The sequence below is a fragment of the Schistocerca gregaria genome, chromosome 5 (assembly GCF_023897955.1).
Source record: "Schistocerca gregaria isolate iqSchGreg1 chromosome 5, iqSchGreg1.2, whole genome shotgun sequence".
In the NCBI taxonomy this organism is placed as follows: Eukaryota; Metazoa; Arthropoda; class Insecta; order Orthoptera; family Acrididae; genus Schistocerca; species Schistocerca gregaria.
In genome coordinates, this window is record NC_064924.1 from 388,518,883 (window position 1) to 388,590,971 (window position 72,089).

Consider the following 72,089-nt stretch of genomic DNA (forward strand, 5'->3'; position numbering starts at 1 on the left):
CGGACGTGCATTGTCCTGTTGGAACAGCAAGTTCCCTTGCCGGTCTAGGAATGGTAGAACGATGGGTTCGATGACGGTTTGGATGTACCGTGCACTATTTAGTGTCCCCTCGACGATCACCAGAGGTGTACGGCCAGTGTAGGAGATCGCTCTCCACACCATGATGCCGGGTGTTGGCCCTGTGTGCCTCGGTCGTATGCAGTCCTGATTGTGGCGCTCACCTGCATGGCGCCAAACACGCATACGACCATCATTGGCACCAAGGCAGAAGCGACTCTCATCGCTGAAGACGACACGTCTCCATTCGTCCCTCCATTCACGCCTGTCGCGACACCACTGGAGGCGGGCTGCACGATGTTGGGGCATGAGCGGAAGATGGCCTAACGTTGTGCGGGACCGTAGCCCAGCTTCATGGAGACGGTTGCGAATGGTCCTCGCCGAAACCCCAGGAGCAACAGTGTCCCTAATTTGCTGGTAAGTGGCGGTGCGGTCCCCTACGGCACTGCGTAGGATCCTACGGTCTTGGCGTGCATCCGTGCGTCGCTGCGGTCCGGTCCCAGGTCGACGGGCACGTGCACCTTCCACCGACCACTGGCGACAACATCGATGTACTGTGGAGAACTCACGCCCCACATGTTGAGCAATTCGGCGGTACGTCCACCCGGCCTCCCGCATGCCCACTATACGCCCTCGCTCAAAGTCCGTCAACTGCACATACGGTTCACGTCCACGCTGTCGCGGCATGCTACCAGTGTTAAAGACTGCGATGGAGCTCCGTATGCCGCGGCAAACTGGCTGACACTGACGGCGGCGGTGCACAAATGCTGCGCAGCTAGCGCCATTCGACGGCCAACACCGCGGTTCCTGGTGTGTCCGCTGTGCCGTGCGTGTGATCATTGCTTGTACAGCCCTCTCGCAGTGTCCGGAGCAAGTATGGTGGGTCTGACACACCGGTGTCAATGTGTTCTTTTTTCCATTTCCAGGAGTGTACAAACGGGTAAGCGTTTTGCCTAAATAAAATTTAAACTTGACGTGTTTGTGGGTGAAGAAGAGGGGGAAGACAAATCACCAAATATTAACACAGTAAAGTATATGTTACGTGAAGTCGGGTAGAAAACTGAAGTAAAATTGTGTATTTGAGACGGAAATTTAAAAATGGTCACTCATTTCCTAATAACAGACGATTGATAGCCCCGTCAGATGACCAAAAACACACACTATACTCTCTGATTTCATTGACATACTTCATCGTAATTACCTCATACTTCACAGAATATCAATCATTAAGATTTTCTTTACAATAATGACTAAGTATGCCCAATAGTTATTCCAAAATGTGCTATAGTAAACTGAATGCTCCCTATTTTGAAAGTGAACCGACATTTAGCCAGCAACAGATTCTTAATTCAATTTTTCAGTTACACTAGGTTATCTACCGTAATGTTGTAGAAAGGTTAAAGCCACGAGAAGCCGTTATATAAAACAGAGCAGTAACTTGCTCCAAGGGATAAAGTGAAGTATGATTCTTCTAATTAATTCCAATTTTTCCTATGAAAACATTTGAAGTATATATGATGGCCGTACACGTTACTAGTATCCGGTTCTTCGTTATAAGCTTTCGTAGCGTTTTGTCTCCTATACTTTACTGCATTAAGTCATATTTTATTGCATTTGGACGTCGATGTTTTATAGCAGTTTCTTACTTGAAGTAAAACTCTTTTTGGTTAAATTCTATTTTTCTTAGCAATCATTCTGTTTTAGAGGACTAGTATTCATTTTCTGTTTTTCTTTCCTGTTGTTGTAGTAACCAAACTCAATATAGCCCGAACATTTTTGTTATTCACTTAGTTTGTTTCATAATATTTCTTCACTTCCGATATTATTACGAGCTTCCGGGAGCAGTTTTTCTGCGACACTGTATGGACAACACTTGATGATTCGCTGTATAGGACTATAACGTCATATAAAATATAAATATTCGTACTGATATTTTGTCGAGATTTTTTTGTCGCTTATGACAGCCAGTTTGTGATACTCATCTTACGTTCTCTGGGATTGCATGGAACGTACATTCAGCCCGTAACCCCTTCGACATTGTAGTATTTTTCATTTGTCGAGAACATTCTACAACATTCTCAAAGAGCCTGAAATATTCTAGAAAGTTCTCAAACATTATAGACATACTAGAAGATTCTGGAACATTCTAAACATTCTCCAGCATTCTCGAACAGTCTAGACATTCTATTCTGGAACATTTTGCTACATTCAGTATCATTTTGGCCGTCCTTCCGCTCAGAAGTCCAGTGCTGTGATGCATTTTTCGACATCTTTATCCTCGAACACAACAGAATAGCCAGTCTGTCTATTAGATAAAAGTGTATCAAAATCCCTACAATAGTTATTGTTATTAGCCTTCCAATACAGACAGAGAAATGCGACAAGGAACTATAATGTAATAATGTATATAGACCTTTAAGAGGAAACCTTTTTCTTGTTAACTAGCTCTAAATAACTACATGCAAAACATTTAAATAGTTTCAGTCATTTGTATAAATCACGAATTTCCCTTCTACGCTAGACACTTCACTAGAAATGTAAGTTACTGGCATTTAATTATTTACATGAGTAATGTTGTATGAATGCTTGGCATCTCTTCTTTCGGACAGGCAGCATATATAATTACTTCCTTCCATTTTCTTTCCTTTCTCTCCACTCTGCCTTCAGTTTACATAATTTAATTAATTGGTCTTTTTGTTAGTAAATGCCTTATAATGACGTGTCGATTTTTAGCTGAGCCAGATTGAGGCTTCCGCAAAGTGTAAACTGAAGTGACGTATTAATGCTTATAGATATTTACTAACGGCTAAAAAATGAACTGTAACACTGAAGTTATAAGAACTGTAAAAGACTTTTAAGTAGGGAAGATTTCCTACTATTCTATAGTACGAAGAAAGAACTCTCTTTCTGTGATAATACTGTCAGATAAAGACGATACATCAGACGAAATATGAAGAAATTTTAGTTTATATCTTTACCTTGATCCTGGCAGTTATAAGATCTTCCCCATCAAAGCGACTTCCCTTTACTGGCGTTATCGTGGGTCTTAATGATTTCTCGAGACTTTGAATATAACACAGTCCGATAGAAACTAGTGAGCGTAACACGCTAACAGTCTGGAGTGCACCGCCAATAACAAATTAACGAGGGTCTACCATTATTGGATCCCATTGTGGTGCCACTTCCGCTGCACTAAGCGTTGCGCCTCTAATTTTTGAGCGAGCCGTAGTTGTAGGAAATAAGTCTAACGCTTAGCTCGTACGCTTTGCTGTTGTTGTGGTCTTCCGTCCTGAGACTGGTTTGATGCAATTCTCCATGCTATTCTGTCCTGTGCAAGATTCTTCATCTCCCAGTACCCACTGCAACCTACATCCTTCTGAAAATGTTTATTGTATTCATCTCTTGGTCCCCTTCTACGATTTTTACCCTTCACGCTGCTCTCCAATACTAAATTGGTGATCCTTCGACGCCTCAGAACATGTCTTACCAACCGATCCCTTCTTCTAGTCAAGTTGTGCCACAAACTTATCTTCTCCCCATTCCTATTCAGTACCTCCTCATTATTTATGTGATCTGTCCATCTAATCTTCAGCATTCTTCTGTAGCACCACATTTCGAAAGCTTCTATTCTCTTCTTGTCCAAACTATTTATTGATCATGTTTCACTTCTACGCTTTACTATGTACTACAAAAATAACCAAACGAGGGGTACTGGGGAGAAACAGTGAAGCTGTGACTAACATCGTTGCGGACACTTTGGGGCCAGTGTTTGCCAAATTAGGCTGTAGACTGGACGTGTTCCGCATAACCTACGGGTCACAAACTGACCGTTTGTAAACATGGCAGAAATAAGTTCTTGAACTGCCGTTTCTATACTTATAATTATATAGTGCCTTACTTCAGTAAAGTGTTTAGATAATTTTTAATAACCTCATATTTGACCTACTTATGGATTGTGTAGAAGTATATAACAATGTGAAAGGTTATTACTCTTTGAACGTCTTGATTGCTGCCTACAGACAAAGTCGCATCTTTGAACCAACCCAAATGACAACTAATTTAAACCAGACAACGAAGTCACGTACTGGTCCCAAGTCTTTATAGCTAGGGATATATATTTTTTTTGTATTGTAATAAACAATGAGAGAATTACGCTTGTAGTATGTTTTAGAGGTAGAAATGGACGAGGAAAGAAGGTGAAACAGAAAAACGATGCTAAAACTTGTCGGAGCCATTATATTTCTCTGTCGTGTTTGGCCCAGCATTGCCCTACACAAAAATTGTATCATATAATTTGAGAGATTCTGACAGCTCAATTTTTCTTCCAGACATAGTTCTGTCGTATTACAAGAAGCACTGCGGAAGCTCATTCGTCACGCAGGATCTCAAAAGAAGCAGCTGTCGAGCTCCGCTCATCAAAAATATAGCACTGGGGGTGGGGTGGGGGGGAAGCAGAGGCGACGCCCGCCGTTGAGGGCGCTCCTCCGGAAGACGTATTCGGGCACTATCAAGGACGACTGCGCTGATGCGCGCGGCAGTTAATCCTCGCTTGGTCCGTGAGCGCCCCTAATATTTTCCCACTACTTGTTGACAAAAGAGCGCCCGCCACCACTGAGGGTGGAGGAGCAGTGCGCCTCGACTTTCGCCTGGCGCCGTGACGTCAAATTTAGAGCAGGTTGGCTGCCTTCCACTGTGCTGGGTCGCCGATCCTTGTATAATACATCAGCGTTAGGTAGACGGCTGTGAGCCTCGGGGTTCTGCGAGGCGCGGTGGTCGTAAACGTTATTGCAGGCAGCTCTCTGCTACAGTCAGCCGGTCTGTACCGCCCCTATGGAGCTCCACGTAGGCCAGCCCGCTGCACACATAGCGCGTCCTCAGTCCTTGCTATTTTCGAAATGCACCAAAGTAAATGAGAGAACACAGTATAGAAGGGTAGAAGTACGAAGCGTAGTAATAAAGTTTTAATTATCGACTCAAGAAAGTCAAGCTGCGAGTGTGAAGCATGTTGCTGATGATAGCTCTTCTCTATATGTTATTGAGACCTAGGGAATAGCTGTTTCACTTGGTTTGCAAGATATATGCTTCGCAGCGGGAGATAATTACGGGGCTTCGAAAAAGCGATCCTTTAATTTTGATGCGGAGAGTACTTTAAATTCGGGACTCTGACTTTGATGTGGACGTCGCTTCCCGTACACAACTATGCAATACATTAAAGGTTGTTGTCCGCTGCCTAGATGTTACGTTTCTGTCTGTATTGCTTCTGTTTTTTTCCTCCATTCATAATGTTTACTAGCACCTGCAGATGACTACAATGGGTGGAATTTTTTTTATTAAATATGGTATCCACACACTCCTGATAAATAATATTAGTAAATAATGTACACTGACCCACCGCCGGCCGGTGTGGGCGAGCGGTTTTAGGCGCAACAGTCTGGAACTGCGCGAGCACTACGGTCGCAGGTTCGAATCCTGCCTCAGGCATGGATGTGTGTGATGTCTTTAGGTTAGTTAGGTGGAAATAGTTCTAAGTTCTAGGGCACTGATGACCTCAGAAGTTAGGCCCCTTAGTGCTCAGAGCCATCTGAACCATCTGACCCACCTACAACTGACGTGTTAAGGGATATAACATTCTCACCCTGATCTGCAGAATGCCAGTTTTGTTCTACCTGATTACGAGATCTCCCTGAGTAGTCCCCGCCCAGAGATGCTAATGGGGAACTATTTTACTTCAAAAATAGTTTATGCAAGAAATCCTTCATCATTTAACCGTAGAGAAGAGCTGCGTGCCCTCAGGAAGAAAGTACAGGACGTAGTAACCTCTTGTTTTCGTCCATTTGCAGTACTACGACATCTAGGCCATATTGGCTGATGTTACAAGACCAGAGCATGTCATCCAGATTGTTGCTCACACAACTACTGAATATTCTGCTGCCCCTCTTCACGATCCACATGCTTTGCTGGTTTCCCAACACATACCCCTCGATTATGGTTTTACCTGCATCTTTGAGTCACGCAAGCTACCACACCTTGGCATCATCCGTATTTCATGCGGGGTATGGTACACTTATACAGTACATGACGAAACAATAGCCACTGTTAGTGAAAAGAGCTTCAGTATTGTAAGCAAGGTACAATACTGTTGATACGAATTTTTTTGGAGAATTGTAACAAACCGATATGTGCGATACACACTCTAAATATATTACATTTAACTGCATGTTTAGAACTGACTTATGACTGCGCAAGCAAATGCGTACAATCTTAACCATTTCATTCGCAGATGGTTGTGACACTCAACAGAGAAACTGGGCTATGCCTGAGAATACTTACTCCCAATAAAAATGGCTGGGCGTTCGCTCATTTAATCGACAAAACGGGATGCACGTGGCAACGGAACTGCTGCTGATCGATAAGTTAAGTTTCTCAGTACCAATAGTACCGAACCGACATGCAGAATGGAGTAAGTCTATTCCATTTGAGGAGCTCTTGTTCATGGCTTTGTTATAAACAGACATTTTATTTAACCGTTTTCATTACGATTTATTAATCACTGATCAGGGGCAACTTGAAACTGAAGAACATATTTCTTGTGAAAACTGAAACAAAATTCCCATATGCAATTATTGATTTCTTGAATGAAATTTTAGCTTTGCACGGGAGTGTGTGCTGATACGAAACTTCCTTCCAGATTAAACTGTGTGCCAGACCAAGACTCGAATTCGAGGGCATCCTTTTCGTGGGAAAGTGCTCTGATAACTTAGCTACCCACACGCAGGTGACTTGTACATTGTTTACCTTATGTTAAATGTGACGCTAATTTTAAATGTTTCAGGACAACTCTTGTGGCGTGCCTACTGGGAAAATGTAAATATCTCTCTCTCTCTCTCTCTCTCTCTCTCTCTCTCTATATATATATATATATATATATATATATATATATATATATATATATATATATATATATGTGTGTGTGCGTGTGTGTGTGTGTAGAATGACAGAGAGAGTAGGAAATATATGTAGGGAGTAGGGAGGGGCCTGAAGAAACAAATGGTTCAAATGGCTCTGAGCACTATGGGACTTAAGTCCTGAGGTCATCAGTCCCCTAGAACTTAGAACTACTTAAACCTAACTAACCTAAGGACATGACACACATCCATGCCAGAGGCAAGATTCAAGCTTGCGACCGTAGTGGTCGCGCGGTTCCAGACTGTAGCGCCTACAAACACTCGGCCACTCCGGATGGTGAAGAAACAAATACTTTTAGGTATTTGAAAATGTGGGGAACTGTCTTTGTAAAGTTCACTGAGTGTTCCAAAAATTGTTTTGCTCTACAGTGTTGTATTTTCATACAAGACTTTTTGTACTTGTGTCATTGATTTTTGTGTGTGAAAGTTCTCCACTCTTGTGGGTTTTTGATAGCGAGTATTGCTTTCTCCGGATCTTAAGGTCGGTTTCAATGTTCTTTTATGACATAATCTGTGAATGTTGTGTCTACTGTCACCTTTCAAGGCTCTCAGGGGTACAGAATTTCACGTTTTGAATCTCAACACTGTCGGCTTATGTAGACAGATTGGCACAGACTGCAGGTTAAGTTATGGGTACTAACTTTGGAGAATTTGTCTTCGGAGGTGATCTTAGAGTTTAAATTTTTCTGTACTGTGTTGTTTGTGCGGAATATTTGCAGTTGTTTTCTCTTCTGGATGCTACCCACCTTGTGAATGTTTTTGTTACTGTATGTTATCATATGCCATGCTGTGTTTTTTTTTTTTTTTTTTTTTTTTGGTGATGTGTTCCTAGTTCCCAGGGGTTGTCAAGTGTTTGTGTTCCTGGTTCTCTGTTGTAGCGGATGATTTGTTCACATTTTGTTCTTTTTTAATTTTTCTTTTATTAATTGCTGTTGCACCCACACTCTCTGGTTTGTTTTGTTTAGTTCGTCTGTGTAGTTCAGTGGACTTCTGTTGTCGACACGGTAAAACGTCACGAACATCTTCAAAGATTCTGGAGTATAGAAGTTCCGATTCCTGGCACTAATATGCTACTATGACACCACTACAGCCATACAGACACACACACAGACACACAGACACACACACACACACACACACACACACACACACACACACACACACACACACACACACACACACACACTAACACATAGCCATAACTTTCATCATTCAAGATAAAATGATGGGAATAAAGAAAAACGCAGGGAGCACCAAAATAACCTATAACCCGCAGTGGAAAATCGAGAAATATACATTCGTGCTCCCACTGGTGGACAGTTTGATAGTGGCTCAAAAGGGAAAGAACTTATAGGTGGAGGCAGAGAATTCACCACAAAAAAATTGTATTGGGAATGGACGGTTGCCATGTACCGACAGTAATATAACCAGCCACTAAAAGGCCTTCAAACATACGAACTCGGGAATGAAATATGCTTATACTTATTTACGAGTCGAATCACAGTCATAAAAGTCGTGTCAAATACATATGACAGGAATATTGCTCAATGCTATACTTGTACTTGACATTTCAAACGGAAACACTGAACTACAATCACCAACAAAGTCCGTCGCCATATGCCGGCCATAATGTGCAGTCTAGAGTTCCTCAGCAAGCTGCCTTAATAGTATATGTTTTACAGTGCATACTTAATATTAGATGTCTCTACATAATTTCTAAATGGCCGCTAGTGACATCGAATTTTCACATTAATTTTTTTTTATTGAAATCAACAGAAAAGTTTCAGAATCAATGAATTTTTCACCTAAATAATTATTAACACCCTTCCAGTTGTGTGGTATTATGCTTTTAAAACGAATACTGTACGGGCAACACTGAATTTTGCTGTGTTGGTACACCTGTTTTCCCACCAAATACAATGTCGCGATTATGTATTGCATGTATTGTACAAGCTCTTGACAGGCTGAAAGGGATGGAATGCATACTATTGTTACTCTGTCTCAAGAAAGTCCATAAGGCGTTTTCCAAAACTGAGCAGCCGACTAGTGCTAGCGACATAGGAGTTTGATTGTATGCATAAATTCGGTGACACTTCAAGCAGTACATTTTACATTTCTATTATAATTTCGAACTTGCAGGAAAGGTGTAGTTCTGACGTATTGTAGTATTGTCCACTGAATTATCGCGCTAAAATGCTCTTATTTCTGCTAAGGATGCAAAACCACAACAACAAGGAAACTGAGAGTTCCATACACACTTTGACAAACAGTGATGCTACTGATGTAACGCTTGTTGTTGCAGATGGAACCTGGGTAAAATGAAAGAACCGGTGTTTGTTGAGAGGTTCAGAGGGAGCGTAAGGGAAGAATTGTAGAAAAAAACCAGGGAAAATGAATGTAGTAGAAGAAGAAGACTGGGTAATTTGAGAGATGAAATAGTGAAGGCAACGGAGAATAGATTAGAAAAGAGACAATACAAAAATACGGTAAAGAAGCAGGCGATAGGGAATACAAAGGCTTAAAAAATGGGTTTGACAGGAACTACAAAAGGCTAGGGAGGAAGGGCAAGAGGACAAATGTATTGATTATTGATTTAGAAGCATATATCATTACGGGAAAGATAGAAACAGGTTGTAGGAAAATGAAAGAGGCCTTTGCAGAAAAGAGAACCACCTACATGAACATGAAGACCTCAGATAGAAAACCAGTCCTAAGTAAAGAAGGCACAGCTGAAAGATGGAAAGGGTACATAGAGAGATGTACTTGAGCTTAGTACTACAGAGGTGGAATACGACATAGATGAAGATGAGATGGGAGATACGATTCTGGCAGAAGAATTTGATAGAGCCCTGGAAGATCTGAGCCGAAACAAGGCCCCAGGGGTAGACGACATTCGGTTAGAACTACTGATAGCCTTGGGTGAGGCTGCCATGGCAAGAGTCTTCCATCTCGCGAGAAAGAAGTTACAGTCAGATTTCAAAAAGAATAGTAATAATTCCAATTTAAAAGAAAGCATATGGTGACTGGTGCGAATACTGCCGAGCTATTAGTTTAATAATTTATGGTTACAAAATATTAACACGAAGAATGGTAAAACTGGTAGAGGCCAACCTCAGGGACGATCAGTTTGGATTCCGGAGGAATGAAGGCAACACTGATCCTGCGACTGCTCATAGATGATAGGCTAAGGAAAGGCAAACCCACGTTTATAGCGTTTCTAAAGTTAGTGAAAGCTTTTTCCAATGTTGACTGGAGTAGTCGCTTTGAAATTATGAGGCTAGCAGGAGTAAAATTGAAAGAGCGAAATGTTATTTACAAATTATACAGAAACCAGACGGCAGTTGTAAGTGTCGAAGGGCGTGAAAGGGAAGCCGTGGTTGAGAAGGGATTGAGACAGGATAGTAGACTATCCCTGACGTTATTCAGTCTGAACATTGAGCAAGTATTAAATGAAACAAAAGAAAAGTCAGGGGAAAGAAATAAAAATTGCTGATGATACTGTAATTCTCTCAGAGACAACAATGAATTTGGAGAGCAATTGAACAGAGAGAACATGGTCTTGAAAGGAGAATGTAAGACGAACATCAGTAAATTAAAACAAGTATATTAGAATACAATCGAAATAAATTAGGCGACACTAAGGGAACAAGATTAAGAAACAAGATGCTTAAAGTAGCAGATGAATTTCGGTATTGGAGCAGCAAAATAACTGATGACGGCCGAAGTAGAGAGTATATGATATCTAGTCTGGCAATGACAAGAAAAGACAGAATTTGTTTGCCCTCCTCTTCAGCCGTAGGCCATGGTTAGTGTATCCTTATCTCACAGTCGCAACAACAGGTTCAGCACAGATATGAGATGTCGTTTCATCAAGTTAGTTCGCTCAGCTCTTTGTTCACATGGCTAACAGCCGTGCTAGCCCAGGCTGGTGATGTCGCTGTGAAACCTTCACAAACCCCTCACATGTGAGTGTTCCTGATGTCCTACATTAAAAACGACTGCAAGCTAAGCCCTCTTTTCTTATTTTCTCTTGTTTAATAATCAAAATATACTACTAAGACATAAAATAATTAATAATTAATCATACCTGTTTATTGTCAGTTTTGGAAATATCATCTATGGCGTTAGACATTGTGTTCCAGGATCTTTATGATCTCTTTATTACAGTGAAACTGAGTCTCGGCCATGTTTCTATCATCGACGCGCCTTTAGTTGAAGACTTGTCTGATGTGGCACTCCTCGCTACTCTATCCAGTGCAGTCTTCTTAATTTCTGCACAACTGCTGCAACCTACATCCATTTTATTCATATTCATCCCAAGGTCACCCTCTATCGTTTTTATCCCCCACCTCCCCACACGACCCTCCACAAGATAATTCACGATTCTTTTTGGCCTTGCGTGTCCAATCAACCGATTACTTTTTTTAGTCAAATTGTAGGACAATCTGCGTTTTCCCCAATTACCTCCTCAACGTAAAATTTTATATTAATGGGGATTCACAGCCCCGACGTTTTTTCAGAATGATAACCTGGTCGAAGTAGTCTGCATTCTTTTTGTTATCTGTGCGATCGGTCAATTTCAACCTTGAGTCGTTTTCAAGCACATATCTTAAGCTTCCAGCTGCATTTTCCATTGTAATATATCGTGTCCACATGTACCAGCGATGTATTACAATTTACAATGAAGCTGGAAGCTTAAAATACGTGCACCAAAAAGACCCAAGGTTGAAACTGGCCTATCACACAGGTAATAAAGAGAATACAACCAACTTGGACCATATTTTCAGTCTGAAAACCCTCTCATTAGTTGTTCGATATAACTATACAATCCTTAACATTCTTTTGAGGCACCATATTTCTTGTTTGAACTGATTGCCGTCCACATTTCATCACTTCCGTACAACTCTGCACTTCACACCCATTTCTTCATGAAAGACATTCAAACTCATTAGTTTATATTAAATGTTGATAAAGTTTCCTTTTTCGGAAATGCTTTTCTTATTGTTTCGTGTCTGAATTTTATAGCGACCTTGCTTCGGTCATCAGTTACTTTGTTACCCGCATCCTCAGCTGTGGTCTCAGGGCACTGCTGAATGGTGTCACTACACTCTGAGGTAAGTCGGCTTGAATCTGATAAGTCGGTTCGAATCCTGATAATGGATGAAAATTTCGTCGGCAGTATTTGGCCGGTAAGCGGAGAATCCTTTGCGCAAGTGTCTCATGATGTGAAGGGCATGTGATACGGTTTATCGTTGGCCTTCTGTCGGACAGGGACGGTCAACTCGGCGTCTCCCTTGGTGCTACTGGACAGGAGTAGGCCAGTTGCCACCACCGAGTTTCAGCCTCTCCCTTCTGTCATCATCGTCATATAACACAAAAAAAACATTACGCTATACACGTGCGCATCACACTCACCTACACTTCAAAGCCGGACGATGTGGCTGAGCGGTTCTAGGCGCTTCAGTCTGCAACCGCGCCCCCGCCACGGTCGCAGGTTCGAATCGTGCCTCGGGTGTGGATGTGTGTGCTGTCCTTAGGTTAGTTAGGTTGAAGCAGTTCTAAGTTCTAGAGGACTGATGACCTCAGAAGTTAAGTCCCATAATGCTCAGAGACATTTCTACTAATTTTAATGGCTTATTTCCTACACTAATTCCTTTAGCTTCGCCTAATTTAATTCAATTACATCTCGTAACATTACCTTTCTTGATGTTCGTATTATAATGTGTTTTCAAGACACTATCCATTTGGTTTAACTGCTCTCCTAAGTCCTTTTCCATGTCTGACAGAATTAGAATGTCATCGACGAACTTCATGTTATTTATTTTTTCTGCCGGAAGAGTTATTCTCTTTCCTAATTTCTCGTTCGTATTATTTATTGTCTGCTCAGTGTAAAGACTGAATAATATCAGGGATAAGCTACAACTTTATCTCATTCCCTTCTCAACGACCACTCCCTGTCATGTTCTTCGACTGTTATTATTTGCTTCTGTACTTGATGCCCGCTACCTTCAGATTTTGAAGCAGTGTGTAACGTGGCTACACTGAGTCACAGCGCCAGAGATTGCGCCAAAGAGTATTATTCAGCCGCCTCCACTGGCAGTTGCCACTGAGAATTTGCTGAGGGCAGTGGTAGTTCTGAGGTAGGCGTGATCTGTGCTTGTTGAGACGTCGATAGAGTACTAGTTGTTCTTTTTGGGCAAGATACCATATGTTATTCGATTGGGGAAGTTGTAACGATCAGAGTGTATTTTTTTCGTCAATATATATGAATGTAAAGAATTTTTTTTATTTTTAATGTCCTATGTAACAATGCCTCTTGGTCACAGGTTCAGTCAACAAAGCATCTGTCTTGTGTTCATGTATTAGAGTGTAATTCGGGTTTCCATTTGCAATCATAGTATTTCTGTTTTGAAAATTACTTCATTGTAAATGGCGTTTTAAGCATCTTGTCGTATTGAGGAAGAACCGTGCCAGATGTGTACTCACAGAACAGTTACACTTATGCTTTCTTGTTTCGTAGCGTTTATAGTTGCTGGGGACTTAATTAATTAAATGTGTTAACGGAAATTTCCTTTCATTCTTTGTTGTTATTCTCTGCAGTCAGATTGCGTACTAATATTATTCAGGGCCAACCGGTTACGGGACTGGGTAATCGGACAAACAGCGATTAAAATTAAAATTACTTGCATTATATTTAATTAAGCCCCCATGCACGTGTCGACCGCTGCTTCGGATCGTCCCTTGGAATTCTTTTGATAGTAAAAAATAGCAGACAGTAGGATTGTTGTAGTAAATTGTAGTTTAGTAATTGTAGTCTATATTGCATGTGTAGATTTGGTAATGAACATTTGTAGTTGTCTGTCTTTCTTCTAATGGTATTTTTGCAGAATTTAATTTTTGATGTCTTGTATACAGGTTTGACAATTTTGTGCAACTATGAAGATTTTAAGTGTTCGTTAGGCGTGTTTGTCGGGAAGCATTTCGTGTGAATGGTATTGTGATAAAGTGTCATTTTGTGTGTAATTTTCGTATTGTGACGAGTTTTGTATGTTTTGTAAATGATTACACGATCGATGAAAAAGGCAAAAATGATGTATAGTGAGAATGACGAAATTGTTAACATGGCGAACTCGCCAACACAAGAGAACAGTATGATGAATAATGAAGCAGAAAATAATATAACAAGTTGGGAAAATAGTCCGGAACCAGTTCAAAATTTTTCACAATCAAAAAATTTTCAGAATACAAGATTAATGACAGAAGATTCTGAAATAGTCTCGAACACAGATAGCTTGACGGCTATGCCAAAGGAAGTCAGTTACACGGGAAATTTTAGGGGCGAAAAGAATTTCGAACCAGTCAATATGAAGCAATTTATGAGTGCAATATTTAATTTGAGATCTGAATTAAAAACAGTGGGATCACAGTTACGATCTGAATTTAAAACAGAGATGGGAACAATGGATGCACGGTTGGACTCAATGGGGTCGCGGTTGGGATCTGAATTACAAACAGTGGGATCACAAATAGGAACAATTAAAACTGATATGGGACCAATGGAAACACGGTTAGACTCACAAATAGGAACAATTAAAACCGAGATGGAAACAATGGAAACACGGTTAGACTCACGAATAGGGATGTGTTTTAAAAACATGAAAGATGAATTAAAGAAAGAAATTAGAGAAGAAGTACAACTGATTTTGAATGCTCACAATAATAGATTAATTTCAATAGAAATCAGGCAAAAGGAACAGGATAGAGAACAGGAAGAAAGAGATCGCGTGATAGTACAAAAATTTTCAGAGTTAAATTTACAGCGCGCACACGATAAGGAAGAAATATTTGAAAGAATCGAATAATCTGTACCAAATGAAAGAATAAATAACCTAACACAACAATGTGAACAGCTAACTACTAAATGTGTCAATACTGAAACCCGAGTGGCGACACTTACGGAAGACGTAAATAAACAGAAAGAACAAATAGGTGACTTATTGGAAAGAGTTGAGGACATTTCAGATAAACTGACGAGTCTTAGTTTAAATGGGGACAGAGATTCAGACGATACAGCTCCATTGCCATTTGCTGAAACCGAAGAGTATCAGAATATAAATAAACATGTTGAAAATCAAGGAAAATTTAATGAACGCGTTAAAAGGGAATTTGAGACATTACGAATGCAAGTGAAACAGCTTGAAGGTGAAATCGTAGGAAAAGACAGCAGAAGAAATTTAGAATCACAGATAGCAGAGGGCTTTGAAGAAAATAATTTATTTCATTTACGAGAAGCAACAAAAGAGCGCCAGGCGCGCGAACTTGACAATAATCGACATTGTGACGGCGACAGACGCGCTAGGTCTTTGTCGCCACGAGGCGAAAACTTTGACTATAAACACTTCTTAACTGTTCGGAAATTTAAGATCTTTCGCAATTCTAAGAATGACATACATCCATGTTCATGGTTAGACCAATTTATGTACGCACTTCCACCAAATTGGCCACTAAGTCAAAAACTGGAATTTATGTGCGGCTGTTTAAGTCCTCAGGGGATTCGCTACACTAAGTGAATATGTGCCGTAGCGTGCACAGGGTCCAGAGCTGTAGTGGTGCTATTTCCCTTTTAGTTTTCTGCACCGCTGCCTACTCTTTTACTATTCTTTGTATCTATCAAAACAACTCTTCAACTATCAATCTATCTAGAGAGTCGGTAAAGAATAACCGGATATGACTATTTTACCCAAAAGTGATTTCGGAAATTACCGTTTGGACTTACTATATCTTCAGCAGCATTCATTCGTAGTTTAAACGAAATTTTACCTGTTTATGTTCGTGACAATATTACTTCATATGTTGAGGATATTCTTATTGCTAAACGTCCTTGGAGTGAGCACAACAAAATTTTGGATTCATTATTATGTATTTTTGCAAGAGTTGGCGTTACAGTGAACTTGTAAAAATCTGAATTTGGTCGTTCTCAGGTGAAATTTCTTGGTCATATTATTTCTACAGAAGGTATTCTTCCTCATCTAGAGAAACTAGACGCTATTCGTAATTATGCTGTTCCTACTACAAAACGTGATGTTCGTAGTTTCCTTGGTGTCTGTAATTTTCTTAGACGCTTTGTTAGATTGGATAATTTGGCCACACCTCGTTTATGTGAACTATCTGGAAAGAATTGTAATTGCTGTTGGGATGAGGAAGCTCAGTCAGAATTTGAACAACTTCGTGATGCTTTAGTTGCTGCTCCACTTCTTTCACATCCGGATTTATCTAAAGATTTTTGTTTGGCGACGGACTCATCATACAAAGGCCTAGGTGCACATTTATTTCAAGAGATAGAAGAAAACGGCGTTGTAGTACAGAAAACTATTGCATTTGGAAGTCGTGTTCTCTCTAAATCAGAAAAGAATTATTCGAATACGGAACTTGAAGCCTTGGCTGTTGTTTGGACTTTCACAAAATTTCGCATATTTTTGTATGGCAGACATACTAAGGTTTACACCGATCATCGAGCTCTGGAATTTCTTATGTCAACAAAATTAACACATGGAAGATTGTCACGATGGGCGCTGTATCTACAGGAATTTGATTTTAGTATTGTTTACATACAGGGTTCTTCAAATATTGTTGATGCTTTATTACGTGCATCTATGGGTTTGAAACAAAGTACTGAGGAGGACTGCAAAGAAAACAATTTTTGTTTAATTTATATTCAAGTTGTTGCGTTTGAAAATTTTATTTCGTCTTCGCTCCAGGACATCGCTAAGGAGCAAAACAAGGATCCAATCTGGAAGGAAATTAAGGAGAAGTGGAAGGTGAAAGGAAAGCGTAGCGATTAGACAGTATTATTTAGTTCGCAATGTTATTCTTTTTAAACGAAAATCGGTCGACAACTCTGTTTGGTTAGTTTGCATTCCTGATGAGTGGATTAATAAATTGACTTGGTATACACATTTCAGTTATGCACACTTTGGTCCCAGAAAATGCTTTCATAAATTACGAGAAAATTGCTACTTGAATAATATGGAAAAACGTATTCGATCTGTTCTTGCCAAATGCAAATTATGTCAAAAGGCTAATCTGCCAACTATTTCTCACAGAGCACCGTTGTTTCCTATCGTTCCAGCTAAATTAAAGGACATGGTTGCAGTCGATTTGTTCGGTCCAGTGGTTCGTTCTACCAATGGTTTTGCGTACATTTTGGTAGCAGTGGAATTGACATCAAAATATGTGTGTTTTACACCTTTACTCAAAGCAACAGCTCGTTCAGTATCTAATGCTTTCATCAAACATTTTCTTAAAGAAGTGGGACATGTTGATAAGGTTATATCAGATAATGGATCACAGTTTCGCTCCAAAATTTGGCTTGGTACTCTACGGCGTCGTAAGATTAAACCAATTTTCATTTGACTTTTTCACCCTCAATCTAACCCTTCAGTGAGATAGATGAAGGAAATCAATAAACTGTGTAGAATTTATTGTCATCAGATTCACAGAACGTGGGATCAGTATCTTCATATTTTTCAAAACATTCTAAATGAATTCCCTAATGATTCTACTTCTTTACCGCCTATATTGATATTAAAAAATAAAGCACCGGCAAATCGCATTTCTGAAATCGTTCCTTTTCCGCCTTCACGGAAACTGCGGCATTCTGAAGTTGTCAATCTGGCTCTACAAAATATTGCATCTGCGACTGCTAGAAGAGAGAAATCAGCTAAACGTCCTGGTCGTTTAAAAACCTTGTTAGTTGGTCAAAAGGTGTTAAGTCTCATCGTTTGTCTCACAAAGGAAAGGGCTTGCGTCGCAAATTTTTTCTGCTTTATAACGGTCCATATAGAGTTCGCAAAATTATTCATGATAACACTGTCGAAGTAGAAACTCTTAAATCACGGCGCTCTAAGGGAATACATCATATATCGAACGTTAAAATTTTTGTGGAATGACATACTTTTGAGAAACTAACAGTTATACGTAAACACACGGAGAGTACAAGGATACCGCGCCGTGTTCCGGCGGCGGCACATACTCAAAGCAACAGTCAAGTCTGCGCGCCGCACAAGGCAGTCGCTGACCGTAAACAATTAGTTCCTACGTCACACGTACCTACAGCTGATCGAGCGTTCAGTGCGAATGCACTGACAGCCGTAAACAAATACACAGTTTAATTTCTCCGAATAAATTCAGTATAAAGCTATAGTGACTTGATAAATTATGTTATTAACGTTCAGTATTTTTCAGGATACGGTTGTATAAAATATTTAAGAACTTTAGGTAAATTCTGTGTGTGTCCGACGTTAAGAGGACTTGCTATCGAGAAAATTTCAGGAAGAATGTAATTTCGAAGAAGAAAGTAATAAACTAAAATGGTAACTATTAACTGAGTTTATTTTTCAGGAAACATATTTCCACTTAGGTACGTACATTAGACGTAATTTGCTGCTAGCGATTACGTGATTCATACTTCGTGTTAACTGATATTGACAATGATTGATTAATGAACGGGGTTGTTACTTATGTATATTATGCATCGCTTGGCTGCTATGCTTTCTCACTGATGTCACATTTTTTTTAAAATTATGTGCCTGGTGTGTTTATTTATTTAAATTATAATTATCACCTGAATAATTGTGCTGATATGGTTATGTATGTAAGTTATTCTTTGTGATTTATCTGCTTGCGCCTTCATGTTTACTTATCAAGATTACATATGAACATTTATTTGCTTATGCTGATATGATGCTAATGACCTGTTTATTATGTGAGATATATATTTGCTGCATTGCGTATGGATTGCATATTTACACATTCTGTTTGTTGTCATAACGACTCTTTAATTTGGTATATACAAATGCTGATATATGGTGTACGAACGTGGAGTTTGGGTCACACTATGGTATTAATTATAGATTATTCGCTTGGCAGAGCCTCGTTATAGGGATTGTGCTACATCCACTTGTTGACATTCTGTTCTCTACTGGTATATTTACTCGATATTGCGTGTTTTGCTTACGCTCAGTGCTTTATATTTTAAGATAAGGAAATGAACTGCTATAATTCTACGAACGACATGGGTACAAGAAACTTCATTCAAGTCACATGAGCTGGAGGTTTTATGGAAGCTGTATAAATTTATACTAATAGGAAGGAAGCTAACGACATGATATACCAACACTAAGTTTAGACCATTGACAGTTATTACACTGCATTCTTCGTGAGCAATTGAAACAGCAAGTGACACTTGACACACGAAATACTCCACATGTTTGCTTCTGTTTTGCCATGGTTCTTGAAGTGGTGTACGCACTGTGAATTATTACGATCATTCACACTCCGGACTCGTACTTACTTACTGAAAGTTATTCAAACTAAAGGCTGTTATAGGTCATGTATGCATTTCTTTTATTTAAGGATGGACAAGGTAACCAAAATGTAATTTATAATTTATAATGACTAGAAGATTTGGGTCAGGTAGATTACACAGAGGTTGTGTGTGGACATTGTGTCTTTAGACTGTAGGGGATGATGAATTGAAGTTTGCACTAGGATTTTATCTGTACTTGTTCGAGAAGACTGACTAGAGGAAAGAGTTGTACGGAAGTGAAAAGATATTGGTGATAAGGTTTATATGTATTGACGTATTGAAGAGGTATTATTGAGGTATTGAGATTGTGTGAAGTTGATGATTATTGGAGATTTGGTGGATAAGAGGTAAGGTAAATGATATTGGTGATAAGGTTTATATGTATCGACGTATTGAAGAAGTATTATTGAAGTATTAAGATTGGGTGATGCTGATGATTATTGGAGTTTAGGTGGATAAGAGGTGAAGTGAGTGAGGAGCATATCTTGTCTGTTGGTTTATATGGAACAAGGAGGGTGTAGACTACAACACTAGAAGATTGTCTACACACACACTTTGTTAAATCAATAAGAAATATATACTTTTTTTTGGAGAGAGGAAGTAATTGCATATCATGGCACGCTGACAGTTGTTCAGAAAAAGTTGGCTTGGCAAACATTGGTCTTGACATGATGACTATGACGTTGACTAACTATCATTGACTGTTATACACTACTACTTGATACACATATTGAGCATCAAATTTTGGCAGAATTGCATTTACACAGTTAACACCATTCAATTACACAGTAGTTCTTAAATGTGGATGAAAGATGAGTGAGTGTGTTTTGTGTGTTTTCCTTTCCTAATCCCAAATAATTGGTACCGACCTACCTCCTAAGTATTATTTTACTTGTTTGTTGTGGCTTGCACTGACACCCATAAATATTATAGGTTTACTGATATTTGTGTATTTGTAATAGTTAATATGACAATTATCTGATATCATTTGTGTGTTTATTATAATTTGTATGTTTAGTGTAAGAGCATTGATAATGATTTTGTAAAAGCAATTGTGTGTGCATTCAAACTGTTGTTCGTGCTTGCACGTATTAATATTGGTGGGTGCCACTTCGAAATGTTTAATTTCTGCTGATAAACTCTGATGAACTGTCTGATTATTGATAGTGAATATTATGGACTGTTACCTGCATGTGTTCAACATGATGAGTGCCAATTGGAAATGTTTAATTTCTGCTGATAAACTCTGATGAACTGTCTGATTAGTGATGGTGAATATTATGGACTGTTACCAGCATGTGTTCAACGTTGCTGTGTGCCACTGGAGGACTGCTTCTACTGGAATGATGTCACTTGTTGGTGTCTGCACCTGTTCAACATTGCTGGGTGCCACTGAAGGACTGCTTCTACTGGAATGATATCACTTGTTGGTGTCTGCACCTGTTCAACATTGCTGGGTGCCACTGATGGAACTGTTTCTACTGGAATGATGTCTCTTGTTGATGTCTGCACCTTTTCAACATTGCTGGGTGCCACTGATGGACTGCTTCTACTGGAATGATGTCACTTGTTGGTGTCTGCACCTGCTCGCCATTTTTGGGTGCCACTGTTCGAGCTGTTTAAATACTGTTTATGAAATGTTATGTGACTGCTATTTGCACCTGTTGACCATTGCTGGGTGCTACTGCTGGAACTGTCAACTACTCTACTTGTTTATTGAACTATTGAAAGGATTTTATGTGAATATTTGTATAAACAGATTTTTGGTGTGTTTACTGTTTATGAAATGTTGTGAGACTCTTACCTGCACCTATTCGTCATTGCTGACGCTATTGATTGAATTGTTTAACCACATGATACTTGTGTAAACTATTACGTAAAATCACATGTATGCAAGCATTTGTATTCCTTACTGTATTTTATATATTAGGTTACTGAAGGGTCAGTGCAAAGCCAAAATTTATTTAGTTATGTGATAGTTACTTATTAATATTATGTTTTATTTTTGTCTGTATTTTTTTTTTACGTATTTGGTGGTATTTTCACCACCAGTGCTGGCAAAAATACCATCAAATTCTAGCCCGTGGAGGAGGGGCATATGAAAGGTGGCTACACTGAGTCACAGCGCCAGAGATTGCGCCAAAGAGTATTATTCAGCCGCCTCTACTGGCAGTTGCCACTGAGAAGTTGCTGAGGGCAGTGGTAGTTCTGAGGTAGGCGTGATCTGTGCTTGTTGAGACGTCGATGGAGTACTAGTTGTTCTTTTTGGGCAAGACACCATATGTTATTCGATTGGGGATGTTGTAATGATCAGAGTGTATTTCTTTCGTCAATATATATGAATGTAAAGAATTTTTTTTATTTTTTAATGTCCTATGTAACAATGCCTCTTGGTCACAGGTTCAGCCAACAAAGTATCTGGCTTGTGTTCATGTATTAGAGTGTAATTCGGGTTTCCATGTGCAATCATAGTATTTCTGTTTTGATTATTACGTCATTGTAAATGGCGTTTTAAGCATCTTGTCGTATTGAGGAAGAACCGTGCCAGATGTGTACGTTGAATCACACTTCCACTCACAGAACAGTTACACTTATGCTTTCTTGTTTCGTAGCGTTTATAGTTGCTGGGGACTTAATTAATTAATTGTGTTAACGGAAATTTCCTTTCATTCTTTGTTGTTATTCTCTGCAGTCAGATTGCGTACTAATATTATTCAGGGCCAACCGGTTACAAGACTGGGTAATCGGACAAACAGCGATTAAAATTAAAATTATTTGCATTATATTTAATTAAGCCCCGATGCAAGTGTGACAATATGTCTATACGGCAGCAAAACGCCTATATTACTAGTGCATTCTCCCAGTCATGTTACCCATTAAACCGAAAACTGCTTTCTACTCACGCCACAGAAAATTCATGACGCTAGTATCCAGAATTAAAGAGTAGAACAATTTGAATTAAGTAACAAATTTCCACAAATAGGTAACACTCGCTCGGATTTCTGCCCTCCTTATTCTTGCGTTTGAGTTAATGCCATCAACTTTGAGAACTGGAATCTTATAGCCCATAACACCTCTGCGCAGCTATCGACAATACACCGATTCAGTGGCGATACATTGACAAAGCTTTCCTTGGACGCGTATGCTGTAACGAATTGTCTAGCTCACGTTAAAAATCGAACTTCATAAATATACTGTTTATATTATATGAGGCATTATGAAATACCTATTCGAACATTTCCCAACTCGATTTAATTTTCACAGAGGTGTAAATGATTTTAGCGTTCGTTGCGGCAGTGAAGCATAAACATCGGCTGCGACCGCATATTTGAATATTATTTCAGTACAGTTGTCGGCATTTGTTAGCTAAAAATGATGTTCAGTGAGGCATCGCAATGAAATGCAGCGAACATGTCCGACCTACCGAGCACCGTTTTTATTAAATTTTTCAGTTAATTGAATATGTACTGTCTAAAATACGCATGAAGCAATCACGTATTTTAGAAATGATCTAGGTTTACTGTCGTCAATTCTACAGTTCCACAAGCTGGGGAACTGGCCTCGATTATTGAAACAAAATTTTTAAGTCCTTTAGTTCTTTTAGTTAGATTTTTGTGACATTGTTTTGTAGTTCTATACAAGCAGCATTTAGTATAATATGTTTTGATGACTTATTCCACTCGTTCTTCAATGTTGAGCTTTACGTCACAGTTTTGCGCTGATGTATTGCACAGTCACAATACATGCGTTAGCTGGTATTCACCCACGAATCACGATAACTGTTTTATATTGACGATCATGAAATCGAAGGTAACGGCATTCTTTCCCTTTCGATGCATCTGCAGAGACAATCTGTGAATTGCTCAGTAGAGATATAACATTGCCCCATCTATTTTCACACGGTTCTAAGACTTTTCAATGCTGTGTTTGAATCCACTGAAATACGAGACACCCACAACGAACTCTAGTTACAAAAAGTGTCTGGTATCTTCTGCTCACTCTCAAAACTTTGTATAAAAGTTTTTAATTCGAAATCTTGGAAACTACTGTAGTATGTTAATTAACAGAGAGCAATTAATCATTCAAAGCTCCACTAATGAGTTTGAGCGTTAATTAATAAACGACGCTGGGCACATGCGTCCAGCAGGTGGTCTAGGGAGCGTGTTTGTGGAAGAGCAGTAGCAGAAGCATCGCCCAGGAATGCTAATCGAAACCGCTGTTGTGGAACTTGGTGTTACAAAGTGCTACGGTCTTCGTGATTAATGATCACTGTTATCGCGGGGTGCTGCGTCTCTGGTGAATAACAGCTGAGGTACAACTTATGAAGAGTGATTAATAATGAATCTAGAGATGTGTCTGAGTGCTAAATGCTGACAGAGCCCTCGTAAACATCGCAGGAACTCAAACAGACGATCTTGTGTGTCGCACACAGAAATATTCTCGAGGTGAGACATTTCACAACATTTGAGTTTTTCGATAAAGATTTTAGTAATAGTTTCTTTTTTACCGTTTCCATCAGCTTCTGTTTGTTCCAGTGCAACGTTACTTCACGTTGCTAACTACAGTAACAACATTCCACATACACTGAGTGACAATTGCTGTTTACGACGATTAATCCTCACAAGACTGTAACTCCACTGCTGAGGTGGTGCCGAAGGTAGTGGTAACACAGTAAAAGTAACGAATAAGAAATGTGCCTGAGAGCAGGAACGCCCACTTGTAGTTGTAGCAAACAATAAACTTGTTTCCTATTTGTTTTGTCTTAATCAGAGAATAATGAAAGTGAATCATTTCTGTGGGTGACAGCTAAAGTCATATTATTTAGTTAGTTTCCTGACACGCACGTCCACGGCTTCAGTTCATTTTCACATAATGAAAACCATTTTATCCCCTTTTTAATTATGAGACATAGTTGTTTAATTCTATTTTACTATAACTACAGCACCGGTTTCAGTTCCCACCTTCACCACTGTATCTGTATACATAAAAAACATAAAACCAGAAAACAATTGTAAATGTATGAAGCATAATCAATTATGCGTAGCGAATATAAATTAATATTTACGTAAGCTCAAATATCTGTCACAAGTCGTTGTTTATCAGTGTGGGGAGCCATATAATACTGGCCCACCTAAACTGCTAAAAACCTATAGAACCAAACAGGTATCCTTGCATAAGAGGTGTGTGTCCAATTATTACAAATCACCGTTATAACGTATCGGCGGCTAACTGTAAACATATCAAAAATTATACAGTTATTGGTGTCTATTATAAACAACATACGTAAGCAAAGACAAAAATGACGGTTCTTCATGCATTCAGTGTTATATTATTGCAAATTACATAAAACATTGACTCTTAACATAAGAACAGATTAACAATGTCAGCTGTACAATACCAAACTAAAAAACAGTGACATATTAGAGCCAGCAGTGTAAAGATGCGAAATGTGAGAATAAGGCAGAATAGCATGTAGGTGCAGTTAATAGATGAAGAAGGTGAGTGACAGCATGAAATGGAAGAAAAGTATTATGCTTAATTCATAGAATAATAGTAGCACTTTTTCTTGTCTATTTAATATACGGCATCATTTGTCATCAAGAATAAAAACGAAATACTGCTTTTGCATGTAGATATGTAAATATTACAATCAGTGCAAATGGAAAATATCACTCATTTCGTACCGTATGCAACTGCTGAGATATGGGTTCAAAAAATGGTTCAAATGGCTCTGAGCACTATGGGACTCAACTGCTGTGGTCATCAGTCCCCTAGAACTTAGAACTACTTAAACCTAACTAACCTAAGGACATCACACACATCCATGGCCGAGGCAGAATTCGAACCTGCGACCGTAGCGGTCGCACGGTTCCGGACTGCGCGCCTAGAACCGCGAGACCACCGCTGCCGGCTGAGATATGGGAACAGATACCTCTCTCACATATCAAATGAACAGTCGGCGACAGTTCGCAAGCTTCCTCACATTATCATCATGCCGGACTGTACAACTGTATTATTTGTCATGCTGTATACTACAAGCCGGCAACGGTGGCCGAGCGGTACTAGGCGCTTCAGTCTGGAACCGCGCGACTACTACGGTCTTACAAAGGGTAACCTCCCATAGTCGCTCTCTGACACAGTCACTTGGTGAAAGAAGGGTGAAAATAAAGGGACATCTGTTTTGTCTTAGGTGCAAAAGATTTCTACAAAATGAGTCATAGTTTTGAAGCTACTACGACAATTCGCAAGTGTCTTTCACGCTTTTTTGCTGTAGCGAATTATGTGACATAAAAGACATCATTATATTTACGGAACTGAGAAACATAATGCAATTATTTACAAACAACTTTTTCAAATCTTATTAAAGATAGAATTTATCATCAAAGATCTTCTACATTTATATTTACATGCCGACTCTGCTATTCATACTTGAGTGTCTGGCAGAGTGTTCTTCGAACCACATTCAGACTATTTCCATACCGTCCCACACTCTAACAGCGCGTGGGAAAAATGAAGACTTAAATATTTCTGTACAAGCTCTGATTTCTCGCACTTTAGGTGATGCTCGTTTCTCTCTAATGTAGGATGGTGACAGTAAAATGTTTTCTCATTCTGGAAAGAAAGATGGTGTTTGAAATTTCGTGAAAAGATCTCGCCGCAAAGAAAAAAGCCTTTGTTTAATGATTGCCATCCCAACTAGCTTCTCACAAACATGATACTCTTTCTCCTGTTTTGCCACAACAAGGAAAGTTGCCCTTCGTTTGACTTTTTTTAATGTCCCCATCAATCCTGTTTTTCAAGGATCCCGCGCAGAACAGCAATACTCAAGCAAAGGACGAGCAGACGGAATGTCGTCAGTACCTTTAGTAGAAAACTTTATGTTCTAAGCGTTCCGTAAACATAACACAATCTATGGCTTGCCTTTCCCACAACATTATCTACGTGATCTTTACAATTTAAGTTGTTCGGATGTGTAATCTCTAAGTATTTAGTTGGTTTGACAGCCTTTAGATTTGCGTGATTTATCAGGAAACCGAAATTTAATGGGTTTCTTTTAGTACTCGTACGGATGGCTTAACACTTTTATTTACTGTTACTTGCCACTTTTCGTCCCATATAGATTCTACATAATTTTACAATTGGTTTTTATCTTCTGATGACTTTACTAGACGATAAATGACAGCATCATCTGCAAACGATATGAGACGGCTGTTTAGACTGTCTCCTAAACGGTTTATGTGCCGGGTTGCAGCACAGGTTCGCAGCATTTTTCGTATGTTTTTTTTAAACACAACACATATTCATAATATAGGCTTTAGTCATCAATAATACCTCCTTCACTATTTACAACTGTCTGCAGATGCTGGGGTAACTTTTCGATTCCGCGAGTGTAGAAATCACGTGGGTTTGAGGTGAAGAACTCGTTGAGCGATGTTCTGAGCGCATTTTCATACGGAAAGGAAATTCCTTGAAGGTTGTTCGATAGAGAGCAAAAGCGAAAATGTGAGGGCGAAAGATCAAGTGAATAAGGTGGGGACGGAGCGACTTCCCAACCCAACTCCTGTACAGTGTTTTTGTCAGTCTAGCGGAATGCGGGCGCGCGTGATAGTGCGTGGGATCACTTCAAGCAGAGTTCCTGGTCGTTATCCTCGAATTGCGTCTGCAAGACGGCTCAGTTGTTGACAAAAAATATCAGCAGTGATGGTTGTACCTCGGGGAAGCAATTCGTAGTACACCACACCATCGTTGTCCCACCAGTTGCATAACATTATCTTATGTGGACGCTCGCTGGTCTTTGTACGGGAAATTGCTGCTTTGTTTCGGCTCAACCATTCCTTTCTTTTCCTTCTGTTAGCAAAATGACACCATATACCGTCACCACTAACAATGCAGGGTAGGAATGGTTGGTTTCACTAGCCAACTGATAACGAACAAGTAGATATGCACTGATGGCCACTCGCTGATTATTGCGATTTTGACTTAGAGAGTATGGTGTCAATACACCCGATTCTTGACCGATCCAGAAGGCGTGCAAATGTCGCTCGTTGGTAGAATTATGGTTCATCAAATTTGCGTTCTCGAGTGCAATGACGTGGATCATTGTGGATTAATGCATTTAAACGATCTTCATCAAACACCGAAGATCTTTCTGGAGTCACTAATGCCAAGACGGCTCCTCCGTAAAACAGTTAAACCCTTCACATCATGAGACACTTGCGCAAAGGGTCCTCCGCTTACCGGCCAAATAATGCCGACGAATTTTCATCCATTATCAGGATTCGAAACGGCTTATCTGATTCGAGCCGACTTACCTCAGAGTGTAGTGACACCATACAGCAGTGCGCTGAGACCACAGCTGAGGAGGCGGGTAACAAAGTAACTGATGACCGAAGCAAGGTCGCTATAAAATTCAGACAAGAAACAGTAAGAAAAGCATTTCCGAAGAAGGAAACTTTATCAACATTCAATATAAACTAATGAGTTTGAATGTCTTTGATGAAGAAATGGGTGTGGAGTGCAGAGTTGTATGGAAGTGACGAAATGTGGACGGCAATCAGTTCAGACAAGAAATATGGTGCCTCAAAAGAATGTTAAGGATTGTATAGTAATATCGAGTAACTAATGAGGTTTTTAGAGTGAAAACATGGTCCAAGTTGGTTGTATTCTCTTTATTACCTGTGCGATATGCCAGTTTCAACCTTGGGTCATTTTCGTGCACGTATTTTAAACTTCCAACATCATTGTTCATTGTAATACATCGCCGCTAAATGTGGACAGGATGTATTACAATGTACAATGAAGTTGGAAGCTTAAGATACGTGCTTGAAAATGACCCAAGGTTAAAACTGGCCGATCCCATGGAAAACAAAAAGAATATAGTGCACCTGGACCGGGTTTTCATTCTCAAAACACTTCGAGGCTGTGAATCCCCACAAATATAAAATTTACATTGAGCAGGTAATAATATAAATGGGCAAATAGCAGTTTCTGTTACAATTTGACTAAAAGAAGGAGTCGGTTGATAGGACACAAAGGCAAAAAGGAATCGTGAATTATCTAGTGGACGGTCTTGTGGGGATGTGGGGGGTAAAAGCAATAGATGAAGAACTTGGGATGAATATGATTAAAATAGATGTAGGTTGCAGTAGTTATGCAGAAATTAAGGAGATTGCACAGGACAGAGTAGCGAGGAGAGCTACATCACACAAGTCTTCGGATTGAAGACTGTAACAACTAAAGACGCGTCCCAGATGGAAACATGGCCGAGACTCAGTTTCACTGTAATAAAGAGATAATAAAGATCCTGGAACACAATGTCTAACGCCCTAGATGATATTTTCAAAACTGACAACTGACAGGTTTGATGAAGTGTTAATTATTTTTTAAGTCTCAATTGTATATTTTGATTATTAAACACGAGAAAATAAGAAAAGAGGGTTTAGCTTGCAGCCGTTTTTAATGTAGGACCTCAGCAACACGCACTTGTGAGGGGTTTGTGAAGGTTTCACAGCGACATCACCAGCCTGGGCTAGCACCGCTGTTAGCCATGTGAACAAAGAGCTGAGCGAACTAACTTGATGGAACGAAGTCTCATATCTGTGTTGAGCCTGTTGTTGCGACTGAGAAATGAGGATATACTAATCATGGCCTACAGCTGAAGAGGAGGGGATAGGTAAGATTAGCTGAGCATCCTGCAGAAGGCGTAAGAAGGGGGTGGCAGAAACACGCAAGACAAATTCCCTGTGACTACTGAAGTCAAAGCGGGATATTTCTTTAGGTTCGAGCCAAGTTACAGGCAGACAATATTCAAAGGAATTAGAGCAGAACAGGACCGTAATACATGTAAAATTTTCCAGAAAAATGAAGTCGTTTCATCAGAACGTTAGAAGGTTGAAAAACCAGATAGACGACCTTTTTATACGCCTAGATATCAGGTCTTACAGACTAACATTATTTTCTTGTGGAGTTAACATGGAAAAAGGAAGAGCTGCAACAAATATAAGAGTTGGAGACAAAGCCAAAAGTATTTAAACAAATAAATTTTGAGCTACTGAGAAGATATAATCATTGAGTTGTTACTGCACAATACTTCTTTGATAATAGTAACAGTCTACAGACGCCCTCTAGGAGACTTTCTGCTATTTATGAGAAATCAGGATGCATTATCGAGCTACCTGTTAGACGAGAAGAAACAGTTAGTAGGTTATGGAGATTTCAATGTATATTTCCTGAAAGATACGGCGACGAAAAGTGAACCAGAATTATTATTTGGGTGTTTTCCAACCCTTGTACGGAATATAGTAGGACACTGATTGATAATAATTGTATAGACAATTAGCAGGCTGAAACAATTAATGCATATCAAATTGCTAATGGTCTATCTGATCACGATGCGCAATTAATGGCACCTTACATTCCAGAGACAGGATCATAAAAAACAGTGAGGGTTATTAATGAGAACAGGTTGCAATCCTGTAAGGTTAACAACGGGGAAATCACACAGCCAAGCGGTTGCAAATGATTTTTTAATGCTTTGACTTAGATTTCGAGACTTCTAGAGGATGCCTTCATCAGAACGAAATTTTAAAAACGTAATACAATACAAAAAAATAGGGTAGTCAAAGTACATTCTGATGAAGACGTCATTAGAAGTGTTGAAACCTCGGTCAATGTATTAAAAACTTATTTGCAACAGGTTGGCTGCGTGATTTATAGGTTGAAACATATATACAGTTAGTGATAGACAGCCACGTTCAAAACAATTTAAAGAGAAAGTTAAAAGAGGTGCTATGAGTTGAGGTATACGTAGAAACAGATGCTAATGTCAAATTAAATTTATTCCATAATAAATTTGTGTCAATTAGTCTCTTTTCTAAAAAAAACTTATCCAGGAGATCTACTAAAAAACCTAAGCCGTGGATTAAAATCCCATTTAAGAAAAAGACCGAAATTTATATGATGGCCAGAGTACGTCAAGATCTGACATTACTTGGATATTACCACCAAAAAAATCCAGGTTTTTAAGGAAAAATCATTCAAATGTCCAGAAGCATGCACATCCTGAAAGAAAGAAATAATGGAGATAATAAGATCAAACCTATATGGGACATAGTCAAATTGGACCATTACAACCCGTCAGTGTGTAAAACAAATATCAGTTAAGTTAAGTGACATATGACTGATAATTCAGAAGTTGCTTTTAATATCACTAGCTTTCTAAATGTATCAGCAAAAATAGTATTAGATGGTTCAGTTGAAGAAACAAGAGTGTACATAAAAAATATAATTCCACAAAAATTTAAGCAACTAGAAGTAGCACCAACATCCATCAGAGAACCTGACAGAATTTTATAACTTCTAAAACATAAAGCCTCATATTCTGTAAATGTGATTTCAAACAGAATTCTGAAAAGTCATTTAAAATTATTAAACTGTGTCCTTAGCGATACATACAATGCATCATGGGCACAGGAAATTGTACCATACTGGTTAAAATATGCAACTGTTAAACTTTTCGCAAGAAAGGTGACAAGATAAACAATTATTGTCTAATTTTCTTATTGACATCTTCTTCCAAAATATTCGAAAGAATGATGTAATGAAGAGTACACGCTTCAGTGGAAACAATTTACTTAGCATATTAAAATTAGAATTCCAGAAAGAAAGGTTATTATTTCTACACTCACTCATCAAACAGTAAAAGCCTTAAATAATAAAATACCACCATCTGGAATTTTTCGTGATTTTTCAAGGCGTTTCATTGTGTCAATCATGTTACTGTCTCAGAAAACCTCATGTTTTATGGAACTGATGGCGTTACGCAGGGCTAATTTGAATCACACTTAAGAAACAGAATCAAAAATATTGTGATGAGTTATTCAAACAATGTGAAAGGGGGGAAAATTTTTGTGACTGGGGAGAAATCACAAAGGGAACCCCCACAGTTCAATTTTGGGTCCACTCATACTCCTTTTATATGCGAACGACCTTTCACTCAACATTCAACAATCAGCATTGATACAGTTTTTAGATGAGACTAGTGTTATAATAAATCTCATTAGAGAGCAACCAACAGAAGACGTAGTAAATCGTGCTTTCCTAACAATTATTAAGTACTTCTCAGGAAATTAGGTCAACCTAAATTTTAAAATTACACATTATACTCATTTTTTTTTACAACAAACAGGGTCATACCAGCAATTGATGTAGCTCCTGGGAGGAATTAGTAAATAGGGTAGGATGATTTAGAGAATAATATGTGTTCACCCACGGACGTCATGTCCGTACCTCTTCAAGGAGCTAGGCATTTTAAGTGCCCCGTCACATTACACTTATTCACTAATGAAATTCGTCTTAAATAACCAATCACAATTTGAGACGAACGGTGATGTCCATAACAATAATACTAGAGGGAAATATGACCTTCAACATGCAACAACAAAAATTTTAAATCACTTGCCCAATAGCACAAAATGTCTGACAGGTAGCAAGGCAAGTTTTAAATGTAATTTAAAATCATTTCTTTTGGACCATCCTTTTATTCCACTGACGAATTTATACATAAAAACTGGTAGCCAGTAAAAGAAACCTTGTTTTTTAGTGTAGAGCCATTAGTAGAATTACAATATTGAAATGTTCATCGATGTAACAATAGTCATGTATAGAATGATCAGGCGACCCATCCTGACGAGGAGTGGCTACAATTCAGACACACGTACGGTGCATGTAGTATCAGTGAGTGTGCTGTCCATGTGTAGAATGGGGAAGGCGCGCCATCTACACTCCTGGAAATGGAAAAAAGAACACATTGACACCGGTGTGTCAGACCCACCATACTTGCTCCGGACACTGCGAGAGGGCTGTACAAGCAATGATCACACGCACGGCACAGCGGACACACCAGGAACCGCGGTGTTGGCCGTCGAATGGCGCTAGCTGCGCAGCATTTGTGCACCGCCGCCGTCAGTGTCAGCCAGTTTGCCGCGGCATACGGAGCTCCATCGCAGTCTTTAACACTGGTAGCATGCCGCGACAGCGTGGACGTGAACCGTATGTGCAGTTGACGGACTTTGAGCGAGGGCGTATAGTGGGCATGCGGGAGGCCAGGCGGACGTACCGCCGAATTGCTCACCACGTGGGGCATGAGGTCTCCACAGTACATCGATGTTGTCGCCAGTGGTCGGCGGAAGGTGCACGTGCCCCTCGACCTGGGACCGGACCGCAGCGACGCACGGATGCACGCCAAGACCGTAGGATCCTACGCAGTGCCGTAGGGGACCGCACCGCCACTTCCCAGCAAATTAGGGACACTGTTGCTCCTGGGGTTTCGGCGAGGACCATTCGCAACCGTCTCCATGAAGCTGGGCTACAGTCCCGCACACCGTTAGGCCATCTTCCGCTCATGCCCCAACATCGTGCAGCCCGCCTCCAGTGGTGTCGCGACAGGCGTGAATGGAGGGACGAATGGAGACGTGTCGTCTTCAGCGATGAGAGTCGCTTCTGCCTTGGTGCCAATGATGGTCGTATGCGTGTTTGGCGCCGTGCAGGTGAGCGCCACAATCAGGACTGCATACGACCGAGGCACACAGGGCCAACACCCGGCATCATGGTGTGGGGAGCGATCTCCTACACTGGCCGTACACCTCTGGTGATCGTCGAGGGGACACTGAATAGTGCACGGTACATCCAAACCGTCATCGAACCCATCGTTCTACCATTCCTAGACCGGCAAGGGAACTTATTGTTCCAACAGGATAATGCACGTCCGCATGTATCCCGTGCCACCCAACGTGCTCTAGAAGGTGTAAGTCAACTACCCAGGCCAGCAAGATCTCCGGATCTGTCCCCCATTGAGCATGTTTGGGACTGGATGAAGCGTCGTCTCACGCGGTCTGCACGTCCAGCACGAATGCTGGTCCAACTGAGGCGCCAGGTGGAAATGGCATGGCAAGCCGTTCCACAGGACTACATCCAGCATCTCTACGATCGTCTCCATGGGAGAATAGCAGCCTGCATTGCTGCGAAAGGTGGATATACACTGTACTAGTGCCGACATTGTGCATGCTCTGTTGCATGTGTCTATGTGCCTGTGGTTCTGTCAGTGTGATCATGTGATGTATCTGACCCCAGAAATGTGTCAATAAAGTTTCCACTTCCTGGGACAATGAATTCACGGTGTTCTTATTTCAACTTCCAGGAGTGTATTTGAGTTTGGCCAAGGGAAGATTGTGATGGCCCAGAGGCTCAGCACGAACATTTTGGAAACTGCACTGCTTGGTCGGGTGTTGGAGGAGTGCTGTGATGGGTATCTTTAACACGTGAGGAAACCATGGTAAAACTAATTCCATAGCTCGTGACGTCGTAGGTTGGGCAGATTGGTAAAACTGGGCAGGAGACAAACTGTGGTGGAACTAACGCCAGACTGTAATGCTGAGGTGAGTACAAGTGTGTTTGAACACAACATTCCTAACAATGGGCCTCCACGGTCAACGACCCTTGCACATGCCAATAGGCTATTAACACCAGGACATCGGCAAGTACGACTGAAATGGGCACGTGACCATCTGCGATGGATGTTGGCGCAATGGCACAGAGTTGCATGGTCTGGTGAATCCTGATACCTTCTTCATCGTGCCGATGTGAGGGCGCAAATCCGTCGTCTTCGAGGGGAACAGAACCTTGACACCTATGCTGTTGGACGGAGACAAGCTGGCAGCGGCTCCAGTACACTCTAGCCAACATTGAAGTGGGCATCCATGGGTCCAGTGGAGCTACTGCAAGGCACCATGACGGCCAAGAAGTACCGTACACTGGTTACAGACAACGTATACCCCTTCACGACGATCATGTTTCCCGACGGCAGTAGCATTTTTCAACAAGATAATGCACTATATCGCAAGGCGAGGAATGCGACGGAGTGGCTAGAGAAACGCAGTGGTGACCTCTAATTGAAGTGCTGGCCCACGAATTCGCCAGATCTGAACCCGATCGAACACATCTGGAGTGTGATGGAATGTGGCGTTAGAGCTCATGCCCCCTCCACGGCATTTGGTGACTTCCGTGTGCAGATGTGGTACCGACCAGCGACTTACCAAGGCTTCATTGCTTCCATACAGTGGTGTGACACAGCTACTATTTGTGCCAGAGGTGGACATACTTGTTATTAGGTATGTGGTCCTAATATTTTTGCTGATCCTGTAAACGATGTTGTTTCAATAAAAGAATCGTACAAATGATCTACGCAACATGTAACTAACTACTCGTTTAAGGTAGAGTACTGGTAGGTTTTAATACTCGCACGAAGAAATGCAGTGGAAGCGACTTGTAGGATATGTAATGATGAGCCAGTGCATTGTGATCACCTTTTTAACACCAGGTTCAAAAATGGCTCTGAGCATTATGGGACTTAACAGCTACGGTCATCAGTCCCCTAGAACTTAGAACTACTTAAACCTAACTAACCTAGGGACAACACACAACACCCAGCCAATAAGAGGCAGAGAAAATCCCTGACTCTGCTGGGAATCGAACCCGGGAACCCGGGCGCGGGAAGCGAGAACGCTACCGCACGACCACGAGATGCGGGCTTTAACACAAGGTCCACGTTTGGAACGCTGTACAGCAGCTATTCTCTGTGACTAGGTTTCGACAAGTCATTGTGTTCCTAGAAGTAGTAAAGAAGGATAAAATGGCCAGATTGGGAAAGTGGCCACTGCTTATTTTATGCCTTCAACAGTGTTGCTTCCTACCAAGAAGTGGTCACATTAGCTGTAATAGACACCATTAGTGTCGTCAGTGACGTTGACAAAGGAAGCTTTCTCTATTATCTTTCTTTGAAAACATTTAGGTTTTCCGATCGTTTGATGTAGGGTAAGTCACTTATATAATTTTAATTGCTTCAGTTTGGTTTGGAGCAATAGGTTTTTGCGGTATCATGATTCACACAATGTCTTTTAGCTTACAATTATAAGTCACTATCATTTCCTTTGGTAGTATTGTTTCGGCCACGCTACACATCGAAATGAGTGGCCAAGGTGGCCACTTTTCGCGACGGATGGTCACTATTCCCGACAATTTATTTTCAATCTGTTTATCCTAATGAGAATTAGCTAATTCCATATTTCATCTTAGTATAAAAATTGAAATTCAAACATTAGAAATCGTTCTGTACGCAAAGTTAATATCCGTTATACTGCTTTTCTTTAAGGGTTTGCAAGAGTTTAAAGATGCAAAGAAAACAGAGCAACAAATATGTGACCCTGTTCGATGCAAAATTTAATTAAAAAGTTGTTGTTGTTGTTGTCTTCAGTCCTGAGACTGGTTTCATGCAGCTCTCCATGCTACTCTATCCTGTGCAAGCTTCTTCATATCTCAGTACGTACTGCAGCCTACATCCTTCTGAACCTGCTTAGTGTATTCATCTCTTGGTCTCCCTCTACGATTTTTACCCTCCACACTGTCCTCGAATACTAAATTGGTGATTCCTTGATGCCTCAGAACATGTCCTACCAACCGATCCCTTCTTCTAGTCAAGTTGTGCCACAAATTCCTCTTCTCCCCAATCCTAGTAAGTACCTCCTCATTAGTAGTGATCTACTCATCTAATCTTCAGCATCCAAAAGATGGAAAGAAAACGTCTGACTTTTGAGAATGCCATCCTCAGTGAGATTTTTCAGTCGGTGAAGGATGGGGATGAATGGAGAAAAAGAAAGATCTGTGACTTGCAGGTGCTATACAAGTCGATGGACACCTTGGCAATGATCAAAGAAAGAAGACTGAAGTGGTATGGACACGTAATGTGTCGAGAAGGCCAGATCATAAGCCAGGTAGTGGAAGAAGATATTAGACGCAAAAGACTGCGATGAATTGATTAGGTCACAGAGGATATGAGTACGCTGGGGCTGTCTGAAGAAGAATACATGGACCGGGGACGCTGGAGGAGGCTGATTGCTGAAGCCAAAGACCGACTGCGGTTTATGTGGCTAACGCAGTAAGTAAGTAGCAAGTAACATACGAAGAAAATACTTTTTTTAGTGTGGAGGTACAGAAGGGGGCTGTTGAATGGGTAGATCGAATAACTAATGAGGAGCTCGATCGAATACGTGAAAACAGAAATTTACAGCATAATCTGGCTATAACAAGAGATCACACCCGTCCTGGGGCATCAGGGAATCGTCAGTTCGGTAATGAAAGGAAATGCTATTGAAAAAATTGTAGAGGAAGACAAAGCCTTTAAAGAAGCGCATCTGTTACTCAGTCTCCTGATTCGTTTGTTGCTGCCCGCCATGAACTCCTCTCGTGCACCAATCTCTTCATCTGCGAGTACCACTTGCACCCAACGTCCCCAGCTACTTGTTGATTATATTCCAGTACCTGTCTTCCTCTACAATTCTTATCCTCTGCTCCCTCAGATACCAGTTTCCTGATGTCTGTTCTGTAACTGTGCCAATTTCCCTTGTTAGTATTTTCCACAAGCTCCGCTCTTCACCATTTCTACGGGAATCTCCTCATTTCTTAGCAATACACATAATTTTCCACATCCTTCTATAGCATCACATCTGAGACTTTTGATTACTTTCTGCTCCAGAGTTCACACATTCACTATTTACTTCCATTCAATGCTGTGATCCAAATACACGTTCTCAGACATTTCTTTCTGAAATTAAAGCCTATGGCCCGTAGTAAGAAGACGCGGGCGTGGTGGAAATAATACCCCCGAGTTTTAAAAGTGAAAACTCTTACAGCTTTGTGAATAAAACAAACTTTACTTTCTACACGTCATTCTTCATGCCTACGTAATTATTTCTCAACATGGTGACGCTGCCAACAAACACTTTCTCCCACCAAAAGAACAGTTTGTAGATGCCGTTACTGTAGAAGGTTTTTTGTTGACGGAGCCAGAACTTCACCTTTACCCGCACCACTTACTAACAAACTGAAGTACTCAAATGTGTTATGGAAGTTTTCGGGGTGAAAATGGTCAATCCGGCTTTTATCTCTCACCACAAAGTTGTTATGGAACCCATCACCGACATGTACAAGACACGAAATAAATTGTTGGCATACGTCCAATCTCATCTCCTTCATGTCAGGAGTGAGCATTCGAGGCACTCACAGCATTTCCGCAATGATGCCTGTACACGCTCTGGTGATTTTCCACACTGTAACGTCTCTTAGCAAAAGACACATTATGTAATAAAGAGAAAACATTCTGTGTCATGTTTTGTTCTTGTATAGAATAATGTACTTTTTTTTATTTAGATAATATCTGTGTCGGCGAGTACTGAAACCGCCACAGACGATACTTATTAGATATCAAACAAAAATGAGAATAGGTGACTAGTATAAATAGTAAGAAAAGAACATCAATTTCTCTGTCGTCTTCTTGGAGTTACGTGAGTAGAATAGCCTGTGACGTTATATTGTACGCTAGCGTAGCATTCTTTTGTGAAGATTGTGAGAGGGACGCAATTAGACATAGCCTTGGAAAGGTGTGTAATTAATTGATTTGTTTAAATGTTTTGAATAGAGTTACTTAGTGAAAACTTGCATTATGATTTATAATAAGCTTGCCTGGCATTTTATCCCATACCTTTAAGACATTTTCAGTTATTTAAATATTATTCTTGGTGCAGAGCTGCGCTACGAACGAACGAGCCGCTGGCGCGGCGCATTCAAACTGCACTCAATGAAACCAATCATACCGCAAAGAAGCGGGCAGGTAATAGTCAAGTAAAATTATTTCTTTCAGCTTTCGGAATAGCAGAGCAGCAGATTTTATGATGTGTTTTACAGGTTGACGCGGGCTGCTGATAATACATTATTAACAGTGCAAAAAGATAATTTACCTACATAACATAAAAGAAATCTTGCTGTGCGTGGTTCTGGTCTGGCAAACCTTATAGTAAAAACATCTTTTTCTGTGACAATAGTCTCATGTTCTCGTGTTAGTCGTGGTAATTATTGGTGTTTTACTGTTAACAAAAATCCACTGCTAAATTTTGATGTTGAACAATCATTGCGTACTGTAACATCAGTATTGATGAAGAAGTAATTTTCATTAACCTTTTCAATAACTATAAAGTAAGGAAGATATGTTGAACTTTATAGCGACTTACAGTAACGAAAAAATGTTCCTTTAATGGAAAGCCAGATCCAGAATGGTAAGAACATAATATATTTTGTTTTGTTGAAAATTAATGATCCAAAGAAAGTCATAGCACAGCATCACTAAAAGGTCAGGAGTGAGCATTCGAGGCACTCACAGCATTTCTGCAATGAAGCCTGTACACGCTCTGGTGATTTTCCACACTTACCTGACCGCTGTGTTGTGTCATCCGACGATTTTCTCCGATAAGTTCATCAAGCCGATTCCGATGAGTCTGGTTAGCTGTCGTACGCCAATCGTCCGCTCCGATCCCTGTCATGTATGTACAACTTAACACCCTCGTTTCTTTCACTACGATCATGAACAATCGTACGCCACACATTACCGAATTCGTTACATTCTTCACTGTACACGTCTTTCATTCTTCTACGGATTACAATTCGAGGGATGTTTTCTGCGATTAGAAACTCGAATACAGCACGCTGTTTCTCACGCTTCGACATAGTTATGTCACATACTGCCATGTTACACGCTACAATTCGGAGCCCTCTAGCGGCAGAAAGTTGCAAATTGCATCGGCAAAGCGGGAAAGTCGAACGAGTAATAAGCGCTACGGATTGTACCTCAGCCGATTTTGAGAACAGAATAAAAAATTCGAAGGGATTATTTTCAGCACACGCTCTTATTTGTCTTCTTTTAGTGACAAATGCTCTGTTTTCCTGTGCTAACCTGTATTTTATGACCTTTTTTTCTTCACCCATGATGTGTTATTTTGCTTTAGAGGCAGCGGAATTCCATCACTTAATCTATTTCGTTGCCTCTAGTTTTGATTTCAAGTTTATCATTATCTCAGTTCTGATGCCCCTCAATAATTTTCTCTTTCTTCGATATACCCTCAGCCCATGGAATGTGTTCATTAGACGGTTTAATCCGTACAACAGGCACTATGGTCGCAGGTTCGAATCCTGCCTCGGGCATGCATGTGTGTGATGTCCTTAGGTTAGTTAGGTTGAAGTAGTTCTAAGTTCTAGGGGACTGATGACCTAGATGTTAAGTCCCATAGTGCTTAGAGCCATTTGAACCAACCTGTAATCCATTCTTCAGAAAGAGTAGAATCGTACCAGTGTAAAAATAAATCCTTTTTCTTCCCTCCAAAGATCTTCCATTGATCCATAATACAATTCTCAGAAATCTTCATTGTTTGTTGCTTACTGCTAGAAAACCACAACTCGACTCTTCGCATCTAACACCAAACCTCCACGGTCTGTCTCGTCTCCTAGCGATCGGCAGACAAATCTGGCGCACATCTTCGCAGAGCAGAGTTCACCCTCAACTCATCTCTGTGCAGTGCAGCTTCTCTGCCGAGGTTGCACGCATGTCTTGGCAATTCAAAGTTAACGAGCGCAATTCCAGACATCCAAAACAACGAAAATTCCTATGAAAATTTTACTCACGCCTTTCACTATCCTCTCAGCCTATCCGGCCAGAAGTTTGCAGATTGAGATATAGAACTGGCAAAGATTAGATTGCAAACATCGATAACGAAGTTAAAACACAAAATACACAGGTAGAAATAAGGAAACGATAACCATAAGAGCATTAAATGATAACATGATTCACAGTACTTACAAATTGTTTTCAGTTTTCGTGCACAGGCGCACTAATAGTTCTTGAAACATTGCTTTAAATCATTGAGCACAGGTGCACCATCACTCCCATGAAATCAGCGTCCTCAATACATCTGTAAGAAAACAAATGTGGTAATACCATTCTTGGTAATGGTTGATTGTTTTATACTGCAAGTGAGTCCACTGTTAAGAATTTTGTTGCGCCACAAAGATGAAGATAGAACGTCACTGAAACGCCACATTTCTTTTACACTACTGCAAGAACTATGTAGCCATCGTTGAATTATGTATATTTAGAGAAACCCTAGTATATGCAGTAAACCACTAAGGAAATCTTGTAAAAATGTTTGTTGAGGTAATCATGTTTTGCTGAAGATTCAAATGGCTCTGAGCACTATGGGACTTAACATCTCAGGTCATCAGTCCCCTAGAACTTAGAACTACTTAAACCTTACTAACCTTAGGATATCACACACACGTCCATGCCCGAGGCAGGATTCGAACCTGCGACCGTAGGGTCGTGCGGTTTCAGACTGAAGCGCCTAGAACCGCTAAACCACCAGTGGCCGGATTTGCTGAAGACTCAGTGCATAAACACTGTATGAGTTGCATCGATGTATTGGTTTATTTGTGAAGTGGCTAAGAGCAGATTCAGAAGATGCAGTATTGGTCCATAAATATTCCAGCTGTTTGATGATGCAGCATTCTTGGTCCATCAGACATCCATATCAGGAATCTTTTTGATTTTCATGTTTTAAGGATTTATCGTTCATTTATCTCAGAGTCGTTGTCCACATACCAAGAGTCAATTTTCCATTTGTCGCGTGGTTAGAGACGCCATGTCCGGATTGTGCGGCCCCTCCTGCCGGACATTCGAATCCTCCCTCTGGCATGGGTGTGTGTGTGTTTGTGTGTGTGTGTGTCGTTCTTAGAATAAGGTAGTTTAACTAGTGTGTAAGTCTAGGTGAAGGTGACCTCACACACACATTTTCAATTTATTTAAAGCCGTGATCAAATATGATGAACCATGTGTGATAGCGATGTTTCCAGAGAATACACTGATTACCTTTTATAAGTGTCCATTTCTCTTCAACCCGACTACCTATTGTGGTATACATTATCACAGTATCGACAGCCTTAGAGAAGTTCAAATGCACCTCACAACCCTTAGCACTTTGGTGAGAATCACCCTATCACTGAACTGTTCAGAGTAACCCAGTCTCTCCCCTCTTTTCTGTCGATGATGAATCCTACTTTCGTTACACAGCTATCTGCTGGTGTTAATATGGCCCTATATTCCTCTGACCAATAGTCCTTATCTTCTTCCCATTTCATCAGTTACCTTCCAGGATCTAACTCGACCCTTTATATTTCCATCTTCTAACTTCCTCATCACATGTAGATTTTGGCATTTCATGCTCCGAATCACAGAGAGTTATATTTTCATTGTTTAGTCAATCTTTTTCTTATAGTCTCCTCCCCCTCTGCTTATTGTAACGAGCTCATTAGCAGAACGCTAGTGACTCCTTTCATTGGAAGTCTTCGACCGTTGTTGCTGATTATTCAAAGTTTAAGCTATGGTTAGGATAGAGCCCGGTACCCAGCATGTTTTGATTACTAAGCAAAGAAGCTACTTCTAGGCGACGATGTACAGTACTGTAGATGGAAGCAGCTCTGCATACATTAAAAGTTTTTTAGAGGGTACACTAGCGTAGAAGGCTGCAAAAATTTTTTCCTGGCCTCCTTATCCGTAATGTCCTTGCTATTCTACTGCGAGAGAACACACGTAATAGGATTAATGTAGATAAACCACTCCACAGGCATTATGAAACTACATCATATGCCATTAGCATGTTTAAGCTCCATCCAGTGCCAGTAAGCTTTGTCGAGTCGCTGTCAGAAATACACCGATAATCCCGCTAATGAAGAGACGGCACGGTTTATATGTCACAGGGCTCCATCTACCGAAACTGGAGCCAATTTGCAGAGACCGATTAAATCTATCTGTCGGTTTTCCTCTATATAATTTGGATTCCAGAATTTTAGCTTTAATTACGGCGAGTCTTTCAACAATTTCTTCTACGTAGTTTTCCAAGCTATCATTTGTAACATATGCACTCATGACAGTTACATGGACAATATAGATCTAAATCTTCTCCTGTTGTATATCATAAAGTGTCTATTTTGGTTTTGTGCCTAAAATAAATAATTTAAAAACTAAGTATTCACGTGTTTTAAAAGACTAGTTCATTAAGATAGGGAAAGCAAGCATTGTACCACTTCTGTTTTTCCTTTGGAGTCATTTCGGAATGTTTTAAGAGATCTCTGTTGTTTTCATCAAATAAGGTGGGCTCACGGTATGACGGTATTAGGAAATGAAACCCTTACCACAGGAACGTAGTTACGGTATAAGGTAGCGCAATGTCGTGTGGCCCTATGGCCGTAACAGCCTTGTTGGTGGTGAACTCTGAAATTATTGCTGTGTATCGGTGTGGCTATGTACATCTACAGAGCGGCAAGTTAAGTGTTTTATCTTTTCCTGTGTTTTTCGCGTAGTATATCTCTTCAATTTCGTATGTATTTTTCTGTTTAAGAGGTTTAATCATGCATGTTTGTAAGTGTAACAGTCTGTAATGCAAATTTCATTTGTTCTAAACAGCCAGCTACGTGGCTCATTAACGCATCAGCGTGCGTTGGTGACAACTCAGGAGCGTAGGAAGTTACAGATCTAGGATTCTGACTGCTTTTACAGTTTACTTGTTCAGTTAGACTTGCTAGCATAGGTAGCATGTGTGCATGCTGAGTGTGGATGCAGGAGGAGCTGGTCACAGTTACCGAACAGGTGAATGCGCTTTTGGTTATGGCCAATCACCTTCAGGCTGCTGCTTCGCAGTGTAGCATTGGCGGAGAATCTGACGCGTCACATGGGACACCTCAGGTGTCACATGGTTCCCCCACGGGCTCTGCTGCCGAGGCATCTCCTAGTGTATCCGACGCGGTGAATCAGCCCTCACAGCAGGGTGGGTGGCCCGTCTCTCTAAGCGGAGAGTCAATGTGGAGACTGGCTGTGTGACCACGCCCATTCAACCTGTGAGTAGACTGGTGATCGCTGCTTCAAATGATTCCGAGCAGCCAACTAGGCGCGTTATCAAGTCTCTTGGACAGATAGCGTTCAGGGCTGGAAAGAAAGCCACTGCACATGGTTATGTATCCTCCGATATGTGGAGGTGGCACTGCCTGCGGCTATAGAGCGTGCAGGGTACAGTCGTCTGCAAGTTGCGACTCACGTCAATTACAACGACGTCAGTGGCATGGGTTCTGAGCCCATCCTCAGTTCGTATTGCGGCTGGCGTAGGTCGTGGAGCTGCTGGCCTCGTGTGTGGGGTGCAAGCAGAGCTCGCAGTTTTCAGCTTTGTTCCCAGAGTTGATCGAAGATGGAAGGTATCAACCAAAGGCTCTGTGATGCTCTTGGTAGCCCTAGGGATTTGTAGGACTACCCTTGATAGGCCGCACTACACGAAGGAAGCAGCTACTCGGGTAGCAGGTGGGAGTCTGAGGTACTCTGATGAACATTCGCCAGTCGATCAGCAGCAAGCGAAGTCAGACCGTACTTCGACGTTCGACGTTAGACTTTATCAGTACATTGTCAAAACATTTGTAACATTTGTAAAATTTACTGCCGTCCAGGAAAGTTCTCGCGCTCAAATTATTCTTGGGACCGAGAGCTGGCTGAGAGACTTAGCGAGTCGTCGAACGTATATCGGAAAGACAGATTACAGACCATACGAGGGGGAGCGTTCATTGCAGTTGACAAAAATATTGTATCTATTGAGGCGAGTTTGAGTGCGTCAGTGATCTGTAGGCCAAACCTAGTCAGTTACTGGGCGTTTTTACTGGCCATCTGATTCCACTGTGACAGTTCTAGTGTCATTCAAAGAAAGTCTACGGTCTGTAGTGCGTAAATATCCAGAACATGCAATACTAATTGGAGGCGACTTTAACCTACCGAGCAAAAAACTGGATGACTATGGATTTGCGGGGGTGCAGACCATCATGCGAAGTACTTTTGAACACATTTTCTGAAAACTATCTTGAGCAGCTAGTGCGACAGCCCAGACGCAGTGGAAATATCTTACACCTTGTAGCTAAAAATAAGTAGGACATTGTATAAAACATCATTATAGAGACGGGAATTAGAGATCATGATGTCATTATAGTAACAATGATTACGGAAGTTAATATATCAGCCAAGAAGGCTAGGAGAGTGTTTCTACTAGAATGTGCAGGTAAGCAGGTGTTAGCATCTCACTCAGACAGTGGAAGGACGTCACTTAGTTCCAGTAAGATGGACATAGAGGAGTTATGGGCGAAGTGTTAGCAGAATGTAAATCTTAATTCTGGAGAATTATGTATCTAGTAAGTGGTTTAAAGGTGGAACAGACCAACCACGCTTTAATATCGAAATTGGGAAAATGTTGAGTAAGAAGGGGCTGTTGCATTTTCGTTTCAAAAGAGAGTGCATAGATGAGAACAAGAAAGGATCAGGACAGATTCCTGCGTTTGTGAAAAGATCTATGCGCGGATCTTACAAAAACTGTCATCATCATAATTTAGAAAAAGATCTGGCACAGAACCCGAGAAAATTCTGCTCCTTTATAAAATCGCTGAGCAGGTCTAAGTCTTCCATTCAGTCACTTCTTGACCAGTTTGTTATGGCAATTGAAGGTAGCAAAACGAAAACAGAGTTTTAAATTTCGCGTTCAAGACACCGTTCACGCAGAAGAATCGCACAAACACGCCGTCATTGGACCGTCGGACCGATTACCGTATGGACGACATAGTAATAAGCATCACTGGCGTAGAAAGAATCCAATTCGGCTTTCCAGTAAGTACTCTACAACATTAGTCCCTTACCTAGTTTGAATATATCGCGAATCTCTCGCCCATCGCAGTGTCCGATGCGACGGGGATAAGCGCAGGTGGCTCCTGTATATAATAAGGGTAAAAGAACGGACAAGAAAAATTACGCACCAATGTCCCTAACATCCGTTTTCTGCAGAATCCTTCAACACATTCTCAGTTCGAGCATTATAATTTTCTTGAGACCGAAAAGCTTATGTCCACGAATCAACATGGTTTTAGAAAGCATCGCTGGTGGGAAACTCAGCTTGTGCTTTTCTCACATGATATACTGTGAACTATGCATGAAGGGCAACAGGTAGATTCCACGTTTCTAGATTTCCGGAAAGCATTTGACACGGTAACCAACTGCAGACTGTCAACGAAGGTACGAGCATGTTTAATAGGTATACAGATGCGTGAACATCAGAGACAAGGGTATCGTTAGAAGTGCCGCAGGGAAGTGTGATATGACAGCTGTTGTTCTCTATATGGCTGACAGAGTGGGCAATAGTCTGCGGTTGTTTGTTAATGATGCTGTGGAGTAATCTAAGGTGTTGAAGTTGAGTGACTGTGGGAGTATTCAAGATGACGGACAAAATTTCTATTTGATGTGATGAATGGCTGGCAGTTAGCTCTAAATGCAGAAAGATGTAAGCTAATGGGAATGAGTATGAAAAACAAACCCGTTATATCCTGCCCAGTACAGTCACGTCGTCTAAATATCTGAGAGTAACGTTACAAAGCGATATGAAATGGGACGAACATGTGAGGACCGTGTTAAGGAAGGGGAATGGTCGACTTTGGTTTATTGATAGAATTCTAGGAGAGAAGAACGTTGGTGGGACCTATTCTTGAGTACTGCTCGAGTGACTGGGATCTGTAACAGGACGATTTAAAGAAAGACATCGAAGCCATTAAGGGGCTGGCTGCTAGATTTTTTACCGGAAATGCTGCAGGAACTCAAATGTATGAATTCCTTTTTTTTTATTTTTTTTATCATCAGTCTACTGACTGGTTTGATGCGGCCCACCACGAATTCCTTTTCTGTGCTAACCTCCTGAGTGATCAAAACTGCTGAGGTAATCGGTCCCTAGACTTACATACTACTTCAACTAACGTATGCTAAGAACAACACACATACCCATGAACGAGGCAAGACTTGAACCTACTGCGGGAGGGGCCGCCTAGTCCGTGACAAGGCGCCTTAAACCGCGCGTCCACTCCTCGCGGCGATGAAACTGAAATGGGAGTGCATGGAGCAAAGGCGACATTCTTTTCGAGGAACACTAACGCAGAGTGATACTCATGCCTCCAACATACACTTTGATCAAAGGAGTCCAGACACATCGCTGAAAATGACTTACAAGTTCGTGGCACCCTCCATCGGTAATGATGGAATTCAGTATGGTGTTGGCCCACCTTACCTTGACAGCCTCCACTCACGCTGGTATACGTTCAGTGCTGTAATGTTTCTTGAGGAATGGCAGCCCATTCTTCACGGAGTGCTGCACTGAGGAGGGTATCGATGTCAGTCGGTGAGGCCTGGCACGAAGTCGTCGTTCCAAAACATCCCAGTGGTGTTCTGTAGGATTCAGGTCAGGACTCTCTGCAGGCCAGTCCGTTACAAGGATGTTATTGTCGTGTAACCATTCCGCCTAAGGCCGTGCGTCGTGAACAGGCGCTCGGTCGTGTTGAAAGATGCAATCTCCATCGTCGAATTGCTCTTCAACCGTGGGAAGTAAGAAGGTGGTAAAACATCAGTGCCTGCCCTGTGATAGTGCTATGCAGAACAACAAGAGGTGCAAACCCCCTGCATGAAAAACACGACCACATCATAACACCAACGTCTCCGCATTTTACTGTTGGCATTATACACGCTGGCAGATGACGTTCACTGGGCATTCGCCATACCCACACACTGCCATTGGATCACCACAATGCTTACCGTGATTGGTCACTCCACACAACGTTTTCCCACTGTTAAATCGTCCAATGTTTATGCTCCTTACACAAAGCGAGGCGTCGTTTGGCATTTACCGGCGTGATATGTGGCTTATGAGCAACCGCTACACCATGAAATCCAAGTTTTCTCATCTTCCGCCTAACTCTCATAGTACTTGCAGTGGATCATGATGCAGTTGGGAATTCCTGTGTGATGGTGTGGATAGATGTTTGCCTATTACACTTTACGACCTTGTTCAACAGTCGGCGGTCTCTGTCAGTGAACAGACGAGGTCGGCCTGCACGCTTTTGCGCTGTACGTGTCCTTTCACGTTTCCACTTCACTATCACATCGGAAACAGTGGACCCATGGATGTTTAGCAGTGTGGAAATCTCTCGTACAGACGTATGACACAAGTGACACCACCTGACCATGTTCGTTGTCCTGACTTCCGCGGAGCGCCCCATTCTGTTCTCTTACGATGTCTAATAACTTCTGAGGTCGCTGATATGGAGTACATGGCAGTAGGTAGCAGCACAATGCACTATAAAACGTAATTTTGTGGGGGTGTCCGGATACTTTTGATGACATAGTGTACATTGGGCGTAAGGACAATGAAGATACGAGACAAGAAATTTGGTCTGGTATGGAGACATGCAGACAGTTGTTTTTCTCACACTCTCTTTGCGAGAGGAACAGAAAAGGAAACGTCAAGTAGTGGTAAAGTGTACTCTCCGCCACGCACCGTACGGAGGATTGCGAAGTATCTATGTAGGTGTAGAAATCCTAGTTGTAAACATACCTCGAAAATTTATGCTATTGCAACCTCACTGATCTCTATTTCCATACCTATTAAATATTGTCCGGCTTACACCTTATTTCCACTTGTTAGTTATTCAATCAAAAGTGGTATTGGGGAGCTACGTCGAGAAATGCACTACAAAAAAAGGAATTAGATAGATGTGACGTACACCTCACTACAATTTTAGAAAAAAACTGGACGATTTATTCAGGAAAAAGTACTTCACGAATTCAGCGAGTCAATAACATGCTGATCCATCTCTGGACATTATGAAGCATTTATTCGAGTTGACATTAATTGGGAGAGTTGTTAGATGTCCTCCTGGGGGATACCGTGACAAATTGTGTCTAACTGGCGTGTTAGAGGTTCGAAATCCCGATCTATTGGAGGGTCCTGCCCATGATGCTCAAAACGTTCCCAGTTAGGATGAGATCCAACCACCTCCCTGTCCTAGGTCGGGTTTGGCAATCATGAGGACAAGCAATGAAACAGGATCATCTTGCTGAAATGTAAGCCCAGGGTGGCTTGCAATCAAGGTCAACAAAAGTGTTACAGAATATTGTCGAGAGGGGGGCTACCGCTGTGCTGAAGGCTGCCTTGGATAACAACCAATGAGGCCCTCATACGAAATGAAACGGCATCTTAGACCACCACTCCTGCTTGTTGGGCCACATGACGGGTGATAGGTTGGTATCCCACCACTGTCCAGGCCGTCTCCAGATACCTCTTCGCTGATCGTCGGAGCTCATCAATGGAGACAACTCTACTCCAGTCAATGAAATTCAAGATCGAAGACGCGTCTGGAGAAGCCCCATGCAACGGTGGGGAACCAGCCAGACTGTCACCCTCCTCTCGGCCCGACAACCAGCAGTGGTGGTCTAGGGTAGCATTTCTGTTCATTGCAAGACCCCTTTGGTTGTCATCTGCGGCACTCACGCAGCACAGCGATACGTCAATGATATACTATGCTCCATTTTGTGCCCTTCATGGCAAGTCAATCAGGGCTTACATTTCAGGAAATTACAGCTCCTCTGCACACGGCGAGAGTTTGTCTACTGCTTGTCTTCATGGTCGTCAAACGCTGCCTTGGCCAGCGAGATCTCCGTATGTCTTCCCAGTTGAGAGCATTTGGTTCATTATGGGCAGGGCCCTACAACCAGCTCGGAACTTTTACAACACGTCAATTGGACGGAATTTCGCACGATATCCTTCAAGAGGACATCCAAAAGCTCTCCCAGTCAATACGGAACCGAATAACCGTTTGCATAAGTGCCAGAGGGGGAGAAATTCGTTTTTGACTTGCTCAATTTGTGTAGCTCTTTACCTTGAATAAATCATACAATTATTCTGAAATTGTAATAATTTTTGTGTCTGCAGATGCACGTCACATCTTTTTATTCCGTCCCATTCGGATAATCCCTTCGTGGTGGGTCTTTTCTCGTCTTTCTAAAGAATTCCTAAGAGTAAGCCCGTAGTCTGGTCTCTTTCCTGGTCGATTGTCCCTCAAATTCTCTAGCAGAGGATTACACATCTGTGACTACTTCTTGCTGGATGAAGCTATGGAATGGGAAAGTGATTTGTAGCAGGATTTACTTTAAAGTAGGCTTAGATGTTGTTAAATACAATTATTGTGTCAAAACTGTAGTCCAGATATTTTTGTGCTTTTTTCTTATGTTTTACGGCTTCACCCAATGGGAATTTACTACAGAGTGTACTCTTCTAAGCCAGGGAGCTGTGCTGTGCAATGATTTACGGGCTGACTGATTACAAACAGAGAAAATGTTGTTTATGCAGTACATCGTACATTTTTTTCTCAGTAGCAACTACCTTTGCGTATTGACAGATTCAGCTAGTTAATAATTCAATGCACCTGTGTAATATGACATACCCTCTGAAATATTGTGAAGCGTGAGACATCTAGCCATGAGAAACGTATCCGTATCCCCTGGAACGCAAAACATAAGGGACATGTAAAATGACGGTGGACTTCAAGAAGGACGTAATAATTTCAATTACAACCAAGGCAGGAGCTGACATGTGTGAATATAATCGAACCACCAGTTTGATTAGTAACTTCCGCAAAATTATGGCTCAAATTATTTGTGGAAGAATAGACCTAGAGGAATTTTATTTTGGGTTCTGATGAAATTGAGGAACATGTGAGGCAATACAGGAACTACGACTTATCTTAGATGATGGCTCGAAGAAACGAAAAATATTTGTGGTTTTAGATACAGGATTCGACGACGTTGACTCTCTTTGAAATTATGATGGCAGCAGGGATAAAAATCCGGGAGTAAATGCATATCTACAGCTTGTACAGGAACCAGATGCAGTTTCGAGTGTTTAAGAATATGAAAGGGAAGCGGTGACTGAAAAGAGTGAGTAAGATTGTAGTCTATCTGTGATGTTATTCGATCTATACATTAAGACTCCTGTGCAGGACATCGGCGAAATTTAAAAGTGAATCAAAGCTGAGAACGGAAAAAAAGTAAAACAAAGGTAATGTAATGTAAACGAATTACATCAGGCGATATCGAGGGAATTAGATTTGGAAATGAGATAGTAAAAGATCATAGTTCTATTTGGGGTAAAAAATAATTGACTTTAGTCGTAATAGAGTGGTTATAAAATGCAGACTGTCAGTAGTTTTTATTCTCATCCTTTTTTTGAGTTATCACTCATCTCACCGGCTTCATGCGGCCAGCCACGAATTCCTCTCCTATGGGAACCTTTTCATCTCAGAGTAGCAGTTCCAACCCACGTCCACAATTATTTACCGGATGTATTCCCCACAGTTTTTAGCCTCTGAAGCAGGAGCTGGTACCTTAGAAGTTATTTTTCAATGTCTTAACACATGCTGTATCTTCCTGTCCCTTCTTCTTGTCAGTGTTTCCCATATTCCTTTCCTCGCTGATTCTGCGGAGAACCTTCTCATTCCTTACCTTTTCAGTCTACCTAATTTTCAACATTCTTTTGTAGCAGGAAATCTCAAGTGCTTCGATATTCCCCTGTTTCGTTTTTCCCGCAGTCCATGCCTCACTACCATAAAATGCTGGGCTCCCATCATACATTCTCCGACATTTCTTCCTCAAATTAAGGTCGCTGTTTCATAAGGGTATACTTTTCTTGGCTAGGAACGCCCGTCTCTCCTGTCCTAGAGTACTTTATATGTCCTTGCTCCGTCCAACATCGGTTATTTTGCTCCCCAGGTAGCAGAATTCATTAACTTTGCGTACTTCATGATCCTCAATTCTGATGTTAAGATTCTAGCTACTCTCATTTCTACTACTTCTCATTACTTTCGTCTTTCTTCGATTTACTCTCAACCCTTTCTCTTATTTCCGTGATTGTACTCGTATAGACTGAACGGTGGGAGCGAAAGACTTCATCCCCGCATTACAACCTTTTTAATCCGAGCACTTCGTTCTGGTTCTTCCAGTCTTATTGTTCTCTCTTGGTTCTTGCATATATTGAATACTACCCGCCTTTCATCATAGCTTACATCAATTTTTCTTAGAATTTCGAACATCTTGCACCGTTTCACATTGTCGAACACTTTTTCCAAGCCAACAAAACATATGAATGCGTCCTAGTTTTTCTTTAGTCTTGCTTCTGTTATCTACCGCAACCTCAGAACTGCCTCACTGGTGCCTTTCCTCTCCTAAGGTCAAACTGATCGTTATCTAACAGAACCTTAATTTTCTTTACCATTCTTCTGTGTGTTATTCTCGCCATCAACTAGGATGCACGGGCTGTTGAGATGATTGTTCATAATTGTCGCATTTGATGGATCTTCCAAACATTTTCCTAAGTCTGATGTTATAACACTAGTTTCTGACATAAAACTACATACGAGTAGTGTATGTTCTGTCGGAGAAGTTCGACAGAACAGACACCAATTGTGATGACGCGTCTGGTGTATACATTGTGTATGAAATAGTGGAAGGAAAAGAAAGGGAAAGGAAGATTGGAAAACCGGTGACCACCAGCCACACTGGTTACAATGGAAAAGCAATGGCAGAAACTTAAAATTTTTGCCTGACTGGGACCCGAACACGAGGCATTCTTTGATGTTTCCGTACTCCTCACATATGGTTTTGCTTCCTCTACTGGTCCCAATTTTGTTACCTGAAGCTATTAACTACCCGACCAGCCACCCATCTCCGCCGACCTTTTAAGGTCCTCATACGATTGTCTAGAAAATGGAACAACCAGTCCTGAGGTAGCTGGATCCACTTCATGTTTGCGGTGCTTGAGACACTGCTAACTGTTCGTCCTTGACTGTCAACTGCCCATGTAGCTGTATATTATCCGCTGTCAGCTGCGCTACCTTTTCTAATAATCACCGTACTGCTTCTGGCTTTCACAAATGTTTCGTCTCAGACTCTGCCATTGTGACACTCATTCTCTCCATCACATAAATGGTTCAAATAGCTCTCAGCACTATGGGACTGAACTGCTGAGGTCATCAGTCCCCTAGAACTTAGAACTACTTAAACCTAACTAGCCTAAGGACATCACACACATCCATGCCTGAGGCAGGATTCGACCCTGCGACCGTAGCGGTCGCGCAGTTCCAGACTGTAGCTGCTAGAACCGCTTGGCCACCCTGTCCGTCTCTCCATCACATACAGTAGCACAACAAACAAGTAACATTTATTTCGATTCCAAAAGATCACCATAAATTTTTCTTTACGTATCATGAGCCACCAAGACAGTCTACACTGCCTTGAAATACGACCATACCGACGACGTGTATAACAGGTTAAAGGCACTGACTCTGTGCACAGCACATCATGCCCAAGCAAGTTACACTTCGCACGCCTTACAGGCACCAAATACTGCTCTCTACCGTCTACCATTCGACTCCTCTGGCCAAAATAATCTATCCTTCACGTTGAAATGATAGTCAAGCCCCGCTTCCATGTCTATTACATTCTCGAAAACATAACCAAATAGTTCATCTCTCACCGCACCGTGTTGACACTATAAGTTGTAGTCCAGACGCTGAATTGAGTGAACTTGACGCCCAAAATTTTAAAACCAAACTATAGCTCCCCATGGTGCTGGGTGGGGTGGCTCTGAGGCGGGATTCTTCGAGTGTTGGAGGCGAGGTGGAAGACCAGGTGGCTCCAGCGAAAGGTAGCTGCAGATGTAAGTAGTTCTCTTATTGACTGCTTCATACACTGAGACAATGGAAATCTGGCCACTGAATTCTGTAGGACTGGCTGTTCGCACACTCCACATTGCTGACATGGCGCTGCACTGTGCTGGAGGCTTCATTACATACACCAGCTGTGAGGACCCCACGCCAGAGGTGTGCACAAACTGGTTGCTGTCACAGGGACACGGCACAGGGACCAGTCAGGAAGCATCATGGCGTAAGGGTAGGGAAGGGGGGGGGGGAGGGGGGAATGCCGGACATTTGCCACGCTGGACATTTTCCACACTTGCCCCTGCGCCAGGTAGCGATCCCTCAGGTAAGGGATTCCCTTTCTTGTACTTCTTCTGTCCGCTTTCAAACCGCCGTCTCAACATCTTACTCGTTACAACCAGTAAGGAAATGACTTTCTTCTTCGACATCTTGGCGAAATACAGAGTTTCTTATCCGAAATCGAAATATTTATATCTTTCAGGAAACGAAAGCAATTCCGAAGATTATGTCAGTATGTAATTAGTTATGACAAGTATAAATATAGATCTCTCTGTCTGTACACTTACTGATTGCGATAGAAACAGTCATCGCCATGGGAGCAACAAGAACGGAATGCTATAAAGAGAATGCGAATGTACGCTAATCATTTCTTTTTGATCGCTGCATTTGTGCCCACTTTAGTTACTACAACTGCATGCCCAAAAGACAATAAGGAGAGAAGAAATAGGTATGTGAATGTTTGAAAAGAAGAACGACATACTCAATATTAATTTACTCTGTAAAATCCGACATTCCTTCCGGCGAAACATTAGTTGATAAAGTGTAGTGGGACAATGTTCAAAACATGATTGAAAGTACGTTTACAAACAGAGATAAGAACATCTATGATTGACATGTCATCTAAAGTCGACGTACAATTTTAAAATGTTAGAAATAAGGAAATGAAGTAATACAGAACGGTATGCTTGTAACGTACGTTGTTGCTCTACATTGTTTAGCTCTGGTATTAACAGGGTCACAGAGAAAGTATCCTAGGTTTTGGAGGGAAAAGCCGCAATTGTAATTATCTCCACTACAACAGAAACAAGAAGCACAACTTAAGGAAAAGTAGTGTAATGTGTGTTCCAGCTCACAAGCGACATTGAAGCAGGTAGTTCCTGTGACTTAGTATGGACAGGGGTTATATTCGTAAACCGGAATAAATTAATAACTGGCTCCTTTTACCGACCCCCAGTTTCAGATGAAATAGTTGCTGACCATTTCAAAGAAAACTCGAGTCTCATCGCAAATAGGTACCCTACTCATACAATTATAGTTGGCCTGTGACTTCAATTTACCTTCTGTATGTTAACAACAATACATTTTCAGACACTACTGTAGATAGAAAACAACTTCCACAATTGTTCTAAATGCTTTTTATACAATTATTTTGAACAATTAGTTCATGAGGCCATTCAAATTGTAAATGGTTACGAAAACACACTTGACCTCTTAGCCACAAATAATCCTCAGCATCACGATGGGTACAGGAATTAGTGAACACACAGCCGTAGCGAGGCTCAATTCCGTAACAAAGAAATCCACCAAAAGTAAACGTAAAAGCAACTAAAAATTCGGTTGTCTTCTTTCTAAGAGACAGTCTCCAATCCTTCCAAAGAAGGACCATATGTGGCTTAAGTTCAAAGAAACAGTATCAACATCACTTGAGAGATTCATACGAAATAAATTAATATCAGACGGAACTGATCCCCCATGGTACACAAAACACGACAGAAAGCTGCTGCAGGAGCATAAAAAAAGGCACGTATAATTTAGACGAGCGCAAAATCCCCAACATTGGCGAAGTTTTACTGTGGTTCGAAATTTGGTGCGGATTACAATGCGAGATGCATTTAAGAGTTTCCACAACGAAACTCTCTCTAGAAATGTGTCGAAAAATCCATAGAGATTCTGGTCCTATGTTAAGAAAACTAGCGGAAAGGCTCAGTAAGTACCTCTACTGCGGGTCTGGCGGCGAGTGAGGAGAAGAAGGAGGAGGAGCAGGAGGAGGGGGAGACAAGGGACCCAACCCTTCGGAGCAGGTAAAATCGTGGCAAATATCCGCCGTGGCAAATGTCCACACACCGGGGAGGGGTCCAAGGATGGAGTGATATTGTGCACAGAGCTGTTGTCCTGCTGTTGCCTCGAACCGGTGATCTCTCATGTCAGGTCCAAGTCACGCTATGGCGCTTCTGGCGGTGGAAAACTGTACCACACAATCACCTCCCACAACTATACCACTAAAATTTAGGCAAAAGAAAAACTTACAAGGAACCCCTTCAGTGCGAGGTCGCAACAGGCCAATGATGTTTACGGCATTCGACGCCCCACTTATTGTCTATCATGTATTGGCTACTAATGGCAACAGGGAGCGAGATTTAATGTATCCAATGATCACCACAGCATGAGGCTACGGAGCGAGTTGAGCTGCTTAGTCGACGAGTAACTCAGAACACTGTTATGATGCTACTGGTGCTACAAAGCAGATCAAAGGCAGGAATAAACAAAGCAAACATAATATCTACAACAGTTGCCGAAGGTACCATTTCTGTCGTGTTTTGTGTACCATGGGGGATCAGTTCCGTCTGATATTAATTTATTTCGTATGAATATCTCAAGTGATGTTGATACTATTTCTTTGAACTTAAGCCACATATGGTCCTTCTTTGGAAGGATTGGAGACTGTCTCTTAGAAAGAAGACAACCGAATTTTTAGTTGCTTTTACGTTTACTTTTGGTGGATTTCTTTGTTACGGAATTGAGCCTCGCTACGGCTGTGTGTTCACTAATTCCTGTACCCATCGTGATGCTGAGGATTATTTGTGGCTAAGAGGAACCAAAGGAATTTTGCAGAGTGCGACAGATGTTGCAGATCAAATGTTAGCGATTCTGCAAGATGAGTCAGTGGAATGTGTGGTATCGTGTACGCCCGACTGCGTGGGTGATGTACATGGGGACTACAATGTTGACGATACATGCTTAAGAGATGAAAGTGATACCGAAACAGATTTAGTGCCATGTAGTTCATAATCTTGTCGGACAGGGAGAGACAAATCTTGTGTCCACTGACACATACTAAAGGACAATCATTGTCCAAGAAATGGGTACGAAACATAATTACGTACCTGAAAGAGCATATTACAGCATAGTAAAAAAATTGTGAATAGATTTATAATAAGTCCGCAGAAATATGACTGCATAGTACATAAGAAAAACTAAATATTCAAGGGAGGACAAAGAACACGTCTTACAAAAACTGGTATTCGCTGGTTTTAAGGATGCTCTATAGAATTTACAGGGTGGGTATGATATTGAGCTACTTCGTTATGCCCATCGAACTGCGGGCGACATGGATTACAGTGATTTCAAGGGAAGTAGTGGATATTGCACAATTTCAAACAGCGCTATGGAATTGGAAGTCGTAAGACAACGAAATTTCATACAAATCATGAACTAGACGATACACAGCAAATTGCGGAAGCGCTCCGAAATGTTGTAGATGAGATAAACAAACTCATCCCATCTTCCAGTAAGGCATTTGTTTTCAACTCCCACTTGTTGGGATTTGAAGAGGAAATACATATGAAAAGAACCCTGTAAATAGAGGTAGCAAGAGAGTTGCATTCCTATACAATTATCCTGACGGTTAATTGTATGTTAAATTGGCTGGAAAGTTATTTATTGGGCTGTGAGGAGTTGGAGGTGTACAGTCATAATTGTTATCACAACACTTTCAAACGACTCTTACTAAATGCTGAGCTTGTGAAATCGCACTCAAGGGGTTCTTTGTTAGAGTAAGTTAGTACACATGAATCGGCACTCTAAAATACACAGGCATCGTTCACTTCCTTTCAGAGGTACGTTTGAAAACAGACACTGTGTATCTGGCCACCTGTCACAGCTAAAGGTGTCTCCTCTCGTCAAAAAATTATCCTTTGAATGTTAATATGAAGGCGTAATAAGTATTTATAAAATCTGTAGACATTTCTGGCTTCGCGTTAACCATGTGTTTGGTAAAAATAACTAATGGAGTAAGATTTCCCCTCTCCAGCAATTCGTGAGTGTGGCTTTCTTTTAATACGTAATATCACTTTGCAGATGTAATGACATGTTCGTGCATCACGTGATTTACAGTAGTAAATGACTGCATTTTGTCCAGTTTCATAAGTTTATTGTTGGACGAGCTATACTTTATTTTCAAAACACGCAGTTTCGTTTCAAAAAATAGTATAAACCAACAAGCACCAAGTGGACCCAGTATATCGCTGACTTATGCACCTCAAAGTCTACATCTCATCTTAGGTGGCAGCCTGTAGCTTGATAGAAAGATGAGTGTTGTTCAGCGGTTTGAGTCAAGCTTGCAGCCCTGCCAACAGCGCTAAACATGGCAGCCTTTCGGGTAGCGAGTCTCAGCTCGACACATTGTTAAGGAAAGCGAGCACAGTGAGAACTGTTCCTGAACTCTGTCAACGACTGTATTTGTCCTTCAACAGTATAGGAAGCCAACAGGGGGCCTATATTACATGCAGTTGGTCACCTATAGGACCGTTGTTTCAAAATATAACAGGAGACACGCCCAGACAATGATGAGCATTTTACGACAGTTGCTGCCACTGTCACCCAGGATAAGGAATTCCGCCACTACCGAGCAACCACACAGAGAGAACAATTCAGTATCACATAACTGTCCCTTTTCTACGTTGGAGATGCGTTGAACACTGAGGCTCTTGATGTTGAACCTCCGACCGTATTGTAATACAGTATCTGGGCCACAAAGGGAATCAAACGAAGTCATCCTACAATATTTTAATATCTCAACTCTTATATGGAATAAGATTTTATACCTCTCCTCAAACGGCTGAAGTACCGGACATGTCTCAGTACTTACACAAGCGTCGTCTTATCGAGTTGTGTAGGAAAAACTGTGGAACGAATGGTCTGGTCTAAAGAGAGGTAGCATCTCTTCAGATATCCTCAGTGTGAATTGAGGAGGTGTCATTCCCCTGTAGGCAATCTTACCCCACTAGAGACGGCTACAAAGCACACTTCCCAACGTATATCGGATTGTATAGGGATATTTTTTGACGTGCATTTTTTGACGGCATTATCTTCGTCAGTGAGGCTTTTTTGGCCACCTACCCACATTCATTTGTTTCTCCTTATGAAAGTGCATTTTTAAGTACTATGTTGGTGAAGTACCAAGTTGGTGAAATGCTTTTAAACAGAAGACTTTTGTTACCCTCTTTGCCGAAACCACATACAGTATTCTGTCCAAACTCATTATTTGTGAACGGTTTACAGCTGTTTTGTCCTCTCACGACCCTTAAAAAGCAAGCCTTCAATTACACCTCACAGTTAAGATGTTGGAGGATTAGGATGCAAAGCCAGATTTCAAATTCTTCACATGTATGTGTGTGTGTTGATTTCAATCGCTTTCGTTGTATTTTTAATTTACTCTGCTTCCAAATATACCTTTTAAAGACTCGGTGAGATTTCTGAGCCTTAAATATGATTCGAAACTGTTGTCGTTGCCATACCTACAGGACCAAACGGCAAGGATTCTGAAACCACGTAACATCTTAAAGTGTACTTACCACAGATCTTGAAGAATGGACAGGTGGAGCCTGCTCGAGTTGTAAGAGGTTTCTTAAGAACCAGGCTAGCCTATGGGTGCACAGTATATGTGTCATCAAGACTTTCTTACCTCAAGATTGTTGAAGCTATTCAGAATGTCTGTATCAGGCTGATCACGGTGGAATACAGAACCAGCCTGACACCCAGTCTCTGTGCTGAGGTTGAGGAACTGCCACTTACCGACTGCCGCGCAAGACTTTAAGACCACTGTAGTTACAAATCCATCAGCCTGACGTATAATTTCTCACCGGGCTGAGGAACACCTTTTCAAAGCGTCAACGAGCCACAAAGCTATTGGAATCCGTTTCAAGCTTGAGATAGTATCGTGAGCTGACTACAGACCAAAACCTAGGGTTAGAACCGACTGTCGCTCTAGTTACTGAAGAGGCCCACGGTAATTTCAGATTGAGATCTATGAGAGACGGTACTCTTGTACACGATTTTAATACAATTATGACATTTAAGCGAACAAAACACTTATGTGTCTGTATTCACAGACGAATATACTACACTCAGGAACTCCCTTGACTGCTCAGAGACCATGTCCTCTAGGTCCAGGTACCTAATGGATTCACTGTGTGCTGCGCAGAATTATGCGTAATCTTGAGAGTACTTGAGCAGATGAGATGTGTTGTGACTGTACTATTCCTCATCTGCTCCGTCTCCTGGAGTCTCTCAAGTGATGTAGCCAAGAATATCACAGTTGCCACTCTCCATTTATAAAAAATGGGTAAGGGGAAGCACACGTGGGAATTCGGGGAAGCGAATTAGTAATGCAACGCAAAGGACGCATGTAATAATAATCAGATGATTCAGCGTGTCAGCGTTCTGCATCTTACATAGATGGGAAGAAGAGTAGCTGGAAGTGAAGGCAGAACATGGCAGGAATGCTGTAAGCAGGCTTACGGGAATGACCAGTAGCAGCGCCTAGGTTTTGCTTTGATTTTCTGATTGTATGGAAGGCCTATATTTAACATGTTTCTAGAGTGGTAGAGAGCTCGTGAAGTCAGTGGAGTCGATCAGCGGCCCGCCTGGTGCGTAGAAGTCGTGTGCCGTCTGGGACGCAGGTTTTGTTTCTCATTATGTATTTTCTGGAGTAATGAGTAGGTGATACTTTGTGATCAACCAAATGACTGTGGCCAGTACGACAGACTGAGGGAATCCGAAGTGCGTTCCTGTGTGGAGTGCTCGATCTCAGCTCAGACACCGTTTCTGTTTTTCTTGGCGGGTACTGCGCAGTTACTCAGTTAGATATTAGCTTCATGTTCCATGGATCGTTAGCACGATAAATAGTAATGATATGGAACGAGTCGCTTCACATTCATATCACAAATTAATTTGTAAATATGACTGCATGCTGAAAATTTATGAGGTTTTGTTTATTTGTGTATAATTAAATATATAGATGTGAGTTCGATAGTAATTTATACCTTCCAACCTTTACATACTACAGTAGCACAAATTCGTCTGCAGAATATACACTCCTGGAAATTGAAATAAGAACACCGTGAATTCATTGTCCCAGGAAGGGGAAACTTTATTGACACATTCCTGGGGTCAGATACATCACATGATCACACTGACAGAATGGTAGAACGATGGGTTCGATGACGGTTTGGATGTACCGTGCACTATTCAGTGTCCCCTCGACGATCACTAGAGATGTACGGCCAGTGTAGGAGATCGCTCCCCACACCATGATGCCGGGTGTTGGCCCTGTGTGCCTCGGTCGTATGCAGTCCTGATTGTGGCGCTCACCTGCACGGTGCCAAACACGCATACGACCATCATTGGCACCAAGGCAGAAGCGACTCTCATCGCTGAAGACGACACGTCTCCATTCGTCCCTCCATTCACGCCTGTCGCGACACCACTGGAGGCGGGCTGCACGATGTTGGGGCGTGAGCGGAAGACGGCCTAACGGTGTGCGGGACCGTAGCCCAGCTTCATGGAGACGGTTGCGAATGGTCCTCGCCGATACCCCAGGAGCAACAGTGTCCCTAATTTGCTGGGAAGTGGCGGTGCGGTCCCCTACGGCACTGCATAGGATCCTACGGTCTTGGCGTGCATCCGTGCGTCGCTGCGGTCCGGTCCCAGGTCGACGGGCACGTGCACCTTCCACCGACCACTGGCGACATCGATGTACTGTGGAGACCTCACGCCCCACGTGGTGAGCAATTCGGCGGTACGTCCACCCGGCCTCCCGCATGCCCACTATACGCCCTCGCTCAAAGTCCGTCAACTGCGCATACGGTTCATGTCCACGCTGTCGCGGCATGCTACGAGTGTTAAAGACTGCGATGGAGCTCCGTATGCCACGGCAAACTGGCTGACACTGACGGCGGCGGTGCACAAATGCTGCGCAGCTAGCGCCATTCGACGGCCAACACCGCGGTTCCTGGTGTGTCCGCTGTGCCGTGCGTGTGATCATTGCTTGTACAGCCCTCTCGCAGTGTCCGGAGCAAGTATGGTGGGTCTGACACACCGGTGTCAATGTGTTCTTTTTTCCATTTCCAGGAGTGTATTCAATTGTCAAGGAGTAACTATTTCAATTAATTTTGTACTTTACTTTGCTGTCTGTCAGACATTTTAAGTTATCAAAAATTTTAGTTGCTGCATTGCGAACACCTTTTCGGGCTAAAGACAATATTAACGTGGAGTAATGGATGTCGTTTTTTCTTCTAGTATGGTGATTATCTACATCATTGTTCCCTTTTAACTCCAGTGGATTATTTACAACAAAATTCGTGTGGGAATAAATATACTGAGAAGCAGTCAGAATGCCCAACCCCTCCAACAGATGTGTGCGAGATTATTGTGGTGAGCACCACATACTAGTCTTACAGTATGTTTTGAGTAATGAAGACTTTTTTCTTAAAGATGAGCTACCCCTAAAAATCATTTCATGTGATATTACTGAATGGAAATTTGCAAAACATGCAAGTTGCTAGTTTACCTCTTCCCAAGGTCTGCAGTAATTCTAAGGGCAAATGTGGCTGAAGTAAGTTGTTTCAAGAGCTGCGAGATCTGTTTTCTCCACTTTAAATACTCGTAATTGTGGACACCTAAGAATTTTGAAGTTTCCACCCTATTTTTTATTTCCTCACCCTGTGTTATGCCAGATGTGCAGGACTGAATACGTTGTGCATTCTGAAAACTGATAGTGAGAAAATTCGTGAAAAACCAGACAATGGTACTTTTAAGAACTTTGTTTTTCAGTTCATCTGTTGCTCTAAGCATTCTTGGATGGATTACAGTACTAGTATCATCTGCAAAAACAACTAATTCTGCTCTTGTATATTAGGTGGAAGATGGCTTACTTACATGAGGAACAATAGCGGACGTAAGATTGAGTCTTGGTGAATCCCATACGTGATTTCTCTCCAGACACAATAATGTCCAGAGACTACATTGGTTGAATTACTAAGTACAATTTTCTCCGTTCATATCGTTAGATATGACGTTATTCATTGTTTGGCTATACTATCAATTTCGTAAAACGTCAGTTTATCTAGGAGAATATTGTGACCCACACAATCGTCGGCAGCGGTGGTCTCGCGGTTCTAGGCGCGCAGTCCGGAACCGTGCGACTGCTACGGTCGCAGGTTCGAATCCTGCCTCGGGCATGGATGTGTGTGATGTCCTTAGGTTAGTTAGGTTTAAGTAGTTCTAAGTTCTAGAGGACTAATGACCACAGCAGTTGAGTCTCATACTGCTCAGAGCCATTTGAACCATTTTTTGACCTACACAATCAAATGCTTTAGATCGGTCGCAGAAAATACCAGTCGGCGCTCTTTCGTCATTTAATACTTGTAAAATTTGGCGAGTGAACATTTAAATGGAATCCCCGATAAATCAACTCTTCTGAAATCCAAACAGTGATTTACTCAGGATGTTATTATAGCTCAGGTGAGATGGATTCTAAATTCCATCACCTTCTCAAAAATTCTGGAAATTGATACCAATAATGCAACAGGTTTCTAGTAGTTGACATCTCTCCCATCACTTTTCCTGAAAACACGGAAGGTCCAAATTAACCTCCTTTTTTATTGGTCACAATGTTTACACGCATGAGGTTCGTAGATAAAGAGGTTTATACGCAAACAGCGTAATGATACCTGGAGAATCGTTTAAATTATATGAGTGGGCCGCAGGGTGGGAGGGAGTAAACGGAAATATTACCTAAATGGTTCGCTCTCGAATTTAATTTAGATTATACCACAGAATAAATTGCATCGACCACGCTGCGTGTGCTGGAATGACAGCAAAAGGAGTTAATAGCATGTTACCGATATTGTAACGAGCAATCACTTGACCCAAACGTATACTGAATCGTATGCAAATTCGCTTGAGTAATATTCATAACCGCGACAAGAATTTTAATAAATTATTGCTTAAGAACTACCTCACGTGCACTTGCTATTTGACTAACATGCGGTTTGCTCCACGTGCACCTACTGCACAAAGAATACCAGAAAAGTTCATAAAATAGATCACGTAATGAACCTCAAGAAGTTAGTAAAGGCGAAGATAATGCGTTCTAAACGTAGAAAGCGGTGACGGCCTTGAGACGTGAGAGATATGAACGACTGCGGAACACCGCTGAACAATACGTGTACGTGGACGTCAAACAAACCATGATTAAATCTGAAATCAGACGAACAAAATTGCTGGAGAGGATAGAGCTCACCAAAACGAAAAAGCTTAGCCCATAGCGGAACTGAGTCGAAACTTTTCGAATTACCAACAGACTTTTATGATGCCCGTCTCACACAAATGCACACTCATCACGATGAAAAAAATCTAGAAGCTAGAAAAATGTCACAAGTGAGTCAGTCTGAAGTGAGATAAGAACATTAACTCGATGAAATGATCCGTAATGTGAAGCACTCTGTCAGCTCTGTAATAACGAAGGGCTCTACCAGTTCAACTAAACACGTGATAGCAAGTGGACAAAGACTTGTATATAAGTGAAGTAAAATTCATTCGCAAATTAAAAAGTAAAATTAAATTAAATTAAAAAATAAATAATTCATCGTTACTAATCAATGTTCTAAAAAGAACGGAAACAACGGAAGCCTAACTGAAACTACATCATCTTATGGCAAATAAAATTTTTCGCTCCGACTGTTAAAATACTGTTATTAAGAAGTTCCTACCGGATCGCGTCAGTAGAGATGGATCTGCAGTTGACAGGTCTCTTTTTTTTAATGTAATTTTTTAAAAAACAGTCATGGCACGGCAGAGTGACAGTCCCAACGGCCATCGTTAAGACAGAAATAACAGCACGTTGAAGTGATTGTCTGTGCTACCTGTTTCTATCTTGACGATGAGCTTTGCGACTTGGCTGTAAGCGATCACTTTGCCACACCATGACTGGTTTTTTCTTTAAAAGAAACCTCATTTGTCTGTTTGTATGTATGATGCTCATAGCCTTTGATTTTACATAGTTCATTTTTACTGCTGACTAAACTTTATCACTTCGTTTCTCTTTTCAAACTATATATAACACGCGTTATTACCTCTTTTGAGGAAGACAGGTTTCTGTTGAAACCTAGGTAAATGTCTGAACAAACTGCTTGCCTGCATGATTCCGACTGTATCTGTTGGAAGCGGATGAAAAACAGAAAAATAGAAAATGTTTCGTCGTTTGCAGATACAAGCTGTAGGATGGATGGTAGGTAAAACTATCATCATTCACAACTAACACAACTAACAACTTCATTTGAGGTATGTCAAGGAAGTACCTAAACGTATTATTTCCTATTTTTAGTACCCTACACGCAAGAATTTTGTCATAGCTTAAGTGAACAACATACCTCGTTGGTTGATATCGTTTTGATATGTGATTAATAAAAAACATTGAGAAGTTACAATAGTGGTTTTAATATTTCAGGTGTTGTACATAGTCTATCCCACATCTCCAACGCCATTTGAGTACACAACCATGAAAATATATCAGAAAAGGCCTTCCTCGGTCTGTTGTTTAACTCACGTGTCACATTGCCTTGATTGTAGGTTATGTCGTAAGAGTGTTGACCTTTCTGCTCTTTGTCGTTTTGCGGTAAGTTCGTATAGATGACTCCAAGTCTGGTTGCCCGTGATGATTTTTCCAGTGAAGAACTGTCCGTATTTTGCATTTCAAGCAAGTCATGGCGGGCGTCGTTGGTTTTGTTGGGTAGTCAAGGTGTGTGGGAATATCTTTGTGCACACTTTTCTGTTGGACACTTGGTTTAGAAATATTGCGCCATTGAGAGTTGTGATAGAACAACGTTAACGTAGTACGGTCACAACTCTGCTACTTAACAATGCCTGCTGCTAAAAAATGGTTCAAATGGCTCTGAGCACTATGGGACATAACATCTGAGGTCATCAGTCCCCTATAACTTATAACTACTTAAACCTAACTAACCTAGAGACATCACAAACATCCATGCCCGAGGCAGGATTCGAACCTGCGACCGTAGCGGTCGCGGGGTGCCGGACTGAAGCGCCTAGAACCGCTCGGCCACAGCGGTCGGCTGCCTGCTAGTTGCTCACTGGCCGCATGCACATATTCTGTTCTTTAAAGTTGTTAGCTCAAGCTGTCACAATAGCTACTGGGCTGTCGTCGTTTACACACTAGGAATAAACCCAGTATCGGAACTTCTTGCATTGAATCTCGGTGACATGCATCTTTAATCGTATACTGTATATAAACAAATGTGAAATCTTTTGACATCTACTTGCTGGTCCTTGTATAAATACCTTTTAGCCCAAATTCTCATGACCTACATTAGAGGTTAATATTTGCTAATGATTTTTTCAGGTATAAAAAAAACAAAAATTCCCACAGAAGATAGCATATAAAGCGCTTAAAGCCATTCTGCTAATAATAAAACTATAAAGCAGTGCTCTTCTCGGTATGTCGTACTTATTGGTTGCTGTATAACGAATATGCTACGAGACTCGCAGTGCCAACTCGCTACTGCCCGAAACGTTTCGACACATAAGCTCGTTTTCTTTTCTGCTGTCTATTCGTGCCTGTCTCGGATCAATTCGTAAGTTTTCGTTTCTTTTTTTTCAATTATTTGTCTTCAGCGGACTCGAAATGACGTATGTGCTTCGATACTGGCACGTCCTACTCCGCGCAAGCGGTTCTCGCCAATTCGGAAGTTTTCGAGTTCATGTAGACTTTTAAGTTTGCATACCTTAGTCGGTAAGAACGGAACCCTAGTAGGACAAGTCATGTCTGCCTATATAAAGTTGTAAATCATGTCACTTACTAAGGTCAACGCGTGACCGCTACGGTCGCAGGTTCGAATCCTGCCTCGGGCATGGATGTGTGTGATGTCCTTAGGTTAGTTAGGTTTAAGTAGTTCTAATTTCTACGGGACTGATGACCACAAATGTTAAGTCTCATAGTGCTCAGAGCCATTTGAACCATTTTTTTGAAGGTCAACGGTCCTATCGCACTGTAAAAAAAATTAAGCTTCTACGCCAGTGCAATCAACCGGTACAGCAATCTTTTGTTGTTCTCACAGTCACTTATCAAAAACCTATAATGTTTTCCCACTAACTTAGAATCATGAACACTGGCAATAAGAAAAGTTTCAGAGTGCAACTAAAGGAAAATGTTCGAAAACTGTTAATTTGTAATTATATCACATAAAAATAAGTATAGTCGTTACAGACTTGCGTTACATTGGTAATCTCCCCGTGTCTGCTGTGGGAACTTTGATCTGATTTTCAGTACAGGTAAAACGATTCGTCTACATAATTTACAAATGTTTCGTACTATCTGGCTGAGCTGTGATGAAATTATATCTCCTACCACTGTGAAAACAATGTTTTTGCAATCTAGCGATGCTAGGGGAAAGGCTCGCAGTGTGTGCTTGCGACATGTGCAGCATATACAACGTTTCAAAGCTAAATAACACATATCGCGTAAAATGTCCAGTGAAGCATTCCACAGAACAGTTCATCTGCGTAGCAACAGTAGCCATATGGCCGGCTGCACCGTTTTCTTCTCTAGAGACTTCCTTCGAATTTTACCAGTAATCGCTACAGGGACGAGAGCAGACGAAGTCACCATATCTACAATTTCCAGCTAGCATACCACGTAAAATAGCTAAAAAATTTAAAATTACAACACTGAATACGGAGTTACGCAAAAATTTAAATTAAAAAACTTAAAACATTCTCTAAAATCTTGGAATTTCCGGGACTAATATATTGCCAGTATCGATACCGATAATAGGCAAAAGTCTTCGAGATGATCAGTTCCCGGGATGGATGAATTGTCTGCATGTTGCACGGAATCCTCGGTGCGAGAGACCTACTCACACTTATCCAGATATTTATTTCTTAGCGGACGAACACAGAAGCGACCCAAAGAACCGAATACATTATGCCATTTGCCTTGGTTTCTTTGACACATGAAGTTCGTGTACGGCCCGGTGGGAGTCGGCACTGTTCCAATTTGTTACTCCTGGATACACCACACACGTCGTGTACAGTGAATTCAAACGCCCTTGCACAAGCAACAGATGGAGCCAGTGACATGTATGGGAATTACTCCAACATCGATTAGTTGAACCTACCTACGCTTGTTGCGAAGTATTAATTTTGATTGTAAGATTACTTTTTGATCTGAGCTGAATGTGGAGATAACTTTCATTTTGCAATGATTCATTACGGTGTTCACATGAGTTCACATTAACGATAATGTACACGCATCAAAAAAAGTTTAGCATCACCTCGGTTCCGAGAGTTCCGGAACCTGTACAGAAAATTGGTAGAGAGATCAACATAAACAACGTTTACGCCCTTTTTATTGCTCATGAAAACCACACATTGCATGCTGGACCACCATACGGCGAGAACTTCAGAGGTGACGGTCCAGATTGCAGAACACACCGGTACCTCTAATACCCAGAAGCAAGCCCTCTTGCATTGATACAGGCCGGTATTCGTCATGGCATTCTATCCACAAGTTCATCAAGGCATTGTTGGTCCAGATTGTACCACTCCTCAAAGGGCATTCGGCGTTGGTCCCTCAGAGCGGTTGGTGGGTCACGTCGTCCATAAACAGCCCTTTTCAAATTATCCCAGGCATGTTCGAAAGGGATCATGTCTGGAGGACATGCTCGCCACTCTCGTCGATCGATGTCGTTATCCTGAAGAAAGTCATTCACAAAATATGCACGATAGGGGCACGAATTGTCATCTATGAAGGCGAATGCTTCGCCAATATGCTGCCGATATGGTTGTACTATCAGTCGGAGGATGGCATTTACGTGCCGTATAGCTGTTACGGCTCCTTCTGTGCCAACCAGAGAACGTGATTCCAATCCTGAGCGGTCCTTTCGGCATGTTGTTGGTCCCATATGAACCGCGCTGCATGGTGTCGTGGTTGCAAATATGGACCTCGCAATGAACGTTGGAAGTGAAGTTGCGCTTGATGCAGATTATTGCACACAGTAGTAACACGACATCTTTTCGATGCACGAAAAGAGTTATTCAACATGGTGACGTTTCTGTCAGGGTTACTCCGAGACATAATCCGTAGGAAGCGGTGATCCACTGCAGTAGTAGCCATTTTGGGCGCCCTGAGCGGGGCATGTCATCGACAGTTCCTGTCTCTCTCTGTAACTCCTCAATGTCCGAACAACATCGCTTTGGTTCACACTGAGACGTCTGGACACTTCCCTTGTTGAGAGCCCTTCATGGCACAAAGGAACAATGCGGACGTGATCGAAACGTAGTATTGACCGTCTAAGTATGATTGAACTACGGACAACACGAGCCATGTACCTCCTTCCTGGTGGAATGACTGGAACTGATGGGCTGTCGGATACCCTCAGTCTAATAGGCGCTGCTCAAGCAAGGTTGTTTACATCTTTGAACGAATTTAGTGACATCTCTGAGCAGTCGAATAGACTGTGTCTTTGATACAATATCCACAGTCAACGTCTATTTTCACGAGTTCTGGGAACCGGGGTGATGCAAAACTTTTTTTTATGTGTATGTTACAGCCGGCCAGGGTGGCCGAGCGGTTCTAGGCGCTACAGTCTGGAACCACGCGACCGCTGCGGTCGCAGGTTCGAATCCTGCCTCGTGCATGGATGTGTGTGATGTCCTTCGGTTAGTTAGGTTTAAGTAGTTATAAGTTCTAGGGGACTGATGACCTCAGAAGTTATGTCCCATAGTGCTCAGAGCCATTTCAACCATTTTTGTATATTATGGGGGCATCCTGAAAAGTAATGCCGTCTAATATTGTATATGATGTCCTAAAGCTTTTAAATCTAACAAATATTATTAACATTCTAGGTTTTTATGCTCTATGCATATTTGCAGCCCGCTGCCTCTAGAGGATCCGAATTCCAGAATGTAACATGGCGATGCGTAACGTAACTATGCCTGTAAATGAGAAACAGCGAGCTGAAATCGAAATCAGAGAGCTCGTCGACACACCTTCAGCATGATAATACCAGGCCACACTCGATCACTGCAACAATCCGACGTCTTGTGTTCATCGTCATTGATCATCCTCCATACAGTTCCCACTTGACCCCATCCGGTTTTTATTAAAGAATACACTCGACTTCATTTTGGTAGTGATGAAGTCGTGCAAGCATAGATGAGATTCTGCCTTGTCAACAAACATTCTACACTGATGGCGCCAAACGCGGTGGCCGTGCGGTTCTAGGCGCTCCAGTCCGGAGCCGCGCTGCTGCTACGGTCGCAGGTTCAAATCCTGCCTCGGGCATGGGTGTGTGTGATGTCCTTAGGTTAGTTAGGTTTAAGTAATTCAAAGTTCTAGGGGACTGATGACCACAGCAGTTGAGTCCCATAGTGCTCAGAGCCATTTGAACCATTTTGTACAGTGATGGCATGAAGAAACCGATCTCTTATCGGGCGGAATGTGTTCGTCGCCAGGGAGACTATGTTGAGAAATAAATATGTAGACCTGAAGAAAAAAAGCTGCACAATGTTAATAACGTTACTTTTAGTTAATGGGTTTTAAGACGATTCAAATAAAATATTCGGAGGCATGACTTTTCAGCATGTCCTCCTACATTTTCCCATAGTGTAGAGCAAATCATTGTGTAAAGTACAAGAACTGAACTAGATCACATTTATTAAAGAAGTGTCAAGCACGTAAGAAAGAGGCCGTATGAGTAGACAACGAGACAGTCATATTCTTCCTGGGCAGGAGAAAAAGAAAAAAAAGAATGTTGCAACTTTCTGGCAGAGTATAACTGTGTGCCCGACCGAGACTCGAACTCGGGACCTTTGCATTTCGCGGGCAAGTGCTCTACCATCTGAGCTACCGAAGCACGACTCACTCCCGGTACTCACAGCTTTACTTCTGCCAGTATCTCGTGTCCTACCTTCCAAACTTTACAGAAGCTCTCCCGCGAACCTTGCAGAACTAGCACTCTCGAAAGAAATGATACTGCGGACACATGGCTTAGCCACAGCCTGGGGGAGGTTTTGTGAATGAGATTTTCACTCTGTAGCGGAGTGTGCGCTGATATGAAACTTCCTGGCAGATTAAAACTGTGCGCCCGACCGAGACTCGAATGTTACTTTTACAGCCATATTCTCAATGTTAAAACCTGGTCAGCATACTTTCATGCATATTTTGAGCTCAAAACAGCTTGTGGAAGCAATCAAAGACAAATAAATGAAGAAAAAAATGTAATTAATATAGTACAGTGTCACTAAATAATCAATTATAGTTATTAAATTACGCCACAACATCTCGCTCAAAATTCGAATGGGGCAGGATGGAGAACGGACACGAGCCCAGTCTCATTCTAAACACCGCCTATGTTAATAAAGTTGTCCGCAGTGGCAACGTTTCTCAGTCGTAGCCGCCAACCATATCACGTGCTTCATAGCAACGTCTTACAGTGCGAGGTATAGATTCGGTCCTTCAAGCGGCACGTGCCCTGTCCGCCAGCCACTTGAACTGTACCCTTCCCAGGAACTGTGTGCTCGGCGTGCTCCTTTTGTTACCTGCCGCCACGATGGCGGTATTGCCGAAGTTGACGACCCGCAGCCCCAATACTACGAGAGGCACCGCTTTCCCCCTGAAAACTCCGAGCTGTGCAAAGGGAGCACAAGTCATAAAGAGCGAGAGAGAGAGAGAGAGAGCTCCGACAGGCACGCACAAGTTGGAGCTGCCGCCAGCACTGTCTGAAAAGCTGGAGAAGCCTGACTCACAGGCCACAACGTACCGATGTACTAGAGGGAATTTGCTGCTGACTGCGACACACTGCCGAAGCGAGTTGTAATAGTTTAGTGCATATACTGACGGGAACCAATTATTACTTAGCGGTCGCTGGGGGTTGTAATATGGAACACAGTCACTGCGCCTGCCGGAGTGACCGAGCGGTTCTAGGTGCTTGTCTGGAACCGTGAGACCGCTACGGTCGCAGGTTCGAAACCTGCCTCGGGCATCGATGTGTGTGATGTCTTTTGGTTAGTTAGGTTTAAGTAGCTCTAAGTTCTAGGGGACTGATGACCTCAGATGTTAAGTCCCATAGTGATCAGAGACATTTTTCAACAGTCACTGCAGTGCTCGTTTGAAAATAGTATTCGACAGAGAAACAAATTCAGTTCATATTTGGAAGAAAAGGTGATGTGAGAATTAACTTGAACTTATTAGTTCGAAGCAGTAAAAATTAGTGACAGGAAAAGATAAAAACAAACCCAAAGCACTGAGGAAAGTCATAAACATAAATGTGTAAATATAACAACGTTTCATGTAATACTAGAAAACTTATCAAGAGTATTGACTTCGTAACAGCCACTAACATCAACAATCACCTTAGTGAAATAATAATACCCAATAACAACCACATACAAAACAAACGTATCCAGCTTACATACGACGATGCGTTTACACAGAAGTGTGACATACTGACAAGAACGGTTTCAAGAACATCTCAGTGATTACCAGTCGCTCCGTATTATTCAAAAAGGGCGACAAATAGACTGAGAGAGAGAGAGAGAGAGAGAGAGAGAGAGAGAGAGAGCTAGTATTAAGTATACATAGATATATAAAAATTAGTAAGTCAAATAGTCGAGTTTTGGAGCAGTATTATCCAAACCGTAATTCAGCACGGAATGACGTACTAACACATGTTGTAAGTCAGTACGTCCGCAATTCTAAATTTGGTCTAGGGTTCTTTTACACAGAACTGTAAGATAGTATCAATTGCGGTACTGAGAAAATAATGTCTATCATCACCAGTCACTCCATATTATTCAAAAAGGGAAACAATTAGACAGAGAGAGAGAGCGCTAGAAATAAATGTACGTAGAAATATAACAATTAATAAATAAAACAGTCGAGTTTTGGAGCAGTATTATGCAAACAGTAATTCAGCACAGAAATATAGAGGAACACATGAAAAAAGTCAGTACGTCCGCAGTCCTTAATTTTGTCTGGGGTGCATAAACATAACAGAGATCTGGAGCGATTTTATTCAAGT